The sequence below is a fragment of the Papaver somniferum genome, chromosome 11, assembly GCF_003573695.1.
Source record: "Papaver somniferum cultivar HN1 chromosome 11, ASM357369v1, whole genome shotgun sequence".
NCBI classification, from domain to species: Eukaryota; Viridiplantae; Streptophyta; class Magnoliopsida; order Ranunculales; family Papaveraceae; genus Papaver; species Papaver somniferum.
In genome coordinates, this window is record NC_039368.1 from 32,375,303 (window position 1) to 32,447,391 (window position 72,089).

The 72,089-nt window shown below is 36.7% G+C and overlaps 2 protein-coding genes and 1 long non-coding RNA gene across 5 annotated transcripts; 1 reads left to right on the top strand and 2 right to left on the bottom strand.

The window, feature by feature from the left end:
- The first annotated feature begins 10,675 nt into the window (after positions 1–10,675).
- Positions 10,676–26,326, top strand: LOC113321087 (rRNA biogenesis protein RRP5-like). Of its 2 annotated transcripts, none has more exons than XM_026568970.1 (40): positions 10,676–10,914; positions 10,999–11,201; positions 11,342–11,482; positions 11,578–11,754; positions 12,198–12,294; positions 12,730–12,848; positions 12,968–13,090; positions 13,177–13,248; positions 13,350–13,442; positions 14,284–14,397; positions 14,499–14,621; positions 14,946–15,131; positions 15,240–15,314; positions 15,449–15,585; positions 15,985–16,119; positions 17,148–17,293; positions 17,375–17,440; positions 18,173–18,279; positions 18,380–18,460; positions 18,548–18,622; positions 18,708–18,809; positions 19,156–19,324; positions 19,473–19,621; positions 19,925–20,008; positions 20,123–20,223; positions 20,714–20,867; positions 20,958–21,032; positions 21,149–21,290; positions 21,504–22,122; positions 22,653–22,710; positions 23,301–23,446; positions 23,524–23,707; positions 24,010–24,108; positions 24,236–24,627; positions 24,714–24,890; positions 25,027–25,123; positions 25,214–25,369; positions 25,455–25,685; positions 25,766–25,849; positions 25,937–26,326. In XM_026568970.1, the coding sequence occupies exons 1-40, from the start codon at positions 10,770–10,772 to the stop codon at positions 26,042–26,044; spliced, it is 5,742 nt and encodes a 1,913-aa protein (XP_026424755.1). In that variant the 5' UTR covers positions 10,676–10,769; the 3' UTR covers positions 26,045–26,326. The 2 variants fall into 2 exon arrangements, with proteins under 2 accessions (XP_026424755.1, XP_026424756.1); XM_026568971.1 differs by having other exon boundaries at positions 19,476–19,621.
- A 1,692-nt stretch (positions 26,327–28,018) lies between these two features.
- Positions 28,019–30,276, bottom strand: LOC113320345. The gene is made up of 6 exons (XR_003346054.1): positions 30,017–30,276; positions 29,839–29,941; positions 29,598–29,718; positions 29,412–29,484; positions 28,589–28,627; positions 28,019–28,464 (listed from the first exon to the last, which is right to left on the bottom strand). It is a non-coding gene; the product is annotated as an uncharacterized LOC113320345 (long non-coding RNA).
- A 16,371-nt stretch (positions 30,277–46,647) lies between these two features.
- LOC113323086 lies at positions 46,648–48,793 on the bottom strand. 2 transcript variants are annotated; one of them, XM_026571337.1, is made up of 6 exons: positions 48,474–48,793; positions 48,289–48,391; positions 48,075–48,198; positions 47,894–47,957; positions 47,402–47,435; positions 46,648–47,263 (listed from the first exon to the last, which is right to left on the bottom strand). In XM_026571337.1, exons 1-6 carry the CDS (start codon positions 48,558–48,560, stop codon positions 47,220–47,222), a joined length of 456 nt encoding a protein of 151 aa, XP_026427122.1. In that variant the 5' UTR covers positions 48,561–48,793; the 3' UTR covers positions 46,648–47,219. The 2 variants fall into 2 exon arrangements, with proteins under 2 accessions (XP_026427122.1, XP_026427121.1); XM_026571336.1 differs by having other exon boundaries at positions 47,381–47,435; positions 48,474–48,790.
- Positions 48,794–72,089: the final 23,296 nt, after the last annotated feature.

A 72,089-nucleotide genomic window follows, 5' to 3' on the forward strand; every position in this document is an offset into this window, starting at 1 on the left:
TGCCGTGCCATACCATGCCGGCCTTCCCTATGCGGCTACCAAAATGAAGGCGTGCGATGATCAACGGCCACCCTTCCATCTTAGATGCAAATCTTAGCCGTCCAAGGTCGACAAACAATGCATGGTAACCTTTGACCCAAAACCCTAGTTTTGGCCACGCCAAACCGCGCCAAGGCATGCCATGCCACATGTGCCAATGGCATGACAACCACCTTGCCGCGCCATACCATGTCGGCCTTCCCCATGCGGCTACCGAAACGAAGTCCTGCAACAATCAACGACCACCCTTCCATCTTAGATGCAAATCTTAGCCGTCCAAGGTCGCTAAATAACGCATGGTAACCTTTGGCCTGAAACCCTAGTTTTGGCCACGCCAAACCGCGTCAAGGCATGTCATGCCACATGTGTCAATGGCATGCCAACCACCTTGCCGCGCCATACCATGTCGTCCTTCCCTCTGCGGATACCAAAACGAAGGCCTGCAATAATCAACGACCACTTTTTCATCAAAGATGCAGATCTTAGCCGTCCAAGGTTACCAGCTAACGCATGGCAACCTTTGGCCTTAGTTTGGTCGCGCCTAAACAAAGTCAAAACCCTAACTTTTGGCCGCTCCTAAACTAAGCCATATTAAAGCCATACTGATCATGATTTCATGCCACTAGCTACCAAAACGAAGGCCTGCAACAATCAACGACCACTTTTTCATCTAAGATGCAGATCTTAGCCGTCCAAGGTTACCAGCTAACGCATGGCAACCTTTGGCCCTAGTTTGGTCGCGCCTAAACAAAGCCAAAACCCTAACTTTTGGCCGCGCCTAAACCCTAACTTTTGGCCGCGCCTAAACTAGGCCATATTTAAGCCATACTGATCATGCTTTCATGCCACTGGCTACCAAACGAAGGGTTACAATAATCAACGGCTACCTTTCCTCTTAAGATGCAAAATCTTGACCGTCGAAGGTCACCACCAGTCGGCAAGTCTCCCAAGCTCGACTTGCCAGACAACAACAACATGCTACATGTTTTCCACGAAAACGCTCGAGACATCAACACATGTCACAAATTGGGGGATGCTCATTGGGTATTGGTTTGGCGGTTTACAGCGTGCGGCGTACACTACGCCCGTTATAAGACAGTGTCATAAGGATGAGGCGGTTAGTCAATACAGGGATTAATGGTGAAACACTTTCTTTTATGGAACATTAATTCCAGGCGTTACCGGTTACCACCTCCTCCCATTTACTCACCTGTTTTCCATTTCTTAATGAGACCAGAGTATGTTTCACTTCGACTGGTACAAATAGGCATTACCTATTTCCAACGAACAACAAGTTCAGGTCAGGAGGATACAACACTCATAAAATATTTGCTAGCTTTTCATCTGTTAGCTTCCCACTTTCTAATACAAGTCGTGAAACAACTACTCTTCCAGAATCAACTATTCTGGTCTCAACACTCTCTTCGCTTCCCTCCCCAAAACCAACCCTTCTCCTTCACTTTGTGACCGAAGCAAGTCTGGAACGGACATTTCTTAGTTTAGGTCGGATTTGTACAGATTGATCTCTCGAATATAAAGTACTCCCTTGCAGTACATTGTTAGGGTTTAAACTCGTTTCTCACCCACACACCCGAAATTACCACAATCAGCATAAATCGTTTTCACCCTCAAACAATTGGCGACCACAGTGGGAGATCAATCTCTCGGTTTCAATATCAACTTCCAAATTTCCGATATTACCTTTCACTTCCAACTCCAACATGGTGGTACTCAGATCCGGATCAGCCACCGAGAACACCAACGCGGAATCTGTCCCTGGTGTTAACGCTACTTACAAAAGTATCACTACGCCGCCTACTGACCCCAGCAGCACCGAAAGCACTCCTTCAGGTGTAACATCACCAATCACCAGGGCCAGAGCCGTTGCTGCCTCTAATGTTCCTGTGCAACTTGTTAATCCTGGCAGTACTGAGAGCGCTCCTTCAGGCGTTACGCCGCCAATCACCAGGGACAGAGATGCCGCTACCGCTCCTAATGCTTCGTCAAGCATGTCGCCTCCAACCGCCACTAAGACTCCGATTACCCCACCAACGGGACGAGAAACCGGAGGAACCAGAGGAAGCCGACCCTATATCACCATCGCTGATTTGATGGAACGACAGGAAGTTCTTGCTAGATCCCACACAGACATGGTCTCGACACAGAAAGAAGTACTTGTTTTTCTCAAAGCCCTGACAGACGGCTGCCGCAGGAGTCACGCCCTCCAGAGCCAATGAGAGACACCTTCAACACCCCTAGCGCCAGCACCTCGACGGAACGCATCTCCGCGGACGAGGAGATTCGTGCCAGAACCCCATTGGAAAGAAATCAGCCGTCCAATTTTGTCATACGAGAGGATCTGGAGCAAATTCTCCGGAATCGAATCAAGATTGATGAAATAGACATGCATCAGCATCAACCTCCTTACCCACCTAAAATACAAAGAATTCCTCTTCCAAGAGGATACTCCTCTCCTCAATTCACCCTGTACGATGGCACCGGAAATGCACGTGAGCATGTCTCTCGACTCTTGGAGTCCCTAGGCGAACATGAATACAATCACGTTCTTCGTCTGAGGGAGTTTTCGAAATCGCTTACCGGAAGAGCATACACATGGTACAACAACATCGCGCCAAACAACATCCCCAACTGGGGTGGCATGGTTACCGCATTTTACAAAAAGTACTTCTTTGTGTCTGAACAAGTTACCTTCTCGGACCTAGGAAGGATGTACCAACGAGACAACGAACATCCAAATGATTTTGTCAAGAGATTCAGGGTTCAAGCACTAGACTGTCATGACCCAAACGTGACCGAACAACAGCTGGTGAATTCATGCATCAACGGTATGGATCCCATTTACCGCGCCTTGCTAGAGAACCTGCGTTTCCAGACATTCTATGAGCTCTATGAAGCTACCAGGTGATCAGCAACGACAACACCAGCATTATTAGAAAGATCTAGACCAACCAGAGCCGAAGACGTGCGCTAAACTCACGGGAATAGACGTCTCATCAACAAGCAGTACAACGCTGGTCCCTCTTATGTGAGCATAGTAAACGAGAGAGGAAAAAGGAAGGCCCCAGCTGTAGACCAGCAGCCCAAACGCGAAGCACCAGCACGACGAGCAACTCCGCCACGGAAGGCCACCGCTAAAGCTCCCATGCGTCATCACGAAGCTGAAGGAAATGCCCTGGATTTCCCGTTTCCCATTGAGGAGGTGATCGATCTCTTATAAGCATGGATTCAAGATGATGTTATCAGAATACCATCTCCCAGACGCCCACCTACTGAGGCCGGATGGCAAACCCCAAATACTGCCACTACCACAGATTTGTTCATCACCCAACCAGCGATTGCAACAGACTAAAACATATTTTCAAAGAAAAGATAGAGGCAGGGGAACTTCAGCTAGGAAACGAGGGAGTACATCGAGACCCACTTCCGGTGAGGAATTGTGGAGTCTCTGGGGACTCCGTGCATGATACTGTACGATCCATTATGCAACACATATGCAAAATTCTCTACCTTTCGAAGGTACAACGCCAATATATCTTCACGACTCTCAATCGTGTCGTGTCTGGAAAACGGCTTTTTCCCACTACGGAAGCCACGCCAAGAGCCCAAGCTCTCTCAAGAAGCGGAATGAATGCACCGTTTGTATTCTTCATTAGGGTTTCGTTTTTATTTAAAAGCATACATTTCTTTCCGAATGAGTTTTTCGAATCTCAGGAAAAAAAACATACACCAAATAAATCCCAAATCATGGAGAAGCCATTAACCATCCAATCACAACCAGAAACATCAACCCATTCTAATGGAAGACTTGGGTCTTTCAAAATGAGAAGTTTTATTCAAAGATAGAAACCGCAAGCGGGATGCTAATTGAAGAAACCCTAACTTCGCCACGAATACAAGGAAGGTAAAAAAAAAAAGTCTGCAAAACATCAAGACAACTAAGCGACGAATAAAAACAATAAAAAGGGAGAAGCTAGTCATTGAAAGTTAATGCGCGAATCGCCAATGCCTCGGTTAGAGCTCTTTCAAACACTTTCCCCAACAGTCTTTCGGGCAGCGAAGATTCCATCCATAAGCCACATCAATAATAGCAGCCTCAACATCCCACCTGGAAGTCGTCTCAGCAGCAAAAACATCTGTCTCTTTACCGACATCCGCCTTGATAACCGACCCAGCATATGCCACCACGACTTCCCCAATGTCACAGACAACAGTTTCGCCGTCTACTCCGAAAGTTGTTTCAGTTTCATCGACCGCAGCATCATCATCTTCCTCGGAAGCCTTCTCAACGACCTTTCAAGGAGAATTTCCCGATTCATTTACATCAGAACCAAGGGTTATGACACCGTCCTGTACAGGGGAGCTACGTTGATTTTCCCCTAAAATTTTCACAAACTCGGTATTTCACTGTTTCAACTGAGAAGCAAACTGTCCCGCCCTAACAGTGGGCTGTGAAGAGGTTTTGTTGCACCAAAGCCTCCCAACACAATGGGATACTTCGTCGCCTTCCCGTTCTTCCTCCAAAGATATGTCCCGAATAATTTCTCCAGCTTCACGGAACAGAGATTCAATTCTATTCAACGCCTCGCCATGAGAAGAAGACTGGTTTTCACCGATTCCAAAGTTTATCCCCAAAGAGTTGGAGGCACGTCTGTCACTGGAAGATCCCATTATGCGCTACAAAACCAGAGAAATGATGCGAATGAAGGATTCAAGATCATCTCTTATATCCAGCAGAGCGATGAGGTCCCAAAAAGGAAAGCCTCCTACTAACCGCGGATTGAGGCGTCACATCGGATTCTAATGAAACCGTTTTCTACCAGCGAACATGAGGAAATGCCTGGACGTGAGGTGAATTAGGGTTTGGTGAAAAAACGTGGAAGTACATGTTTAAGACACACTTGCCTACGTTGTTACTTCTCCGCCGCCAGCACCGAGACTTGAAAAAACAAAACCGACAAGGTGACATGAAGAGAAGGAATAACGCTCCCTTTCTATGGGCATAACACTTGTGGGGTTTTGAATAAGGAAAGGACTTCCTATGTGAGTCAAATTAGGAAAGGAGGCAGCCATGCCCGCAAAGACAAGCCACCACCGTGCCAAGCCGTCCACGCCATGCTTGCCTCACTAAACCGCGTCATGCCTTGCACCACCGTCCGCGCCATGCTTGCCTTGCCAGAACCGCACCATGCCTTGGCCCCACCATGCCAAGCCTTCCGCGCATGCCTTGCACCACCGTCCACATCATGCTTGGCATGCCAAGCCATCAACCAAGCCCATTCCCACACTTGCGCCGTACCGATCCCAAGCCAACGTAATGCCTGCGGCCCCCTTCCAAACCGCACCAACACCAACAACTCGCCAGCGTCTCGATGTTTCCCAACCCATCCAAGGTGATGCATGGCCAGACTAAGCCGACGATCTTCATCTCACCACTTCACAGTCTACACCATAAATAGAACCTATGCAAGGCCGCCAAACACGAGGATCATGAACTCTCCTTACCTCTCGAAAAAGGTTAGTCGGACCTTCCTGACCATCTTTTCATGACCTGTCGTTTCGATTTTTGTCCTCGCCTGTCACCATCTTACGCTTACCTCGCAACAATGCTCATGTTCCGAGCTAAGTAGGGGACTCAATGTTGATGTTGTTTTCTTAGCTTAGGGTCAAAATCGTAAAATTGTACATCTGACATGACGTCACTATGACCATTAACACATTTATTGAATCAATCAGCATGCCTACGTAAGAATTACCTGGGTACCCTTTTTTTTACATAGGTCATGTTCCACGACAGAACCCTTAACACTGACTGACATCATCTATGCCAAACCCTAATTCTCATGCTACCGCGCGAAGGCATGCCAACCATGCCAGCCGCACCACTGTGCCAATGGAAGACCATGCCAGCCACATCTCTGCGCCAAGGCATGCCAACCATGCCAGTCGCACCACTGTGCCAATGGCATACCATGCCAGCCACATCTCCGGGCCAAGGCATGCCAACCATGCCAGCCGCACCACTGTGCCAATGGCATGCCATACCAGCCGCACCACTGCGCCAATGGCATGCCATACTAGCCGCACCTCCGCGCCAAGGTATGCCAACCATGCCAGTCGCACCACTGCGTCAATGACATGCCATGCCAAGCGCACCTCCGCGGGCATGCCAACCATGCCAGCCGCACCACATGTGCCAATGGTGTGCCAACCACCTTGTCGCGCCATACCATGCCGACCTTCCCCATGCGGCTACCAAAACGAAGGCGTGCGATGATCAACGACCACCCTTCCATCTTAGATGCAAATCTTAGCCGTCCAAGGTCGCCAAACAACGCATGGTAACCTTTGGCCCAAAACCCTAGTTTTGGCCACGCCAAACCGCGCCAAGGCATGCCATGCCACATGTGCCAATGGCATGCCAACCACCTTGTCGCGCCATACCATTCCGTCCTTCCCTATACGACTACCAAAACAAAGGCATGCGATGATCAACGGTCACCCTTCCATCTTAGATGCAAATCTTAGCCGTCCAAGGTCGCCAAACAACGCATGGTAACCTTTGGCCCAAAACCCTAGTTTTGGCCACGCCAAACCGCGCCAAGGCATGCCATGCCACATGTGCCAATGGCATGCCAACCACCTTTCCGCGCCATACCATGTCGGCCTTCCCCATGCAGCTACCGAAATGAAGGCCTGCAACAATCAACGACCACTTTTTCATCTAAGATCCAGATCTTAGCCGTCCAAGGTTACCAGCTAACGTGTGACAACTTTTGGCCCTAGTTTGGTCGCGCCTAAACAAAGCCAAAACCCTAACTTTTGGTCGCTCCTAAACTAGGACATATTAAAGCCATACTGATCATGCTTTCATGCGACTGGCTACCAAAACGAAGGCCTGCGACAATCAACGACCACTTTTTCATCTAAGATGCAGATCTTAGCCATCCAAGGTTAGCAGCTAATGCATGGCAACCTTTGGCCCTAGTTTGGTCGCGCCTAAACAAATCCAAAACCCTAACTTTTGGCCGCGCCTAAACTAGGCCATATTAAAGCCATACTGATCATGCTTTCATGTCACTGGCTACCAAACGAAGGGTTACAATAATCAACGGCTACCTTTCCTCTTAAGATGCAAAATCTCGACCGTCGAAGGTCACCACCGAGTCGACAAGTATCCCAAGCTCAACTTGCCAGACAACAACAACATGTTACATGTTTTCCACGAAAACGCTCGAGATATCAACACATGTCACAAACTAGGGGATGCTCATTGGGTATTGGTTTGGCGGTTTACAACGTGCGGCGTACACTACGCCCGTTATAAGACAGTGTCATAAGGATGAGGCGGTTAGTAAATACAGGGAGTAATGGTGAAACACTTTCTTTTATGGAACATCAATTCCAGACGTTACCAGTTACCACCTCCTCCCATTTACTCACCCGTTTTCCATTTCTTAATGAGACCAGAGTACGTTTCACTTCGACTGGTATAAATAGGCATTACCTATTTCCACCGAACAACAAGTTCAGGTCAGGAGGATACAACACTCGGAAAATATTTGCTAGCTTTCCATATGTTAGCTTCCCACTTTCTGATACAAGTCGTGAAACAACTGCTCTTCCAGAATCAACTATTCTGGTCTCAACACTCTCTTCGCTTCCCTCCCCAAAACCAACCCTTCTCCTTCGCTTTGTGACCGAAGGAAGTCCAGAACGACCATTTCTTGGTTTAGGTCGGATTTGTACAGATTGGTCTCTCGAATCTAAAGTATTCCCTTGTAGTACATTGTTTAGAGTTTAAACTCGTTTCTCACCCACACACCCGAAATTACCAAAATCAGCAGAATCGTTTTCAGCCTCAAACACCTGTACAGACAAAACTTCACACAATTGCAAGTAGACCAACTTAATGATCCTTGATAATATATATATAGAGTTAATATCTCAATCTCTACTCAATCAGTGTGTATATAAACACAAGGTCCGTGAACCTGATTGTTAAGCAGAGTACTAGGACGATCTCAAAAATCAATATCCATAATCAATCTAGTCGTATCCAAATAATTCAATAGGAATTCTGCCAAGTGATTAAACTTGTTATTTATCTTTCAAGATATGAATTATACAAGAAACAAGTCTCCTAATCGATTACAATTAAGTGGACGTGTCTACTTAGATTGAATATGTACGAACCTGTGTAAATACAATTATAAATATAGAAAATATAATGCGGAAAAGGAAAAAACAAGACACCGAAAATTTTGTTAACGAGGAAACCGCAATAGCAGAAAAACCACGGGACCTCGTCCAGATTGAACACCACATTGTATTAAGACGCTACATATACTAGCATACTGTCAAACTTCAGATTGGAATGTAGTTGAGACCAAATCCACCCTCCAAGCGATTCGGTTACAGTCGCTCTCCTTACGTCTCTTGAACCTCGCAAGGTTTTACGCACTTGATTCCCTTAACTGAGGTTCTTCACATCCTAAGAGTTGCTTCAGCGAAAGTGAAGAATTCTGATACCAATCTGCCTCTAACAAATAAACCTATTTGATTTCCGCTAAGATCAATAATCAAGGAGTGGAAATATGTTTGCAATAGCAAGCTAGCAAACCTCATAAATCTGAAACTTACGACTCTCGAAGAGCAACCTAGATTCTTAACCACCTCTCAAGAACAATCGCCTAATGATCAACTAAGATCAGTCTTTGGATATATATCTTGAGGAATCACAAAGTCTGAGACAAAGAGAACTTTGTGATTACCATTTATCTTGCCTGAAAGAGATTACGAAAACCTCGATAACAGAAAAGCAAGATCAGGTTTGACGAACTATCAAGGCAAAGTTAGTCGGACCTGACTTCATAAATCCCCAAGTGAAGTTTTTTTAGTCGTAGACCTAAAACGTCAATAGAGGCGAATTTAGAATTAACTAGGGCACAAAGTGTCAGGGATTGATTTTCCTAGTTGACAGAAATGCTCTATTTATAGTTTTCAAAGACCAGAGTTAACTTAAAATTCAAGCAAAGATAACTTGATAATCGAGAAAACACAATTGGTCTTCAAACTGCAATAGAAGATTGTACACGTAGGTTCGGTTACTGAACCGTGTGTAATAACTGTTCGGTTTGGAAAGTTATCCAAATAACTAAAAGTTACTTGATGTTCAACACCTAAGAAATGGTTCTAGATAATCTAGCCGAGCTAATATCGTCAACATCTAACAACCATCTGGTTATTTTGTTTTTGTTAATGGTTAATTTAACCTTAATCGAATAAGAGAAAGATAAAGAGGGAAGAAGAAAAAAAGGGGAAAATAAATAAATTGGGAGAGAAACTATTTTTGCACACACATTTGGGAAGTGGGTAGCGAGGTCATTTTCTTGTTTTAAATTATTTTACCTAGCATTTTTAGGGGCGACACATAGGACAAAAACGGGTCACCCAAACGTAAAATGAAGCTATCCATTATCTCCCGCTTTTTTTAAGCGTCGAATTACCCTTCATAATCGGTAGTTAAGTTTACAATCGGGAGAAGCTAACCAGAATCGGTAGTTAAGTTTACAATCGGGAAAACATCATGAAATTTTTTAATGGCTAAATCACCCATAATCGGTAGATAATGGATTACCACATCTACCGACTATAAAATAATTAGCAGAAATATATCTATAATCGATAGAAAATGACATTTAATTGGCTTCCGATTACAATGTAGCCCCAAAATTGGATTGTATAAAAATTCTTAAATTTTCGAATTATCTACACAAACATAATCAGTAGTAAATATAATTTATTTAACTTCCGATTACAATCTGTAGTAAATGAACTAACATAATCGGTAGTAAATGAAGTTCGTTTAACTTCCCTATTATAAAGTAGTCCCAAAATTGGATTTGTCAAAATTCTTAAATTTTCAAATTCTCTACACAAACATAATCGGTAGTTTCATGATGTTCTTTATGTACCGATTGTGGTAGTAGTCCCAAATTCAAAATTTTCAAAAACCAATGGAATTTGGAATTTCTCTATTTTCGCAATCGGTAGGTAGATAATGTTTATTATCTACCGATTGTGATACTAGCCCCAAATTTTAAAATTTTTCAGCTTTTACAATCGGTAGTTTCGTGATGTTCACAATCTACTGATCGTGTTAGCAAAACAAATTCAATTTTTGCAAAATAAATAAAACTTCGGATTTCTCTACTTTCACAATCGATAGTTATATGGTGTTTATTATATACCGATTCTGATAGTAGTCCCAAATTTATTTTTTCCAAAACAAAGAAAATAAGAGAAGAACGCAGTCATAATCGGTTGGTAAAACCAATCCTAAATTACCAATTATAGATATCATAATCGGTTACTAAAACCAATCGTAAACTACCGATTATAGAAAAGCATTTAGGTGTTCTCCAAACCATTAGGACATCCCACAACCTTGTCTATGAGTTGAGAATAAAAAAATCGCCCCTAATTTTTTTTGGCACTAAAAATGCAAGGTTATTTTGGTCCTCTAGATAAATAAAAAATCCGATTGGACCCTATTATAAATAACTATATAAGCTGCGGACCAAACAACAAATTTCCCAAACCTAAAACCCTTTAAGGCTTAAACCCACCTCTCCGCCTCCATTGAAAACAATATATACCCTCTCTCGATATTTTTAGGGTTCTTTAGAAGCTCTGTAAACTTTTCTGTAATGGCAGGACCTCCGAATAAATCCCTGAAAAGAAAGTTAGGGGATTCACTAAAAACACCCAAAACTAAACAGAAATCTAAAGATTCTACCAAAACTCCCGATTTGATTCCTCAAGTTGAAGACGATGTTCCTGATTTCCCTCGTGGTAAGATATTTATCGTTTTCTTAGTTACACCAAATATCAGTACAGTATGATTTGTAATCACACTTGTTTTTACTTTGTTTGCAGGAGGAGGAAGTACTCTGAGTAGGCGTGAAGAGTCTGAAATCCGTGCGGAGGTGGATGCTGAGTTTGCGACGGAATATAGAGAATCAAAAAAGAAGAGTAAAAGGCAGAAAAAGGATACAGTTGAGGATGCTGATTTTGGTTCACTTTTTGGTGATGGTATTGCTGGGAAATTACCTAGGTTTGCTAATAGAATCACTTTAAAGGTATAAAATCACTAAGTTTCTAATAGAATTTTTTAGCAATTTCTGGAAATGAACGTTTTAACTTAGGTTGGTTACTCAAACACATTGGTGTGTAGTTTGCATGCATTGGTGATGAACTTATGAGTTCTTTGACTTTTCAGAATGTTGCACCTGGAATGAAGCTTTGGGGTGTTATTGCTGAAGTAAATGAGAAAGATATAGCAGTTAGTCTCCCAGGTGGATTACGTGGATTGGTTCGAGCAGATGAGGCATCTGACCTTATTGCAGAGAATCAAATTAAGGTATCAACTGCCTGCATTTGATAAACTTGGCTTGTCTTTCTGTAGAAAGACAATAAAGTTAAGAGAGGGGGTGATAAATTTTGCTCATATTGCAGGATTCAGAAGGTAACTTTCTTTCCAGCATATTTCATGCTGGTGAACTCGTATCCTGCGTCGTCGTACAAGTTGATGAAGGTAAAGGTACGGGCAAAGGGAGGAAAAAGATTTGGCTTTCTTTGCGGCTTGCTGTACTGCATAAGGACTTGACATGGGATGCGATACAAGAAGGGATGGTATGTTCTTACGCATTATATTCAGCGGTCTAAGTATGCTAAGCTGTTTTAAACTTTTGTCTTCATTGTATGTCTCGTAGATAGCCACATGATTGTTAGTATTGTTTGAAAAGTTATAGGGATTATGATATTTGATTTTTCTCTTTAGCTGGACTGTCAGTAGAGCATGTCTCATCACTTGAGTAAAATTATTATCCCGTACCTAGATGGTCAACACATAAAATGATATAGCCATTAAGAATACGGGTGAAAACTTACTTTGTGTTGTTTTCAAAGAAATGTTGTGTGTCTAATCTGCATGAGGGAATTGCATTCTCAGATCCAAGCAATTCCAGACATACTTTTGTACTGCACAAAACTATTCTACATGTTGCATTCCAAATACTCAACTGTTAGTGTTTGGTAGAATTTGATTTTTCTGTTTGCCTGTACATTATCTACAGGTGTTAATGGCATACGTGAAAAGCATTGAAGACCATGGTTACATTCTTCATTTTGGGCCTTCTTCGTTTACTGGTTTTCTTTCGAGGAAAAATAAAGGTGAGAAAATGTGAAGTTACAATTTGTATCTCTTTGACTATTTGTGCATTTTCTTTGCGTAGACATGTTAATATACTTTTGTTAGGTTATTATTTGTATTGCTGGAGAAAATGCAAGGCTTCGAATTTAGGCTTTAAGCAATCGGATGCTCATCATCATCTGAAGTTGGGTTTTGCTTTTATCCCCAAAAAAAAAACAACGGAAAGTGGATTTTAAAATGAAAATTCTTGCTTCTGTTACATTTGAATCCATTACAGCAAAATATATCCTGGCTCCATTTTTTTTCTTTTCCATTACGTGGATAATCTAGTTTTTAATTCTATTAAGTGTGAGTTTGTTTACTTTGTTGTCGGTTGTTGATGTGCTTCAGAGCTGTCAGACATTGTTTTGGCTAGCAAGTTGTATAATTAATTTGGCTATTCTGTTTCTTCTCAGATGGAGTCGAGATAAAGGGAAATGCTGGGCAATTATTACAAGGAGTTGTTAAGAGCCTTGATAAGGCTCGTAGGGTTGTTCACTTGAGTGCTGACCCTGATACTGTGTCTAAATCCGTGGTATGCCTTTTACTCTTTCATATGCTGCTATCGCACTATCATTGTCCATACTTTCTTTTTGTTTTCTGTCCACTCTGTATTTCGACTGTCCAGTATTTTAATTTGTCAGCATTTTACAGACCAAGGATCTTAAGGGAATTTCCATTGATCTGCTCGTTCCAGGCATGATGATAAATGCTCGTGTGAAGTCCACCCTTGAAAATGGGATTATGTTATCATTCCTTACTTATTTCACAGGAACTGTAAGACCATAGCTCTGTTAACTTGTTGGTCAGTTTCTGTTGGTCATCTTGTATCATCTCACATACGTGTTTAATATTTTCAACAGGCTGATGTTTTTCATTTGCAAAATTCTTTTCCAACCAGAACGTGGCAAGAGGACTATGAACAAAATAAGAAGGTATGCATGTTTCTCCATATGCAACTTGCCAATTGGACCTTGGTATGACTAATGCACGAGTTTCTGCATTTTCGTCTGATTGGTGTTTATTTTTGGGGTAGGTAAATGCTCGGATATTATTTATCGATCCGTCGACTAGGGCTGTTGGTCTCACCATGAACCATCACCTTGTTCATAACAAAGCTCCTCCTTCAGTAAGTCTACCTGACTATAATAAGAAATTAAGTCTACTCTATAATTTTTTCTGCTTTATTTGCTAGTGGATTGAAAACTTTTTATAGGACGTTTTAAAATAATATTTGCATGAGATAAAAACAACAAGAATCTTAAATATGTTATGTGTTTTTATCAATTGAAAACATTAAGAGAGTTTACGACTCAAAAGCCTAGTTTAGGGCGTATTTTAGCCCTAAAGGCATCAGAATTCGGGAAGCCAAAAGAGAAGGACTGTTAAGGAAGATTATAGAATCAACCTCGTACTTCAGGCATGAATGTGACATGTTAAGAGATTTGGATGGTGTGTGATGCATAAGGAGTAAGCATCAAAACGTTTGGCTTTCAACCCCATGAGCAGACCCACGAGAAATAAAACGCTAAATAAGAACTTGAAAGGGTTAAGCCAAATGGGCACTGCTCTTAAAAAAGAAACTTGTTCAGATTGTGTGGTATTACAGCATCTTTATACTGAATAACTTGTTCAGATTGTGGTATTACAGCATCTTTATACTCCAATCATCTTAATCTGTAATAAGTTGTTACAACCAATACTGCACATAAGGGCATAGTGGCGTACCTCTTGCACACTTTTCTCGTTAGGTGTATGAATTCAGGTCTGTGAACCTTTGTAAAACTCGTATGCCCAAGAGTTGAGTCAATGGCAATTTTCGTGTGGGTGTCACCAACTTTGCCTGTTTAGTGACCCTAGAAGAAGTTGATCCGTGATTCATTTTGCTTTGCATTTATGATGTAATGGTTGAGATTGTGATTTTTGTCAATGTCTTTTGTTGCCTGACTAATGATGTGGTTTGTCTCTAGCATGTTAAAACTGGTGATATTTATGATGGCGCCCGTGTAGTTAGAGTTGATAGAGGGTTGGGCCTGCTGCTAGAGATTCCTTCAACTCCGATACCAACTCCGGCATATGTTAGTGTAAGTTCGTATCATTGCATCTATTTTCTGTTGATTTTCCCATATGTTTTTCACCAGTTAGACCATACCTGCTGTTTTGAAACTTCTTTTTCTAAATTTAGATATCTGACGTGGCTGATGAGGAAGTTCGGAAGCTGGAGAAGAAGTACAAGGAGGGGAATTCTGTCCGTGCTCGTATTCTAGGATTCAGGCACTTGGAAGGACTTGCATTGGGTATCTTGAAGGTTGTGTCTTGCCCTTAATATATATTTTCTCTGCATGCATGGTGCCCACTAAGATTAGAAGCCTTAAAATTACATAAAGAGAATTTATCCGCCAAGGTATTAATATTGTTGGTGCCTGGATTCAAATGGTTTGCCTCATGTAATATTTGCAAATTTATACAGACTACAAGTGTGACCCCTTGCTAACAATATATTGTATGTAACGAACTGAACTGTTTTGCATTTCCATTCTGCTTCTGTTATACAAGCCTAGTTCTTTTTAGTATTCAGTATTCAAAGTGTGGTTTCTTAATTTGCTTCCACCATTCTGCTTACTTTATCCAGACTAGTGCATTTGAGGGATCAGTTTTCACTCACTCAGATGCCAAGCCAGGTATGGTTGTCAAGGGGAAGGTAACCTCCGTCGGGGACTTTGGTGCTTATGTGCAGCTGTCGACTGGTGTGAAGGCACTTTGTCCTCTTACACACATGTCAGAACTTGAAGTCCCAAAGCCTAGGAAGAAATTCAAGGTATTTTCTCTTGGTATAAATTACTCTCATTGTCTGTTACCTTCTAACTGCATTGTATGTGTGAAAAGAATCAATTTTTTTTATCATTGTGGCAATTGTTCTGTGTAGGTTGGAGCGGATTTAGCATTTCGAGTGCTAGGTTTCAAGTCCAGGCTTATATCAGTCACACACAAAAAGACTCTTGTATGTTCTGTTTCTTGTGTTATTGTTAATGCATTAGGATCTCTGTTGGTCTGTCCTCAGTATTTCATCCCCTTTACTGGAAGTCGCCCATGAATTTTCTTATCTTCCTATCTTGTTTGCTGTGTTTTCTTCAGGTCAAGTCGAAGCTTGCTATTCTTAGTTCATATGACGATGCTACTGAGGGACTGATAACACATGGATGGATCAAAAAAGTTGAAACACATGGGTGCCTTGTGAACTTCTACAATGGAGTGCAGGGATTTGCTCGTCGGTTAGTTGTTCTATATAACCAATCCTTGCTGTTATACACACCTTAAACTTGTTTACATGTCTATACATTTCATTCTTGTGCATTTGTGCATATGTGATGATCTTAGTCAGCACTACGCTATGTAATTGCATCTACTTACTTCATGATTTCTTCGTATGTATACGAAATTAGTCCGTGGATAAAGAGCAACCAGTTTGCCCTTTTCAAGAACGTAACTAGGCAACTTTTCTACGTTATCTTTTTTTTTTTTGGTAATTATTGACCATTGTCATTCAGGACTTGTGTTGTTAGATATAGATAGAGAGGTCTGATGATTAACTACTCTATAAGCCTCCTAAGCCTCCTAATATATTATTTGATCTTTTTATTCATTAGCTGATTATTTCCTGTCTTAATCAGATCTGAACTTGGATTAGACCCAGGCTGCGAAGCAAGTTCAATGTATCATGCTGGACAAGTCGTGAAATGTAGGGTAATGAGTGCAGTTCCTTCTTCCCGGAGGATCAACATTAGTTTTCTTATGTCTCCAACAAGGTTCGCTTTCATTCTCCCTGTGTTTGAATTCTATATCTATATGTGTATGAAGGTGCCAATTATACATTTTTTAAAGCGTGTATGAGGGTTGACTATCTCTTAAATGTGGTAAGAATCTAAAGTAGTTCCTTAGAACCAAGAAAAGAAATGGGGGTGTCATGAATCTTTCAAACAAAGGGGTCTGGCATCCCCCCCTATCCTGTCGAGAGCGTTTAATCCACCTTTTATTAAAGAAATTCAAAGTTCCCATACAAGTGTAAGCTTTAGAAGAGAAGGAGTTTATAAACTTCTTTTCTTTAAATCGACGGTTGTGAAGTCTGGTCTCCACTAGCTTTGAAGGTTAGCCTATTGATTTTTGTGCATAAAGAATCTTTAACTGAGCAAGGCGTATTTGAGACTGTGACCTTTCTTGTAAAGGCTTTACAGATGGTCTTTAAGATAAATGCCATTCAAGCACAAGTGTTAAGTGTGAAGAGAAGGTTAAACGTAGTGGAGGCTACTGTAGGCTGTAGCATAAAGAGAAGACAATACATTTTCTTATTTCTTATTTAGGGCAGTAGGTTTAGCATGTTCAACTTTAAGTAGGACTAGTTGGTAACTTGTTAAAGTCACAATGTGAGGCAATGTCTCGCATTTCCATCGGAAAATGCCTCTCCCTGCCGTTTCCTTAAACCTTCGGTGGCACACCTCAATCTAAGTTCTCAAGTTCTGAAGGCCTACTAGCTTATATGCTATTGGTGTTCGGCAAGGAATATAATATAATTTTGTTATAGAATGCTTACTGATAATGGCTTGCCTCGCATATCCGCAGAAGCTTATACTTTGGAACACGATTAGAATTTTTGTATTAGGTTATGTTGTTCAGCTAGAGAATCTGGTATTTCTTTTTATCTTCTTTATATTATAAAAACCATTATAAATGGTGCTCCCTGTTACTGCTATTTTCTTCCCAAAAAATTTACCATTCCATCTTGCGAAGTTAGTAACATCTCCAGCTTAATATTCTTTTCTTGACTTCTTCCCGACAGAACATCAGAAGATGCTGTATTAAAGTTGGGTAGCGTGGTTTCTGGTGTTGTTGAGCGCTTGACTCCTAATGCAGTTATCGTGAAAGTGAATGCTAAAGGTTATTTGAAGGGTACCATACTCGCTGAACATTTGGCGGACCACCAAGGTACCTGTTTTCATTAGTGTTTGGATATTGTATCTTTTTTTTTCAAAAGTTATTTCGCTAATCCTTCTGTTCGCTCTGTAGCGCACACTACTTTGATGAAGTCTATGTTGAAGCCTGGGCATGAATTTGATCAACTTGTGGTTCTAGGTAAGCTCACAATTGGCAATCATTTCCAAATTTTGGTTCAGTACATTGTACATTCAGTGGACATACTCGAGAAACATGTCTTTCGTATGTAGTTGTCATGTGAGTCATGTGTGTGTAGTAACATCTTTGGTGAGCTATGGTATGAAGGAGGTTGGTGAGCTATGGTATGGAGGAGGTATTGATACAGTTTATTGAAGGAAATTAAAGATGAAAGCTTAGTGTAGAATTTTTTTGACATTGTGACAACATTTTACTATTGAGATGCTCTTTATCAGGTCCGAGGTCTCAAATAGCTGGATCCAAAACTCCTCTATTTTGTCAGTTCTATTCCATTTCTGAAAGAACTTGGTTCCTGTTTTAAGGTGTAACATCTGTCAGAAACTGTAAAATAACAGTAAAGAATATAACAAATTTATAGTTTTAAGTTTTAACTTGGAAGCTGTTCACAATTTTTTGTTTTTTTGGTTGTCTTCTGTTTTTATTTTAAATTTTTGCTAAATCAAAGTTTTTAGGAGTATGCTTCAGGTTCCCTAATGTTTACAAAGAGGCATTAAAGAAAGAATTAGTAAGTTCGAGTTGTGTATAACTAATTGTCTTTCAGCACGTGTTTTAATCTAATGATAGGCGCGTGCAATGTTACTGGACTGTTTGTACTCTTGAGTGGATCATATCCACGTACTATGTGAAACATTAATTTTGCTTAGGTTTGATATTTTCATCATCTACTTGCAGATGTTGATGGCAACAGTTTGATACTCTCTGCGAAACTTTCTCTTATCAACTCAGCTAATGAGCTTCCTTCGGATATTGCACAGATTCATCCTCATTCCATAGTCCATGTAAGAAGCTTGCATGGTGGTTAATTTCTCTCTTCATAGGGTGTAACATTAGTCATCCTACTATTTTCGTAGAAATAACTTCCCCTTTCTTGATAATCAGGGATATGTCTGCAACTCAATTGAAGGTGGCTGCTTTGTTCGTTTTCTTGGGAGGTTGACAGGATTCTCTCCTAAAAATAAAGTAAATATTTAGGTTTTTCTGTTGGCTTACATACTATTAGTAATCTGCTATCATGATGTTTGGCCTGATTTCTTGATTTCCTTGCAGGCTCTAGATGACCAAAGAACTGATATATCTGAAGCCTTCGACATTGGACAATCTGTCCGTGGTCATGTCGAAACTGTAAGTGGACATAATTTGGTTTAGTAGCTGTATATATCTGGAACCATACTTAGCTGTTGTTTGATCTGGTAGCGGTTACTTTCAGGTTAACAGTGACACAAACAGAATAACACTCTCCTTGAAGCAGTCGTCTTGTTTTTCAACTGACACGTCCTTTATTCAGGGATATTTTGTTCTGGAGGATAAGGTAACACATACATAGGTGTCTTCAGTTTATTCATCCTCTCTCGATAATTGCCTGTATGAGATGAAAATTCTTGATTTTAATTGTGCAAAGGGAAAGTTACTTGTTGTCTCTCATGTGGTACTACCTTGTGATTTACTTTGAGGATGTATGATTCTTACTCTATGCCAGGGTGCTGGTTGTATTATCACTAACAATGAATTTATCAATTACGTATTTCCATCTGATTTTGTTTCTTTTTGCCTATCAGCACCACCCAGTTCTGTACTATGTTCGCTTAAGTTATTGTTGGTGTACACGTAATACTAATTGGTAGCAGTACTGATAATTGTCTAACTTTATGATGCAGATTGCTAAAATGCAAATGTCGGACCCCAAAAATATTGATTTCAAATGGGTGGAATCTTTTAATATAGGGAGTGTTGTTGAAGGAGTGATTCACGAGATCAAAGAATTTGGGGTTGTTCTTCGTTTTAAGCAGCAGACCGATGTTTTTGGTTTTATTACTCACTATCAGAGTAGGTTTTTTTTTGCCGACCCCTTTTTCATGCATTTGAATTTTAATGTCTTGACGTATACTGTCAATTCTCTCTGTTCCCTTGATAGCTGGTAAGCTTTTTCATGTCTTACTTTGTGCTCTAATAAGCTCCGTGTCATTCTTTTCAGTAGGTGGAACGAGTATTGAAAAAGGGTCTATTGTTCGTGCTGTTGTTCTTGACATTAATAAGTCTGAGCGCCTTGTAGATTTGTCTCTAAAACCTGAGTTGGTTTGTCGGGTCAAAGAAGATGGCGGTGATAACAAGGCCTCAAAGAAGGTAGTTCTTAACTTAATCATTTAGAATCAGTTTTAATGGAAACTCGTTTAAGACTCCCACCCATGCACAATGTCAAGGCCGATCCAGTTCTCGTGTAAACGTATCATTACAAACTCTTGTTATTACTTTTTTAATGTCTCGAGTTAATAGCTTCACTTTACCCATATTAAGACGAAGATTAAAATGTTGAGTATTTTTAAATGGGAGATATGCAAACTTGATTTTCAAGTCTAAAGAGGAAGTTCTTATCTATGCATTGTGTTTACTGAAGTCCTGATGTTCATGTCTTTTGACTTACTTCAGAAACGTAAGAGAGATAAATCTGTGGATATGGAGTTGCATCAAACTGTTAATGCAGTTGTAGAGCTTGTCAAAGAGAACTACTTGGTAAGTGCTTTCTTGTAGAAGTTTCTGGCATTCTTATTCTTAGCAGAGCTTATGGGCTTATGATGCACTTCAACTGATTTTATGCTATCTGAATTTCATTATCATCGAATGTAGGTTCTCTCCATACCAGATTTTGATCATGCCATAGGTTATGCATCAATAGCTGACTACAATACGCAGAAGCTTCCGAACAAGCATTTCGTGAATGGCCAAAGGTTTGCATATTTCCAAAATTTCTGCCTGCAATTTATCTTTATTGATTCTTCTGTGATAGTGATGTTTTCTTCTCTGAATGTGAACAATGCATTCTTTTATAATGTTTGGTTATATGTTAGAGATGTTGATTGCGGGAGGTGTTCGTGGTTTTTACGTTAGACACTTTTCGGCTGACCTCTTTATTATGCCTCTTCAAAACCCCCTATATGTAGCATTTTAGGCTTCTATTTACAGTTAAACGTACTTTTTTCACCGGATATGAAGGCCTAATCTTCAATTTCATTTAACTTTGTATTTGCGCTTAAAGATATTGCATAACTATTAACTTTTAGGGAGGTTATTATTATCTGGCGCCACGGCCTCCATAGCTATATCCTATGCCTCGCCGCATGCGTTGTCCCCAAAAATCACGGATTTTATGTCTTGTTTCTTTTTTACATTTTGCTTGTTCAAAATGGGTAATAGCTTGAGAGGTTCTATTAAATGCAGTGTGGTTGCCACTGTTGAGGATCTTCCTAGCTCATCTGCGACTGGGAGACTTCTATTGCTTCTGAAATCTCTGAAGGAGGTTGTTGAGACTTCCAGTTCGAAAAGGGCCAAGAAAAAGTCCAGTTACAATGTTGGCTCACTTGTTGAGGCAGAGGTATACCTTTTGTTTCCGTACTCTTTAAGACATTGTTCCTTTTACATATTCTTTGGAAAACAACTTCTCTTATAGTTCTTTTTTCTCCAGGTTACCGACATAAGGCCTCTAGAACTGCGTTTGAAGTTTGGAGTAAATTTCCATGGGAGAGTGCATGTAACAGAGGTGAACATTTTTATTTTGGAGTTCAATAATTAACTGTGTTTGTCACTGCTATTTCGCACGTATTAGATTCTAGCTTATGGTGTTGTACTGGATCTTGATCTTACATACTCGTGTAGGCCAGTGATGAACATATTGTGGAGGGTGCATTTAGTAAAATTAAAGTTGGGCAAGTACTGACGGCAAGAATCGTTGAAAAGTCAGATAAGAAGAGTAAAAAGACCCAATGGGAACTCTCCATCCGGCCGTCATTGATTTCAGGTAATAATAATTACGGAATAAATATGTTCAACGTTAGTATTTTATGTTGAATGAACTTTCTGTACGAATTTCCTATGGTTTGTTTTGATAATCTTAGTTAGCTGTTTTACAAATATGTAGTGTTCCTTTTTCTTGCTATCTTGTCACTTTTCTTTTCCCGGAGGTACTTTTTTCTCTATGTTTCGTATATATATTTTTGTGATTCTTTTCCAGGACCCAAAGAAATTGACGACAAGCTGATGACTAAGGAGTTTGATTTTTCAATTGGAAAATGCATTACTGGGTATGTTGTAAAGGTGGACGGTGAATGGGTCTGGTTAACAGTGTCTCGTCATATGACGGCTAAGCTATTTATTCTAGACAGTGCGACCGAGCCTTCTGAAATTTGTGATATCAAAAAGCGGTTTCCTGTTGGAAAAGGTGTGACTGGTCATATTTTAAGTGTTCACAAGGAGAAGAATTTAATACGCTTGATTTTGCACCCCTTATCAATTGTCTCCAAAGGAACTCTTGATACTGATGCTCTTGAGAATGTTAGCGAACATGTACATGAAGGTGATGTTCGTGCTGGTAGAATTTCAAAAATACTTCCAGGTGCTGGTGGGCTGCTTGTGCAAATCGGACCTCATCTCTTTGGAAAGGTTCATTTTACTGAACTTACAGATAGTTGGATGCCAAACCCACTTCTTGGATTCCAGGAAGGGCAGATTGTCAAGTATAAGGTCCTAGAAATAGGTCGCTCTCTTAAGGGCACCGCACACTTTGATTTATCATTACGTATGTCTTTACAAGAGATTGAGACTCGGGGCACTTCGGAACTTCATACTGATGTGTAAGTATTTAACTTTCAGTCATTTATATCAGTGCAGTTCAGGTGGTTCAGTATTTTAGGTTTTGCACAAATCACATGTATGCTTACTAGTATAGATAAGTAAAAAGGGTATTACTGAAAATTCATGTCCATGAGAATTTTCTTTCTTGGTTTGCATACTTTCTAGAAGTATCTCTGATTGGACTGCTTGCAAGAATATGTTGCTCAAATTACCTATGAGCTTCTGGAAAGCAAGAAATCTTGTTTCCATGTTTCATTTGATCATGAATAATGGGATAGGGCGTAGGTGAAAATGGCAGAAGGAACAACAATACGACAATCACTACTTCATTGTTAGTATGCTTCATTTTAGCTGTCAGTTATTTTTCGTGTACTTGCATTTGTTGTTAGGTTTTTGAGTCCCATCCATCATCAATTCATGTTGAAGTTCTGTTTTCTGTAATTTGCTTATTAAGTTTTTGTTGATAATATAGTTTCAGTATAATGTATTCCACTTTGGAAATAAGAGTCTCCGTGTTTATGATTATTAGGGATTCTAACAAGCGGTTTGAAAGGATAGAGGAGCTTCATCCAAATATGGTTGTTCAGGTATGAAATAGAACTCTTCGATGGAACACTGTATAATATATAGGCGTAGTATGTATTGATTTTCATTCTTGATGTGTCTGGAGCTTTTATTAGGTAATTGACATAATAAAAGCACAGAAAGCAGGTAACTCTATGTAGGTGGTTTAAGCCTAGATAAACTCTACTTAAAACTTATTTTAAGTGGGTAATAATTGCAACAAAAATCTGGAAGTATTTAAATGTATTTTCTTGAGTTATCATATTGAAACTATAGTGTGCCATGTGCAGTTCAAAGGTTGAAAACCCAAGAATTCCAAGAAGCCGTGTATAAAATTTTACTTATTTTGTTAAATCACTTGCTTAGCTGGAACTTTAGTGACTAGTCGGACAATTTTATGATATTTAATAAGTATATTTTAAGTAATGATTGGTAGCATGTTCGAATTCCATTTGAAATGTACCACTGTCGTATATTCTGATTGTATAATGTAGCCCCTGCTGTTCAGATTCATGATTTATCCGTTTCCGTTAATTTGATTCTGATCCTTTAGATCTTACCGGATCTTTCCTTGAAAGGATTTTGGACGCTGATATAATTTTTTCTCTTGTAGGGCTATGTTAAGGATTTAATGCCAAAGGGTTGTTTTATTATGCTCTCCCGGAAGATAGATGCGAAAATTCTTCTCTCTAACTTGTCTGATGGTTTCATTGAAAACCCAGAGATGGAATTTCCCGTGGGGAAACTTGTAAATGGGAAGTAAGTACCGTAAACACTAAAATAGGAGTAATGATCTATTTGGTAATTTCCAATTCTAAAGAGATTATTATGTGCAGGGTGTTGTCTGTGGAACCTCTGTCCAAGAGAGTTGAAGTAAGCTTAAAGACAGGGTCTGCAAATAGGTCTTTGAAATCCGACGTGGGTGATTTTAAGAGTCTACGTGTTGGTGATGTTATCTCAGGCAGGATTAAGCGAGTTGAGACATATGGTTTATTTATTAGAATTGATCAGACGAACATGGTGAGTATGATTAAAATAGCTTGCCATAGGTGCAGTGTTTTACTATCTCTTTGCTTTAGCTACTACTGAAGATACCTTAGAATGTCTTTTATGTTTTTGCAATATGATACACCTTGTTTGCTTGTTTATTTATTATACAAGGTGGTATCTTGACCTTTGCAATATAGGTTACTTGTGTCTGCGCTGAATATATTTTGATATTCTATTTTATAAATGCTGGCTATTTTAGATTTGTGGAGTTGACTCAGGTATGCAGGATTTTATAGCCCTTGCTTTAACGTATCTTCATATACGTTCTGTAGGTTGGTTTGTGCCATAAATCAGAGCTAGCTGATGAACAGACTGAGAGCATTGACAGCAAATATAGAGCTGGAGAGAAAGTTAAAGCAAAGATTCTGAAGGTAAACACATTTTGAGTCTTTGAAGAATCCATAGTGCTCGGTAAAATGATTTTTAATATTATACTATTATTTTCAGCAAATGTGGTAAGTTTGAGTTCCATTTTCTTCTGTTGGGTTGCTTCATCAGGTGGACCCTGAACAGCATCGAATATCACTTGGAATGAAGAATCTGATTGCGGTTGGTGATGTGCATGATGATGCCAGTGTTGACCTTATGTCAAACCAAGATTCTGGTGAAGCCATCGAAAGTGATAGCGACTCTGATGGTTCTCAGACACTGCAAGAGAACGACATTCCTGACAACTTCTCTGTAGACGAAGATTGCACAAATCAAGTATACCCATTTGTTTTGGAATTAGAATCAGGGGATCCTGTTCTTCCATTAGAGGTTACTCTTGATGACGTAGATGACTCTAAATTAGATAACATCGAAAATGGAATGATGGAGCATGTTAATGATGAAGACGTCAATGCTGAGAAAAACAAGAGGCCCATGAGGAAAAAAGCGAAGGAAGAGAGGTCAGTTTGTTATATTATCTTTACTAGGAATAAAAATAGTTACTGGGAAACTTTTAGCCAGTCTGACATTCAAACTCCATGCACAGGGAACTAGAAGTTAGTGCGGCAGAACAAAGACTACTTGAGAAAGACATACCTAGGACTGCTGATGAATTTGAAAAATTTGTGAGAATCTCACCAAATAGTAGCTTTGTCTGGATAAAGTACATGGCTTTTATGCTGTCTCTGGCTGATATTGAGAAGGCTCGCTCAATTGCTGAAAGGTGTGTTTATCCGAACATGAATCCTATGCTGTTCACTTCTAATCTTTACATGCTACGTGTATACTATATGTTTTCGCCTTATATTCACTGTCCTCACTAGTGCTGATGGCCTGCCTCTAACTTTATGTTGTGAAAGGGCTTTGAGAACGATAAACACCCGAGAAGAGGCTGAAAAGTTAAATGTTTGGGTGGCTTACTTCAATTTGGAAAATGAATACGGTAATCCTCGTGAGGTAAGAGCGATGAACTGCTTTAGTGTACTCATTTAATTCATTACATCTATAGTTTCTCAATATGTTTTATTTTGATGGATATTCTTTCAGGAGGCTGTCACAAAGACGTTCCAAAGAGCTCTTCAGTACTGTGATCCTAAAAAGGTTCATGTGGCGTTGTTAGGGATGTATGAAAGGACCGAACAGCATAAATTAGCAAACGACCTTCTTGATCAAATGTCAAAGAAGTTCAAACACTCTTGCAAGGTATATTTTGGAGATATTAGTGTGTTATATCTCTCCCAGAATGTAAAATGATCTTTGTAGGTTTAAACTTGTTACGGATTTGTAGGTCTGGTTAAGGCGAGTACAGAACTTACTTAATCAGGGAAAAGATGGAATTCAAGGAATAGTCAAGCGTGCACTTCTTTGCCTCCCTCGTCATAAGCATATTAAGTTCATCTCTCAATGTGCAATTCTTGAGTTTAAGTGCGGTGTGCCGGATAGAGGTCGATCCATGTTTGAGGAAATGCTGCGAGAATACCCCAAAAGACTCGACTTGTGGAGTGTCTACCTAGATCAGGTAAGTCCTTGTTCCATTATGTATATGTTTATATTTTTTATGTAAATAATGTTCTTATATATCAATTTTATCACAAACAGGAGACTCGACTTGGAGATGTAGACCTGATCCGTGCATTGTTTGAGAGAGCGACAAGCTTAAGTCTTCCAGCCAAAAAGATGAAGGTGCCCATTACATCATCCTACTCCGATTAACAATTTTCTGCTTTCTTTTGATATAGATATTCATGACACTGTTGCTTACTCATGCAGTTCTTATTTAAGAAGTATCTCGAATATGAGAAATCATGTGGTGATGAAGAAAGGGTTGAATACGTGAAGGAGAAGGCTATGGAATTTGTGAATAGTTCAGGCCCTTGAAGGGATGCTGTGGACCACAATTTTGCAGTACAAATGCTGATAATAGAATAGTAGTTATATAGATTACTGTAGTTGTTCTTCAAAACAGTTGTGATCCACAATTTTGCAGTACAAGTGCTGATAATAGAACAGTAGCTATGTAGATTACTGTATTTTATTGAGTTTGATAATGGTCAAGCGACGAAGTTGTATTCATGAGGGCATGTCATTGACCAATTTGTACCAAGATAAGTCTATAAGCAATTCTGTCTTCCTTTGCAAATCTTATTCAAATTCCAGATAGAATTTTGGAAGCAAAACACTACACCATTTGCAAAGCTAATTCAAGATAAGATTTGCATGTCCAAATTCAAGATAATGTTGAAAGCTTGCAAGAACCAGACGTAATTACCATCTTTGTAGCTTTAAAATATTCATTGACATTTCGACCATGCCTAATAAATTTCATGAATGACTAATAAATAGCCATAATCAAGACTTGGAACTTGGCTCTGTGTACAAAGTCATGAAAATGAAAGTCGCGAAATTGTGCTGAAGTTGGGTATGAAGTTATAAAAAACTTCGATAGACATTTGCTTTTTGGAAACTATAGAGAGGCAAAAGGGCGACAAATGATGAATTTTTGCATTTCCGGGAATGCATTTATATGTGAATTTGTAGGATAGGAGTTTTTTTACTTGTGATGGGCTTCTTAATTTGCGTAAGATGTACTGCTGTGTAAAACCTGTATCCAACCTTTATCAAATTACAGTTATGTGTATGTTTTTTAAATTCCTGAACCAAAGAACTATCTGTCAAGCATGATAAACAAAAAAAGAAGTTATATCAGTAGCTAAATGAGGAAATAACAACAAAGGTGTCTGTGTCCACCATTCCTCGTTAAGGCTATACTTTCTAACAGCTTTTGCTAGAGAATCAGCAGATTTTTTACAACTTCTATGTACATACACGCACGACCAGGCAGGATTAGTATCGCATTTTTTTATTTATTTTGTAAGCAGAGGTAAACTCTGATGATGAGGAGGATGAAGCTGATGAAGAAACTTGCATATGCCTAAGTTCTGTCTCAAGATAACATTATGCCATCCGTGGGTACGTGCCAGTTGCATAGCTTCAAGCAAAGCCCAGGCCTCTGCTTGATTTGCTTGTTGACTTCTTTTTAGTGTATTTGGAGTCTTGGGCATTAGAGATCAAAGAAAACCAACTAAAAACAATAGACTTGTTGTCAGAGAAAAAAGAAAAAAAGGCGGAAGAAAAGTACAAATAATCAGAAAGACAAAAGAAAATGACAGGAGAATGCAAATGTTCATCTGATCTCAGATTTTATTAGCTTCTTTTTCTCCTAAATCTTTCAAGGAGAGGAAGCTCTTACCAAAGGGGAATCCTACGCCCGTCAACTGCATAACGGTGTCACATATCTTTTCCAAGGCTTCAATTTTTGGGTTATAGCTGACAAGAATTTGCTGAAAAAATTTATCTGATAAATAGTTCATGAGTTTGGCCAGCATTGCAATGTGAAATACTTAATCTCTGATAATATCTAGTTTGCCAATTTTTGCACTACTCAGTTTACATTCCAAGACGGTGTCGTACGGTGAGCGAGAAAAAAATATCTAGTTTGATCTCCGTTGGTTAAAAATATCTAGTTTGATTTCCGCCCTAGCTTATAGTAAATATCCCAGTACCCTTACATTTGAAAAAGAAATTACCAACAGAATGTTTGCGCTGTTTTTTATAAGATCAGGTGTGCAACATGCTGCACATTTAAAAAGAAATTACCAACATGCTCGCTTGTCATAGTAAAAGATTTGATCTTTAGTTGAACATAGCACAAAGGTAACTCTCAGGAAAAAATTTAGCCAACTCATCCAGTATTTTCATGTGATCACAGGTGTGTTGGAATAAATTGTTAAAAAACTATATCTATTAAAATACTGATACATGACAATCAAGTAATTTACAGAAAAATGCACAAAGTAACTCCAAAGCTTATTGGTTTCAAATGAATTATCATGTATTTCTAAATCCACCTCGACAAAGTTTATTGCCACCTGCACAAGATGAAGACCGGCAACAGATTCACTTAACACCTACAGGTCCTCTAGATGGCAGACTACTTATCACCCTCTTCCAACAGCGTTATAACAGAAGTACGGGATGAATCCATACAATGTAAGACCTAGCTTTCACCTTGACATCCTACTTATCACATATTGTTGTATACCGCTGTCACTATTATAACGTGTATATGTATCATTGTCACAAATCTCATTTAATTGACTATTAGTATTGCTGAAGGAGGCAGCGGGAATCCAGTTTTAGAGGCCTCTCATTGTTGTGGCTTCTCCTGCACCAGACTTGTTATGATTGAGCTGCTGCAATTCTGTTTCCTAACAAGTCTTTCTTCAGTACTTTATGACCTACCAAACATAAAGACTAGTTTTAGATTATTTACATGCAAGTGTTTGTTGTCGATATGAAATCATAGCTGGCCTGTGTGATTTAAAATTCGGGTTATGGAAGGAGACTCGTCATACTTCCTACCTCACCATCAAGCTTTTTGCCTTCGTAAGTAAACCCAAGCTGAAGAAAAAAATGGTATTCAACAATCAATGACTGACAGGATGACTGATTCAACATTCAAGAAATGAAAAAAGATTGTTCAGTAAAATTTGATTAAGAGTGGTTATTGTACACTGTCCTGGTGTGGGCTTGAGCCTGGGGAGCAAGCAGATTTCGGCAACTGAAATGACTTGGTACAGGCTTGGACACTCCTCATTACTGGAAATTCAGAGGAATGCCAGTCACCAACTAGCTAGCACCTAATCTAGGCTCCGCGTATTTTTCATCTAGATGCCGATTTACAGCATATCGGAGTCTTTTTGTTCGGGAAAGCTTACAACTCTTCTCAAACACTCCAACAAAAGAAGGTTCAAATTACACCTCAGTGAAGTAATCTATTGCCTACATTAGGAAAATACAGAAATTGACCATCTTGTACCATCTAAAGCATGTTAAACATTGATCAAAGTTATGATACAAAAATGCTTACTTGTACCAAGAAGTTCGCACATTGCTCGCTGGTGGTCCATATTTCAGAGGAATGTGCCAGTCACTAATTAGCTAGCACCTAATCTAGGCTCCGGGTATTTTTCATCTAGATGCCAATTTACAGCATAACCGAGTCTTTTTGTTAGGGAAAGCTTACTACTCTACTCAAACTCCGACAGTTGAAGGTTCACATAAAATTAGTATCACAACATAGTGAAGTATCCATCGCCTACATTACGAATTACTGAAATTGACCATCTTGTATCATCTAAAGCATGTTAAACATTAATCAAAGTTATGATACAAAGATGCTTACTTGTGCCAAGTAGTTTACAGTGTGCTCGCTGGCGGTGGAGGGCAACCATATTTCCAAATGATCTACCTTATCACTGTTTAAAATTAAGAATGCTTTCCATTAGACCCTAAAGTAGAACCAAAAAACAGGACTAACAAACATAATCTTGCAATGAAAAAGTGTCAATTAGTACCAGATAGAACATACATTTTGTCAGCCTTCTCCTCTATTATCTTGATAAACGCCTCAACCAAGTCTACAGACTGACAATTCGTCTCAGTTATCTCTCAATGCTTTTGATTATTATTTCTTTGAATAACTGCAGTGCCTACAAAAAGAAAGTTCGTTTAACCCTAATTCCATAACTAAACATGAATCACAATCAAGAACCGAGTAAGATTGAAGAAATGAATAAAAGAAACTGAAAACAAGAAAAAGAATTACTTACTGCAACCCTTAATTCGATTGCCAGGGGATACAGCAACAAGAATGTAATCAGAGAACTTCGCCATGCATTCCAGAGACGCTTCCAAAGGAAAAAATCCTATTCCCTGTAACAACATACATAAATTTTATCAGTTAATTGGAAATTCAATAAATAGATCCAAGTAGAGAAAAATTCTTACTTCTTTGCCAAGTATAGTTAACTGTTCCATCGACATATGGGTTATTTCAAACAAATCATTGCAGCAGATCTTTCTAATGGTTGTCATTCTCTATAATCTTGATCTCTATTTCTTTCAAAACTCAAAAATTGGGGAAGAAATGAATTTCGTTGTCGTTTTCTTTCAGATTCAGAACCCAAGAAGTGTGCAAGAAACCAAGAATCGAATTACAGTGTCTTCTCGGCGTTTGTGTATGAGCACCACCGAGGAGTGTATGTTGTTTGGAGATATTCATGGTGGCAGAAAAGGAAAGGAGAAAAAGGGTCGGTTTTTTGTAGGAAGTGGGATTAAAACCCACGCAGGTTCATGGCTTAGTTTAAGTAGGAATTATACTAATCTAGTGGACCTGTTTAATGGCTGATCCTTCGGTTGAACCCAGTTTACCAGGAGGTCCAAAATTAACTACGTACGTTACAGACCAGATATGTGCGGGGTTGATAGAACTTATTTTTTTTAAATGACGAAACTATCCTATATATATATATGTCAAGAATACAACACAAAGTTTGGACAACTTGGCCTAGATAAAGAGAGCATTCAACGGAAAGTTAAAATCCACGGTTGTGGATTGCTCTAATTAAAATTAATCATTATGAGAGCTTTATTAATTAGTGTCTCATTAATCTCTCATAATGAATAATTTATCAAATTTTCATCATTAAATATCCTCTTAATTAATCTAATAAGTATGTATTTTATATTACTAAATAATTTTAATAAAATTTACTGTATCAATAGAAATTAGTGGTTAGTAGTGGAAGAAGTAGTAGATGGTAGAAGCGGTGGTGGTGGAGGCGATAATATCAGTGGTGATGGAAAAAATAATGTCGATGGGTGGTTTTATGATGGTGATGTTGGTTAATAGTCATGGATATTATTAGTTCTGTATATTTACAACACAAGAAACATTGTATCGTGAAAGATGTAGTGGGTCATCACGATTGATAAAAACAAATATCATATTTTTAGAATGATACCATACCATTTAAAAAAAATATGATCATAACCGCCGGATCACCTAAACGCTACCCCTGCTACCTTTAGCACCCGGTTGTATAAATCATGGTTTTAAACTTTACAATAAAATAAATTGCAATACAACATAGTATATGACAATAAAAAATATAATGAAATAAATTAATTAACGACCTAAGTTTGTTCAACCATAATTTTACTCGTGATGTTTGTGATTTAAAATTAGAAGTACGACAAATAGCCAACGGGAGGTAGACGACGGTTGTGGGGGAGAAATAAATGGTATTATATATGGTTTTGTAGTGGTGGCGATGGTTGGTGAACATCAATAGTCTATGTTAGTTTAGTATCGCTACCAAATAGATAGCATTATAAATTAGAAGTTGTGGTTGATCGTTTTGTTAATAAAATAAAAGAAACTCGGTTAAAATACATGAAAGATCAAAAAAATAAAAATAAACCACAAAATGTCACGTTATATAATTACTACAAATAAACGGGCACAAGCTAAAATCAATACAAAAAAATTACTACTTATTATCGAGATGTGTCGTCAGGGTAAGGGTTGTACCCTAGCTATGTATACTTTTCTGCCTATTTCTTTACATTGTATTATAAAATGAAACTTAGCTAAGTTAGGAAAGATAAAGACCGGTCCTGATTTTTCCTCCCAACTGGTAAATTCACGGTTTCATTCGATCCCATGAATACACGCTTTAATTGAGAAAAATTCATTACATATTCTCTTATTCCCATCTCAAAGTCTAAATAAAAATGGAAAAATTTGATCAGCTGAATATTACAAATTACCTTCCCATAAAACTGAACAATTGATTCTCTCGCTCATATATATTCGGTAGGATGAGTGGGTTTGAAAACTCTAATTCCTTACTTTAGAGCAAACGAAAATCAGAAATGAAGTTTGGAAGAAAGATAGATTGCGGAAAGGAAAAAACTCAAATCCAAGAGTATAATTCCGCTCAATCTTCTTTCAATTTTCTCTCAATATTCGTTCACCAAAACGTACATATGTGGCCAGTCAAACTACTATGAGCTAACAACATTTGAGAAAATCCTTTTTTTTTACATTGTTTCATGTATGAATGTTTGGGGTTTCTATCATTTTCTTGAATATCATTTGTTGCATAATTAGCTGAAGTATATATTTTCAAATATAACCTTATTGATTACAATAAGCTCATGGTTGAAATTTAGAGGTGCATGTATTTTGTGATTAAAATTTGGCTATCACAGGTCGTCGGGGTTTCAATCTATTCACAACTTTTTTGTCTAGAAAGGTGATTTTTCAAGAACCAATTTTTCGTTTCTATTTGTTTAGATAACAGTGGAAATAGAATTTTGATTCCTCTTGATAGATAATCTTAGAGAGAAACTTATAAGATTATTCAGATTACACGTTATAATTTGACAATAGATTGGTATTTACAGAACGATCTTAGAAGGCCAAATTTTTTAAATCAAAATAAATATTAAAGGCCAAATTTTTTTAGGGAGAAGATAAATCAATAGCTATGGTTTTAAGATCTGTCGGGTCGGGGCGAGTAAGAAGATGAAACCTATAAAAAAAATTGACTATATACAACGCTACACGCGATTCAGTTGTAATTGATTTACTTTATCATATCTCTCTCTATTCTCATTTTTTGTCATGATTTATGTTTTTTCCATTTCTCCTCGACTTCATATGATTATGCATGCTTGAGAAATAGTTCATGGTAATAGGTAAAGAGAGAAGATAGGTAAATAAAAAACGAAATCAATCAAGAATTACAGATTATTAAACTTTAGGAAGACACAAATCTATGTAAATTTAAAATAATTTATATCACCAAAGGAATAAAAATAATCCTTGAAGCTAATAGATTTTGTAAGATTAATATGATTGATTTTGAAATAATTTTGTGTTTCAGATTTGTTACAAATTTGGTGTTGATGATTTATTTTTTTCGAAATAGGGAAATTACTTTAGTTTGAAGAAGTTATTGAAATGGTGTTCTACTACCCATAGGCCTATAGGATTTGGAAGAGTTGGTTAACGTTTAACTATATTTGTCCTAAAGGATTATATGACTTACAGACATAGTATTAAAATATTTGAGGCTAAGATATGTTTATTAACCAACACCTCAAAAACATTTAGATTTGGATCGACTTGATCGATTTTTCGCAAACAGATATAATATGTATGAACCGATGGATATATTTGAAATACATATCCTTTCCCGTGCCGTAACAGCACGGGTTAATCCCTTGTCTCCCTCATAAAGCATAATAGTCTAGACAACTTAGACAAAATAAAGAGCGGCCATGATTCGTTATTGGGAAAGCTAAATCTACGACCGTAAAATGATCAGTTTAATTAACTTTCAATAATAAATGTTCTATTAGTATTTCAAATAAATATACTTTTATTAGTACAGTACATATAAATTTATCATATATTAAATCAGTAGACATTAATGGTGGTTGTGATGGTGTGCGGAGGTGGTGGGTGTTGGTGAGAATGGTGGAGTGATGACGTTCATGGTGTGGTGTTGGAAGAAGTAGTGGTAGTGGGATCAGAAAGGTGTAAGGTACATAAATTACTTAATTTTTAAATTTGTTTTTCCTTTATTTTCTTAATTTTTTTAATTTAAATTAATACTTTCATTAATACAGTATATCATAAATTTGTCTTATATTAAATCAGTACACATTAATAGTGATTGTGGGCGGGGGTGGTGGATCAGCGTTGGGGATAATGGTGGTGGGTGTTGGTGAGAATGGTGGAGTGATCTCATTAATGATGGTGGTGGAACAATTCGTATAGTTGAGACCAAGCAACTAAACCTATAGTTCACCTAGTTCCGTCTGTATTCCCACGTCTCCAACTTATGAATAAGTCACGTACTTGGAACAATTCGTTTGGTTCGTATTCCAAACAGTAAAGGAACAACAAATCTGTTTGGTATCAACTCTCTTCAACCAAGTGATATGAGTTGGACAAAGGCTCTTCTGTTTATCATAACATACACTCCTTCGTCAGGTCCTTAGATCTATTTTACCAAAGTAATCGTTAAGATTTTGCAATCAACACTCTTAATCCAAATAATTGTGTTGATGCCGATCTAATCAACTAATCAATCCAATTCTATCACAAGGATAAAACCAATTATAGTTGGATCCTCTTTTTACCGAAACAAGTATTGTGCACACCAAAGATTATGAACCTCAAATCAGAAATCTTCAGTATCTTTTTTGTCTTCAAATCTTCTTAGATCTTCAATAAACACCTGCACACAATCACTTGAATCTCTTGTGATCAATCACGCACAGAACGGAGTGTGTTAACAGTGGATTATCACGAGATCATCTTTAGAACTAACAACAGTCTAAAGATCCCTGTCAAAACTCTGAACTAGTTTGAGTGAATCTTATATTAGAAGAGAAGATCCTCAAGCATAAACAAACTAGGTGCAATCAAATTTCAACCACTGTTAGTCAATCAAATCAATCGAAAACAAAAGATATACCGCAATTATCTAGTTTCCCACCAACGGTACTAATAGAGCTTCTGAATCCCAAAGAAGACTTTAAAACGAGCGGTCGTAATAGATTTCTCCTAATTAGGTTACTCTCCTCTCCGAATAGGCGGCTTCACCAGTAGCAGCACAACAGGAGGTAATTTGCTGTTACGAAGGATTGCAAACTTCAATATTTATAGACAAGGAAGTTTGGACACCAAGGAATTTCCAAAACCGAAAATATTCTTAAGATATTAATTAAGGCACAAATTCGGTTTTCATAATTTCTAGAAATGCTCTGTCCAAAAATAATGATCGAAATCTCTTGGGAAATCTCTAATTAGTAAATGCGCATTACTAATTCTTATTTTCCTAAAAATGAAATTAATAACCTTAATTAAAATATTCTTAACTTATTTATGTTCCGATCATGGGATTCTCTTCCCTTAGCTATTAAGGAATAACTTTGAACAATTAAAGATTAACATTCACAGCACGTGTTCAAAGTATGTCGGCATCCTTACTTTGTGAATCCTCTTTCATACTAACAACCTTGAAACCGATTTGTCACACTTCCAAACAAGTTTAAAATTGGTTCATCTTACTTTCAAGAACTATGTGATTGATTAAGAACATTCAATCACAAAACATGGGTGTAACGGTTCTACCAAAACAAGTTTCGGTTCTACCTCCATGTGAGTATTGTGCATAGTCACACTAGATTTCCAAAATTCGGTTGACTAGGTACTAGGATCGGTTCCCCATATATATATGGTATCTAACTTATATGTGTTTCACATGTCCATAGGATCGGTTCCCCTTTGCATAAAAACGTGTTGCACATGTCCATAGGATCGGTTCCCCTTTCTGCAATAAACTTGTTGCACCTTATACAAGGATCGATTCCCCTTTGTGATGTAATGCACCTCTTACTAGGATCGGTTACCCTTTACCCAGATTTGGTCAGACATAAAATCACAAACTCGATCATACCATCTCAGGTGATTACTTAAGATCGTTTTCACTGATAAAAGTCATACCAATACATAAGTCAGGCCTGTGTGAATAGTTTTACCAAGAACACAAACAAGTCATAAACGGTTATACTAATCACACATATTGGCTGTTCACAAGATACGCATTGAATAACAATACCAATAACGCCCGGCAATTTCCTTTTCGATTCACAAACCAAGTTCATGAATTTACTTCCTTAGATAACACATGTAAAACATTGTTCCCTATGATGAAATCCTCACCTCATACCCATACATAATCACAATTGCATTTAAACGATTACGTCGATGCCTTATCTACAAAGTTTAATGGTTAAGCAATAAACCTCGTATTGTATTTCTTAATACTATGTCTATCTAGAGTTCAATCATGCTTCGCAGTTTTGTTTTCAATATGAACAACTTGAAAGATACGTTAGGGAATGAAACAATTCAAGTCAAATATCACTAACCTCAAGTGGAAGGATGATGTTATCGTTGTAGCTCCTTGATTCTTCACATCTTCAAGTCTTCACAATACTTGTAAAGTCTCATATCCTAAAACTTTCAAGCTAACCTATACGAAGTTGACTCTAGTACATAATCAAGCGACTCTTAATATGAGTTTTGATTCATTAAAATATGACAACCAAACTTGACATACCAACGCTTGGTGGGTTCAACCGAGCTATGCTCTAACAATCTCCCCCTTTTTCAATTTTAGTGACAAAACTCTTACATCATATGGATAAACAAATTACAAGAATTCATTAGACATACGCTTTAATCCCGAATTCAACAGCACGGTAATATGCATACACTCAATCCTTAAAAATGTCGTTGTTGACATTATAATAACAAAGCTAATACTCCCCCTAAAGGTGCGATAGGTAGATTTTCAATCCGCACGTCTTTGTTATACCAATTAATGATATGTTACTCCCCCTTAGTCTGTGCTTTCACTCTTTCGTTTAGATAAACGTTTAAGCACCAATGTTCTCTTCCTTAGTGATACCAATCAAAATAAAATCAATGCCACTATCACTTGTTTACTCCATATATTTCTCCCCATTTTTGTCGCAAAATGACAAAGAAATGAAAAAATAAAGGACAAACCGAAAATAATCTTACAAATCTCAAAATAGACTTGCAACCTGCAGAGTTAAGCACGAGGGTTCCACACACCATTTTTGATAACCAATATCAAAAACCGAAACTACAAGTAGTTTTATTTTGATATGTTACCAAGGAAACAATTGTCCGAAACAATTTTCCCATTTTAGTTTAGCAAACCAAAAATCAACTAAGTACCTAGGTTCCTTTGCTAAACCGATTGTACAAAAACAATCGCTTATTCGATAAGACCAAAATAAAGATAACTCTATTTTTCTCATCAGGTTCTAAGTATCCATAAACTTAGACCTTTCAATTTTAAACAAGACAAGTACTAGGTTAGTTAACTAGCATTTCTTGTTAAGGTATTCGATTAGACTTGAATAACCGAAACCTCACTTCTATAAGTCTAACTAAGATCAGAATAAACTTAGTTTCTCTTATCCGGAATCTAATTGGACTAAACAACTCATCCTGTAAACCTTTTCTTTCGTTAAGCCATAAATAATTCATACAAACCAAATAAATCAACTTTCTTAATTATTCACCTCAACCGGAAGCAATTGAAACAACATATACATTAAAGCACTGCAATTGCACCGAAATTTTGTAAGCCTAAACAATAAAGCAAGATAACAATAGTTTTTCTTAACCGGAACCAATTGAATCACACAAACATCCATACACACATAATGGAATAAACATCAATTGTAACAAAATTTTGTTAAGCAAAAGCAATAAATATATATAAATTAAACTCAGGCTTTTCTTAGACAGGAAAACAATTAACTAACAAGATTATTACCTTAAATTTTGCATCCACTTCTCCAATATGTTTGCATCTTCGTCCAGGGAGAATTGATATCGAAATATCATCATGTTATCATCCTTATGAAAAAACAAAATAATAACAACAACCAACCTTTACCAGAGAAAGGTTGAAAATCGGTTTTAACAATTGCAAGCAAAAGTTGAAAACCGTCGAAACACATATTTTTTTATGCTAAACCAAAACCGATTCAACATATTGTGATTTTTTCACATATTGTTTCTACCGGAACCCCTCATGATTCTTTGATGAAGCCTACCAGCATGGGCAAGAATTTAATCCTGCTAAATCAAAAAGTCACCAAACCACAAGGGTTCACAACATTATGAGATCGAATATCACGGTCAGAAAACTGAAATCAAATATCCCATAAATTGATTCAAAGCAAAGATATAAACATTCATTCATATGGATTTGCCTCTAGGAATCGGTCATATAATAATCGAGAGATCATGTGCTCAGTTTTTCATGTGCTTCCTCACCTTTAAAAAGATTGAGCACTAAGGTAAGCATGCACATTCTAACACAACTAGGATGTGTTGAGGTGATCCTTGTCTTGTTCGTCACGATTGACTAAGACCTAATCATCATTCTTTACCTCTTGCTTGGTTTGTTTTCTCTTGTTCCATCTCTTGTTTTTCTTCTTTGACTTGTGATGAAGAGTGTCATTATCACAACGTCCATTAGTACAAGAGAATTCAGACATGATATCTCTCTTTAGTCTTTCAAGAAAACTCTTATAATTATTGTCATCAATAATTAGCAGCTGAGAGTCATTCTTGTGACTAACTTTTGGTCCCTTCTTGGCTATGGAGGACTTCGGGACCCATCTAGAGTTGGGTTTCGCAGGAGAAGCTTTCTCCTTCATATCATTAGGATCATTATCCGAATATTTTGCGAAACACTCTTTCTCCAATTTGGAACATCAGATCTTGTTTTTGCATTTGAAAAGTCATCTCTCTTTCTATAATTGGGTCTTTTATGAAACGACCTTGTCGAGTGATATGCAAAACTTGAACTATCATTATAGTAGTTCTTTTTCCTAAACTTAGGACAATACCGATCTGAGTTCCTTTGGGGAGCAATCTTAGCCAATTCGTTTGATACATAAGAAAGTGTGTCTTTTAACTTACGAATATTGCATCCCCATTCCACATGCCCTTTATTACCATAATAACTACAATGCTTAGTAACATACGAAGTGTGAATTTTAATGTTGCCTTTTTGTGGATCCTCTTGCATTGGAGCTCGATGATTTCTCTTCCTCCCCTTCTTCTTCTTATCCTTGTTCAACTTTGTTGCTTTCTTGACATTAGCAGAAGTGCTCTCTTTGATTTTCGTACTTGAAGAGAATGATTAAACATGATATTTTAATTGATTTTGAAGTAATTATGTAAGTGCATAAATTACTTATTTTTGGTTTCGCTCACATGTAAGTGGTTGTGACAGGTGGAAATTCTCTTACTTGAGCAAGTTTTTAATTTCCAATGAAATAAAAATTGCGGGAGACTAATCGATGCGTGGAGCAATGGATTTGCTGATTTCTTTGTTGGCGTGCAAAGAATGGATTTATGACCAATTGAGATTTCAAATCAACATAGGTATATTGGATAAACTATTTGTAGTTATTATAGTGATCAAATAATTGCATTCTAGATTGAAAATAAATTGGTTGTTCAATCTTAGAATAAATTTTGGGGAAACAAGATATTAGGAATTATTATGTATGACAATAAATGTATGACTCGTATAAGTTTGGAACTTATAAGATAAAATTTGAGAGGAACCAAAACCTAAATAATTAGAAACCTAGTCAAAACAAATGTGAATATCAACTCTCGCCAAGAAATGAACATAATATTGATTATGAAGTTATTTGCTATTCTTGCACGAGAAGGATATCAAATGTTATTAACAACGCTTTTCAAGCCAAGTTAACATGAATTGTACATACGGTGAGAGGTTGATATATATTGGTGTTTTACACCATGTTTGTTTTGATAGGTTATGGTTTAAAAGTTGAGCCAAATCGTTTGAAAGAAAGTGGTGTTGAGATATACTCACATCACTAGGATTTTTGGTATTGATACGATCTCAAAGTTTACTTTGGATAGAACAATATTTTTAAATATTTTCATACTTCCGAAATGAGAAACAATTCTAGTTTCCGCCTATCTTGTTATTAACAATTGAGATTAGAAATTTGTTGAATTTGAGCATCACAATACTACAAATGATAGGTTATGGATAAAATGTTTGAATATTTGAAATATGAATTTTTGTCATGCTTTTAAGAAATCAATGAGTTAGTGATGAATATGAGCATGTTATATTTTCTTATAAACTTGGTGAATTTTTTGAGTAACATGTATGTAATCTTACCTAACTCATAAAAGCATGTACATTTTCAAATCTTACGCAACTTGCAATGATATTTGATGAAATAAAGTATTTGAGAATTTTATAAAGATGCTTCGAGTAACTTATCTTGATATCAAATATGATTTTCGAGGATTAGCCAATGTTGCTTTCAAGAAAATTGTTTGGGTTTTTTGTGCAAAACGTTTTGGGTTTAGATCATTGGTTTATTAGTTTTTCATAATTTTCGGGATCTTTGGATATTGTTTTGAAATTCTTGTTTGAGTCAAAAAAATAGTTGGGGTTCCATACCCTATATTTTAACAGCTTTGATTTAAAATAGAAGAACTAGAAAAATAAAGATGAACGATCCTAGTTAGCATATTTATAGTGAGACTAAAATGTAGTCATGGATACTTTGTTGCTTATAATTTGGAAGATAACTTCTCATAAAAGGTAACTTTGTTCATTCAAAAAAGAAATTAATCTTTTGGAAAATAAATTCGTGAACCTATTATCTTTAGACAAGCAAACAGAAAATTGTTGACACTTGCATTCATGTCGCTAAATTAACTTACATGCTTATTCTGTTGATGTTGTTTCTATGATGTATGATTTGTTATCGTCATAAGTAGAAATATATACTTTTGTGTAGGTTAAAGATGAGAATTTATGTAAACCAAGGATGGAAAACTGTGTAGTTTCTACAATAAAAGAAAGCATATAAGTTAGATAAGTTATAATTTATATTCTGAAAACAACTTTAAAATAATTTATGATTCATTCGAATGATTTCAGAATTGACGAAAGTGAAATGCACAATACTCTTTGTTTTGTATGCATAGGTGATTTGTTGAATTTTTTTTTCTAACTTATAGGATGAAAATGAAATTGAGAACATGCTTAGTTTACTATTTACATGAAAGACTTGAGAGCGAAGATGGTGTATGTTTTTTGAAATTAATTTTTACTTTCTTTGGATCTATTTCATTTCAATAAAAATAGAATTTTAAAAGAGACAGAAATATATATATATAGTATGAATGTAAATTAGTTACACTCATTTGGTTTAGTGCTAACGCTTTTGAGATTGTTTCTGATTGCGCTAGACATGAGTAAGGCAGCTCAACATGTTTCTTTTTTGCGTGATTGACTATGTATAAGTATTTTCTGTAGTGGGGGTTTAATATATTACTTCACAGTGGGGGTTTTATATTTAGATTTACCAAGCCTAGTATGGAAAATTGGTAAAATTTTGAGAAAGTTATGAGGTGTTTCAAACACACCTCACACCATACACTATCTAAATGGTTACCGCAATCCTTTAAGGATATTGCGAAGCTGATTGGACATCCTTTCAGTTGAATCCTTTAAGGGATGAAGCGATTCGATCCTTTAATAGATAGAGGAACAAACATATTAATCCAATGTGATAGTACCGCATCTATTGCATGAATTGAGAACCTAACGACAACTGTAAGAGTTGATTTTATGAGAATATGGATTATATAGTGTCTGAAAAGAGTTTTCATTAGTCCTTTGACGAAAGGATTGATAAGAAGATGTGAATACATCTTAGGGATGAGGTTGATGCCCATTGAGATTGAGTCATCTGTGATGGATACCCAACCTAGAAATAAGTTCAAAGGGACTAGACGAAGTTATAGATGATAGCATCATTGAGATTGTGTTATTTATGATGCGGTTGCCAACCTATAACTCAAGATCTCAAAAATAGGTTCAAAAGGGTACCCATGGAGTGAGATCCCAAAATATAGGTTCAAATGGGACACCAAGTCATAGATAATATGGAGATGCGAGAATCATACTTTTGAAGAATTCATCCCACGACATGATATCCTGAATCAAGTAGAGGTTGAGTTTAATTTTAATTTTTAATTTTTAAACACTTAATGATATATATATTCTATTTAGAGTGGGGTACTTTCAGGAGTACTCTTGATAAACTCACCTATATGAATGTGAAAGTGTGCCCACTTTCTATGAGAATATGGGCAGTTCTCTAGATCATTCATTAAAACTGGGATACAAGTACAGGGCCGTACTGTGTTGGCTTTAGACTTTACACTAGTATAGTCGTGTATGTTAAGCAATCTTTTTTATCACCTAGAGTTCAAGACTTATGTTCACTCTATGGTCAGATTTTAAGAGAGCCTATTAACACTGCGTAAAGGTTCAAGTCACGAGTCACCTTTGCTTATGCACAACTCCGTACGTTCTTGCTCAATGTTTTGAAAAATATAAGTGGAGGATTGATGGGAATATATGTTTTAAAAAATTATTTATCTTCAATAAATTAGTGTCTCATTAAAATGGTTTTAATATGAAAATTATAATTCATCTTAAAAATAAATTTGTTTTGAGTTAATGTCGAAAGCCGTTTTTTCTTGAATGAGTTAATGATATTAATTAACATCTTAATAATGTTTTTCATTTAAGATTATATTTATTTCTTTGGTTATTTAAAATCAGATTTTGATGAAAAAGAATAATAAGAGTTTTAGAAGCCTTTTTATTATAGAGAGTTTTCTTTTATGTTCTTGAGTTTTTAAAAAAAATGAATTTGTGTGAGAAAGAAAAACAAGTGTGTGATCATCCTTGATTTTTGTGAAAGTATTTCTGAGCAAGAATGAAGTGTAGAATTTTCACATCCTCTCATCGTGCACGAGTGATTGTGTAAGAGATTGAACTCGGTTGTTTTATCCTGAGGACGACGCGACATTAAAGAACTGCTTGCACAATCTTGGGTAGAGCCGCGAAATGTCTTAAATAAAGCGACCTAGTCCGCGATTCAGCCATAACAATGCTTTGTTTGCTTTTTGTGATTATTTTGCAGGCATAATTCAACAATTTTTCCAACAGTCCATAGTTGCTCAGTAGCTTTACTGTCTTTAAAAGTGGGAAGAAGGCCTGCAAATGATTAGGAGGAGACTGGTAGCTGTTTGCAAATTAAAAGTTTTGAGTACCTCTGGTGTACTCAATTGTCAATTACATTTCTGAGGGAGGATGCTTGATGAAGGGCTGACATGCTATTGCTGTGATGCCAGGATAACTGGACACCTCCGCTGATATATAGGATGATGCCACTGCTGCTCCTAAGACAGGTAAAGCTTAAGTGAATTTGTAATATATTCTTAGATTCTGTTCCTTTTTAATACTTTTTGTTCCTGTGCCTTGGATTCATATTCTTACATTGAGGAAGGTAGTTTTGGAAGATAAACCGAAGAAGTTGTTTGTTGTTACTGGTGTAATAGATCCCTGTAATCATAGTTCATAAGGAATTTCTTTATCAGTATGCATTTCAGATTTTTCATTTTGAGTGTTGTTTTGAAAGCATTTTTGACATCAGCGGCCATTTTGGCTAGCATAGCTGTGTTGGACTTGTTAAACTGTTTGAATCCAAACTGGATTTTTGACATGTTCGAGTTCAACTATCTAAGCTGGTTATCATACCATCTTGTTAGACGGTGGAATATTGTAAGTTTTCCTGTTCATGTGAATTTTCAGGACAAAGATTATTTGATTGTGATGGGCTTAAGTTGTACTGTTGTTTAAAAACTGCAATCTGTAATATCATACTGCGGTTATGTATTTGGACATATAGAACTATAAAGAACGATATACTAAATATAGAACAATTGTCAAAGAAAAAAGAAAAGTACAAATAATCAGAAAGACAAAAGAAAATAACAGGAGAATGCAAATACTCATCTGACCTCAGATTTTATTAGCTTCTTTTTCTCTTAGATATTTCAATGAAAGAAAACTCTTAATAAAGGGAAATCCCACGGTTGGCAATTGCATAACGATGTCACATATCTTTTCCAAGGCTTCAGTTTTCGGGTTGTAGCGGACAAGAGTTTGTTGAAATAATTTTAAAAGGTCATGAGTTAGGCCAGCATTGTAATGTGAAATACTTAATCTGTGATACTCATCTCGTGTTAAAATGCACTTATCCTGTAATAGTAGAAGTTGACCGTTCTTTGTAATAGCTAATGGGTTTAAATATGTTAATATCCAAGCATACTGAATTTCTTAGTCCAACTCCAAGCCGCATGTTGATTCCATGTGATGCCTACAATATGGCCACAACTAGAATTTCTTATTTTATCTTCTTCTTTAATACCCATATGTCCGTTTTGAGAAATTCTTCGTTGAGTATATGATGAATACATAACCACCCTCCAAATACCCTGAGACTAAATCGGGAGATCTGCTTATAACTAAGGTCTAAACCAGAGGGTAATGCGATTTCTCGAAATTTCTCATCCGCCAAATCAAAGGAAAATATCATGTTCTTGTTCTTTCCAAGCCAATGAAGAGCTTCATCTGTTAGGATACTTGGTTTTTAATCCAAATGATGGTCGATGTTTCCTGCGGGTCTCCATCCACTGCCACGACACCCAAAAGTATATACGTAGATTTGTCCAATGAAGGAACCACCATTATTCATTTTTTGATGTGAGGGGTAGAAAATTCTAACAACCTTGTAAACATTAGTGGAATAATTGTAGCCAAACCCGAACATCATGAAACGATGTCTGAATGGCTCGTTGAATTTTGGAAAATTCACGTATTCTCTTGTCATGGGGTTAGATACAACGAGGGAAACGTATCTATCTATGGATTCAACATCATCTCTTGGGAATATCCATGGTTGGCATACAATTAAACCATCGCACGAACCAAGACCTCCCATAATATTTGGAATGGGTTTGCTTTTAGTAATTGACATGTTAGATTTCTGCCCATCGATCTCATCGTACTCACCATAAATATACGGGAAATAATCGTTTGGTCCTATTTTATGTGGTCCCAAGTTAATTCGGTCCACCAACAAAAGGGGAGTTCAATTTGGTCCTTATATATTCAAAAATATTAAAGTATCTAAAATACCATTTCTCTCTTATTTTTCTCTCTTCTTCACATGTCTTTTTCTCTCTCTCTTCTTAACATTAATAAATAAAAAAACTTAAAAATGAAATATCTCTCAAAATATAAGTCGAAAATTAATAAATTTTATGTATTCGGAAAGGTCTTGTCGAGATCTACACAACGAGTACCCATTATACTATGTTTCGAAATTTAATTTTTTCGGTATAATAGTAGTTCATATCCAAGAATGAACACTATTTTAGAACATGGTAGTTCATTCCACTTCTAACAGTTCATTTCGTAGAATGAAGTCGTATATGCTAGCAATTATTGTTTTGTAGAATGAACTCATATAAATACTTCATTATTAAGAATGAAGTCAGAATAGTAGTTCATTATTATAGTTCACATTGTAGAATGAACTCGTGATAGATGTTCTTATTATCGAGTGAACTCATAATGGTTGTTCATATCGTAGGATTAATAATTCATATTGTAAAATGAACTCGTAATGATAATCAAGCATGGTAGTTCATATTGTACAATGAACTCGTAATAGGTGTTCATTATGGTAGTTCATATTATAAAATGAACTCGTAAATGATAGTCCATATTGTAGAATGAACCTGTGATAGGTGTTCATATCGTAGAACGAACTCTGAATAGTAGTTCATTATACCAGTTCATTTTGTAGAATGAACTCGTATGTTACTTAATCATACGAGTTCATAAAAGTTCATTTTGTGGAATGAACTAGCTATTATGGTAGTTCATTAAATTAGTTCATTTTGTATAATGAACTCGTACATAGTTATTTTTTAGCCTAAGGATAGGGTAAAATTAAAACTCTGAAACATAGCAACAATGATACTCATTGGAAAGCTCTCGTCGAGGGCTTCCCGAATATACAAAATTAATCATTTTTGGACATATGTTTCAAAAGGTATTTCAGTTTTAAGTTTTTCTTTATTTTTTTTATTAAGAGAGAGAAAAATATTAAAAAAAATGCATTTATGCCACTATTAAAAGATATAACATCATTGATGACGTCATCCCGCGTGGGTATTGTCCGTTTTCATCGTCAAGTTAATATTGACTACGCCGCAAGTGCATACGAGGGAAACAAGGATCAAGAAGTAGCCTATGCCAATTTTCACATACTCGTTTATATTCCAAGATGTTGTCAAAGGATAAACGAGAAAAAAATATCTAAATTGATCTCTCTTGGTAAAAGACTACTGCAGTTCATCTCCTTGTTAGGTTTCTTTGTACGATGATTACGGAACTCCATTGGCGGTTTTTCACCTTTGCTCATATCGATATACCTGGGTGAAGTAGTGTTGGATAAACGTAAGTAAAGGTAACTCAGACACTGCGCGTATGAGTTGTATGGTATTATAATTGGTTTGGAATGGGCTACCAGGTGGGAAGTTGCGCATATTTTAATTTGTTCTGATTCTAAAAGTGCTATTCATGCTTTGGAAAACAATGATGTTCCGTGGTTTGCTAGACAAAGGCGGGCTGGCGTGAGAAGATTATATGACTCAATTTGTTTTCAACATACTTATCATGAAACAAATTTTACAGCTGGATGTTATGGCCAAAAGAAGTTGCTTTTTAGGTGAAGGGGAAGGTTGGAATATTGAAGGAAGACATAACTTTTTACTTTCAATTGAATTTCCAAGTGTTTATTATTTCAGATTGAAATAGTTCATAAGTTTTTGGAGTTTCTATGACCTTTTTTCTTGTAAACTTGTTTGTAAATATTGCTATTTCTTAATATAATTCTAACTTATCAAAAAAAAAAAAGGACACCGCGTGTCTGAACACGTATCCTTATTTGGCCCAATTGATTTGATTTCGGCCCAACCTTTCTTAGGTAGCTTATATTCAATTGAAAAGTGGATGAAAACAAAATGGTTGAACACAATTATTTACAAGATCAGGTCTGCGACATGCTGCACATATTGCAGGTGGTGATGAATTTAGTTAAACATAGCACAAAGGTAACTCCTAGGAAAATTTAACCAACTCATTGAGTATTTTCATGTGACCACAGATGTGGCGGAGAAAATCCTTAAACAACTATATGCATGGACATACCGATACATGAATTATCATGCATTTCCAAATCCACCTCGACAAAGTCTATTGCCACCTGCACAAGATGAAGTCGGCAACAGATTCACTTAACACCTACAGGTCCTCTAGATGGCAGACTACTTATCACCATCTTCCAACAGCTTTATAACAGAAGTACAGGATGAATCTATACAATGTAAGACTTGGCTTTCACCTTGACATCCTACTTATCACGCATTTTTATATACGATTGTCACTATTATAACGTGTATGTATATCATTGTCACAATCTCATCTAATTGACTACCAGGAGGAGGCACCGCGAATCCAGTTTTTGACACCTCTGATTGCTGTGGCTTCTGCTGCACCAGACTTGCTATGATCGAGCTGCTCTAATTATGTTTTCCTGACAAGTCTTTCTTGAGTACTTTATAACCTATGAAACATAGAGAGTAGTATTAGATTATTTACATGCACATGTTTGTTGTCGATATGAAATCATAGCTGGCCAACATTGTGTTATTTAAGATTTGGGTTATAAAAGGAGACTCACTTGTCATACTTCCTATCTCACCTTCAAGCCTTTTGCCTTCGCAAGTAAACCCAAGCTGAACAAAAAAAATGGTAGGTTTCATATTTAAGCATATGAGTAACCAACAGTCGATGACTGACAGGATGACTGATTCAATCATTCAAGAAATGAAAATAGATTGTTCAGTAAAATTTGATTACGAGTAGTAATTGTACACTGCCCTAGTGTGGGCTTCAGCCAGGGGACCAAGCAGATTTTGGCAACTGAAGTGACTTGGTACAGATTTGAATGCTCCTCATTACCAGATATTCAGAGGAATGCCAGTCACTAGATAGCTAGCGCCTAATCTAGGCTCCGGTTATTTTTCATCTAGAGTCTTTTTGTTCGGGAAAGCTTACAACTCTACTCAAACACTCCAACAATAAATCAGTATCACACATAGTGAAGTATCTATTGCCTACATTAGGAAATACAGAAATTGACCATCTAAAGCATGTTAAACATTGATCAAAGTTATGATATGCAGATGCTTACTTGTTCCAAGAGCTTCACACAATGCTCGCCGTTGGCCCATATTTCCAAAGGATTTACCTTATCACTGTTTAAAATTAAGAATGCTTAATTTCTATTAGGCCTAAAGTAGAATCAAAAACTGGACTAACAAACATAAATCTTGAAATGAAAAAAGTGTCAAAAAGTAGCAGATAAAACTTACATTTTGTCAGCGTTCTCCTCTATTGTCTTGATAAACGTCTCCATCAAGTCTCCATAAGGACAAATCGTCCCAGTTATCTCGCAACGCTTTTGATTATTAATACCTTGACGAATACATGCAGTGCCTACAGAAGGAAAGTTTGTTCAACCCTAATTCCAGAACTAAACATGAATCATCACTGTCAAGAACTGAGTAAATTTGAAGAGTTACTTACTGTAACCCTTAAATCGATGGCCAGGGGATACAGCAACATGAAAGTAATTAGAGTGTACCGCCATGTAACACAGAGTCGTATTCAAAGGAGAAAACCCTATTCCCTAGACACAACAATATACATAATTTTTATCAGTTAGAAATTCATTGGCTTAAAATAAAATCCAAGTACAGAAAAATCCTTACTTCTATGCCGAGTGTAGTTAACTGATCCATCGACATACGGGTTATTTCAAGAAAAGCGTTGCAGCAGATACTTCGAATGGATGTCATTCTCTATGATCTTGATCTCTATTTCTTTCAAAACTCAAAAATTGGGCAAGAAATGAATTTCGGTGTCGATTTGTTTCGGAACTCAGAAGAGTGCACGAGTCAATTTCACTTCTCAGCGTTTGTGTATGAGCACCGCCGATGAGGTTAAGAATTCTATATATGTTAGAGATTTCTGGTGGCAGAAAGGGGAAGGAGAGGAGAAAAAGGTCGGTTTCTTTAAGATTTTTAAAAACCCACGCAGGTTTATGGCTTATTTATTTTGAAGGGCAAGCCACTGCGTTGAGCGGCTTGGGCCCTTGCGTTTTCTTGTTATTTTGAGACTTACTATCTTTGGATGCTGGATGAAAAGTGGAAACTAACTGGAACACCGCGGCCAAGGTGGTGAGGACCGACACCGCTGATTGCATAAGTTGTTATATGTCCTTTTTTGGTTGGAATGTTATTTTGGAGACATATACATCGTTTTAATTATGTCTAAAACGATAAATATTTCCGAATTTTTCGTAAAAACTCTAAATTTGATATTATTGTTTGTACTCATCGTGTACAGCTCTTTAAAATCTTTTTAACGAGATAAATATTTTTAAATTCCAAGATACAGATTTTTGGATATGTTATAATATTCTAATTTGCTTGACAATTATACCCCTGAAAAAAATAGGATACATAAAAAGTTATAATAATTAGACTAAAAGGGAGGGGTATTTTCGGTTTTTAAAAAAATGTCTAATACTTATTTACCCTTTCTCTTCGGTTTATTTACGAAAATGTCTAAAGGAAAAAAAGAAATTAAAAGCAAGGAGGGGCATTTTTGATTTTTTGATGGTAACCATTTCCAATCATTTTTTATCAAATTGCACATTCCCGTTAGGCGTTAGGCTTCATAAAGTGGTCATAAAAAGGATTCCCTCCCTTCGGGCCCTCTGGTCGTCGCCCCAATAAACTATCACCAGGCCCTTTTTATCTGTTTTTTTCAGCGTGAAATCCACCTCCTGAAAAAGTCAAGCCCGCTCCCGTTTTCAGTGATAAAATTATCACATCAAATGGCAAAGTCTGGCCATTCTTGAAGAAGTAAAAAAGATAGAAGACAACCTAGTTTCTTTTTTGGGTTTCCACTATATAGACAGAAAGGCCAACAGAATAGCTGATCTTTTGGCTAAGAAGGGAAGGAAAAACAACATCACAACCTCCTGGGCAGACCAAGCACCTAGTTTTTTAATTCCAAAAATAGCTTATGACACTGTCAAAGCTTATGAAATACTCCATCCGTTTTAGGAAAAGTGATATTTTCACTTTTTCAATTTGGCCTATTTTTAGGCAAAAATGAAAAAGTGAAAGTATCACTTTTCCTAAAACGGAGATAATATGTAATTTAAACAGATTTCCTGTAACAGTTTCTGAGGGGAATCTAATAGATTCAGTCATCGGAAATACTTCTCATTCAGAGTTAGTAACAGATGAGACTGAATCAATATGATTATCAACCTATGCTCTCTTTCAATATATTTCTATTTTCAAAAAAAAAAAGTGATAAAATTATCACATAACCAAATCTTGGGCCCAGACACACCTCCCACCGGTGCTCCCTGGGATGCATCCATAACCAAACCCAGCACAAAAAACAGTAACCATCTTTATAGGATGGCTCAAGCCTCAATCAGATTGGATCAAAATCAACACGGACGGCGCAACAAGAGGAAACTGATCGCAGTCGTATGCGTCAAGAATAATTCACTTTCTCACTTAACTAAATTTAAATGAAGTATGTGGTAAGAAAGAGTTCGTTCCCACAGAGAGACTTTTGTTGTTATAAAATTTCAGTTTCTTAGTAACCAGGGGGGGTTTGAATTTTATCTAAGCAATAAAATAAAGCAAAGCAAATAAAATAGCTGGAATAATCAATAAGGAAAAGATATTGGTCGGGATAGTACCATTCACAAACATGTATTTTCATCAATGACTAGAATTGATATTTTAATCTCTCATTTACTAAAAGTCATAGGATACCTTGATCGCAAGTATATCCCGCTAATTCCCTGATTGCAGCAGCAGTGACCACCCATCAGATTATCTTAGTCACCTGCAACTGCATCTCATCCATTTCATCCACTCTGCCTAGCCATTGCATTTCATTCAAGTCCATACCCAGCACACCTGAGCTACAGTTTCGCTCAATTGAGACCATTTCGAACCCTTGGCAGATGAACATCAAAACCCTTCGAACACAGCTCACAAAAATGGACAGCAATAATTGCAGTTCTTTGCCTTATCTTCTACATAAAACCATGACCAAAATCTCCCGAACTACAGCTGAATTCATCTCAACAACTTCAGTGTCTCTTCCAAACCGAGCCAGTTCAGCCTGCGAAAATCATCCCACCAGAAACCCTGTGTAAGCAACCTCCAATACCTGCAATTGTGTCAACCTAAACATACATATAATCCATGGTTGCGTCAACACCTGCTATTGCTCATCAAGCACAGAACCATCTCCACTTGCAACTGCAACCACCAACACCTTCAATACCCATTCTTTGACAGCAACAACATATTGACCTTCTCGGCTTCAAATCTGTAATGGACCATCACTCCATCTTCTAGTTCATCTGTGACACCACTCCGAGCACCACCAATAGCAACTTCTTTCTCAAGCCAAAACAACATCTCCTTCTTGTTGTTCTTGCTCTTCCATTCTCATCAGCTGCAGCACTTTTTATTTTAACCAACTGCAGCTACACCAACTGGTGAACCAGTACTGCCATGCATTGTTGTTCATACACTCAGGCCACATTTCACTTTCCTTAGTTATCCTGAAGCTTCATAACCACCTAGTCCATCAGCATCACTTGCACTATAGTTCATCTCAAACCATTCGCAACAACACCAGTTTAACAAACCATTCTCAGCCAGCACTATCACTGCACTTCTGGCCTTCACCATAAGCACCATGACCCATTATCGGTACTGCCAACTGCCACTCACCAGAACCCATTATCTCATTTAAACCAACAGAACCAATCCATTACAGTATGCATCTCCAACTCAGCTCACACAAACTAACCTGCAATCTCAGTTGTTTCTTCCATCTCTGATTCAACCAAAACCAACAACAACTTCTTAATCTTCTATGAACTTGAATGCCACCAGAACTGCAGTCTTCTTTAAACTCCAACTCTAGCTCACTTGCACACTGCAATATCACCAGCAAATCTCTTTCTCGATCACCAGCTCAATCTCAACCAACAGCAGCAGCTTCTTAATCTCAACTTCATGTGATACCCAACCTGAATCTCCATTTACTCCACTGCTTCAATTACAACCACCAATACCAGCTCAAGTTCATCACAAACAACACCTGACTTCAATTCAGCTGCAATTCTGCTTCTTCAATACAACTTCAGGAATCCTCAAATCTATCCCAGTAACAGCAGAATCATCAGATCCACCAACACCATACCATGACTGTATCTATTCTCTTCTTCTAATCTTCATAGATTTCTGAAATTTAACATTAACCCAAGCTTAATCGACTCTCACTTCGGCCATAATCATCATCAGATTCTTCAATCACTCCTCTTAACAAAACCCTAATTCCTAATTCTTGATTCTCACAGCGAGCACAATCTTCATTTTTCATCAATTCGTCTCTGCAAACAACAACTACAATATATACCAACATCTTCTGTGTTGTTCACTCAAACACTAGCAGAAACAAATCCTCTCTCAATCTCCATCAATTTCTCTGAGACGCTGCCCTCTTACTCCTCACATTTCTAACTTTCAGACAGACACAAAAATGACAGAGAAGATATTTCTCTAGGTTTTAGGGTTGTGTAGGAAATGAAGGTGGATATAGCCACCCAGGTGAGGTAGATGAGGGGTACCCCGGATGACTCTAGGCACCTTAATATAGATACAGGCCACCAAAGTGATAGCCCTTTATCTTCCGCTGCACTCCAGATAATGCTTGCTTGCGCAGTGACAACTCTGCTCTCCTTGCTCCTCATGAAGGCTCTTTTCTTATTTTGAATTCTTTCACCAATAGCTGCCGTATCTTACTTCTCATATCCACTTCTTCTCTACAATTTCTCTTCATCACTAAATCAGTCGTGCTTTTCAGATATATATTTGCATCATTAAAGCCGACATGCTTTTCAGACAAAAGTTAAGAAATAGAAGCAAATAATGAGAAACAGTTCGTCTCCAACAACATTTGCACCTTTTTTGCCTTTTAAGCGACGTTTCTTCTTCTTTTGTTCCAAATGACTCCAAAGTACCTAAATACTCACAAAAAAACATAAGATACATAATTTACAACAAAACTTAACAAAGAAAAGCATAAACAATAGATAAATATTAAGGTGTTTTAGACACCTGGCATAAACCCTGGAATAGCGGGAGCAGGTATTATTTGTAGAAATGAGGAAACCAACACTATCCTAGCAATAGCACAACCTCTAGGCATCACCACATCTCTTACAGCGGAGACCTGGTCCATACACATAGCCTCTAAAACGACGACGAAACGAGGATGGTCAAAATTCCAATTTGAAACGGATTCGAAAAATTTAATGAGATTTATAACCTCAAATACAGAACCTCCTTGGTATATATCTGACCTGGTTGCAGAGATCAAACAAAGGCTCGCCCAATCCAGCAATATACCGTTAGCCACGTCTACAACGAAGCAAATCAAGCGGCAGATGGTTTAGCAAACCGAGCAGCGAATGATTGCTCCATAGGGATACTCATGACAGTACAATGGGAACATACAATTCCGCAATCTATCAGTTCTACTGTAACAATAGACTCTATGGGTGTTACGTACCCCCGTGTAATTTCAGTCTAATCTAATAAATTTCATGCTTCAAAGAAAAAAAAAACAAATCTTTAAAATTTATGCTTTTGTTTTTTCTAATCCCCAAACTAGCCTTACCAATGTTATTCCTTTTCTTTGTTAAAGGAATCATAGAGAAAGCGAGTGGAAACCGAGAGAATCACATACATAAAGAGTTACTTTCATACATCTTTCTCTAAACTAGAAACCCGATGACGACAACAACATTAACGTCATCTCTATTTTGATATATTTCTAACTAATTCAATCATGATCAAAACCCTATAAGATGTCATAACCTAAAAATTCTCAATCATGTATGAATTTGATTTCGATTTTCCGTTTCGTGTGTGATTTTAAGTTTGTAGCTTCAGATTTTGATGATTTGGTTACGCACATATTTGTTTTCTTCAACTTAATTAAACTCATTTTTAATATGGAAATTAGGATTGAAAATTTGCTGATATTCGTTTTGGGATTTTGTTATAGTAGAGAAACTATGTTGAGGAACATTATATTTTTGGGACTTCGATTGTTCTAGACAAAACTTCAATTTAAATCGCTGACGCTAATACCAGAATTTCTCTTGCGCAGAGAAGCTTTATGTGAGTGTACTTCCAATCACTTTCAGTTTGTTTTAATTCGTATCTTTTAAATTTCACGTAATTAATTCTCATTTTTTTTAAATCTTGAATTAGTTAAATAACTATAACACCGTTACAATCGATTTTGTAAATCATTTTCTTCAAAAATAATTTGTGGGTGATCTTAGAATCTGTATGCAAACATCACTCACCTTACTACTATAATGTTGTCTGCTCAGCACGTGGATTTTTGGTGTTTTTTATTTCTCTATGCAGATTGGAGCAGCTCAATCTATATCAAGAGAAGTGTATTTCATCACACTTGATTTGGTCAGTGTTTCTGGTTATTATTCTTACAAGTTGATTTGGGTTAATTTGTCTAGTGACTTTAAATCTGATTTGGCATTTTTTTTTATGTAGGTAAAAAACACTGGGAAAGAATCTCTTTAATGGGTTACATTTTCGAACCTATTACATCATCAATTTTTCTTGTTCTTTTGTATTTCATAGTGTCTCATGGTAGGTATGCATAGATAGACTTCCATTTTATTTTGCACATACCAAACTAGTTGAGAATCGGCTAAAGGGACTACCCAATTACTGGTTTTGCATTACTCTCCCAACCGCTAAATCTTTTACACTATAGAGTAAAAAAAAAAGCCTAAATTTTTCAATGATTAATGGACTACCTAATTAATAAGAACGTTTTACATTTGTTATTTGTATTTTTAACAATCGAGTCATCTGGTGTTTATGATGAATTTTTCTACTAGAAAATAACCCATATGAATTAAAATTGATTAGTTGGCTCCAAACACCATTAAATTGTTCAATAATGTTTAATAGATTCTTATATCTCAGTAAATTGCAACTTTTTTGAATAGTAGACAGTCATCTGAGATAAAAAGATGAGATAATTCACTATTATACCTAGATAATTTGATCCCATGAATCAGTTTTTTTTATTCCTAAATTATAAGTAGGGCTGTCGATGGATGCTAACGTAACGGATATAGGCTCTGCCGCTGCCGTTGCCATTAAAAGTTAATGGATATCCGTTATCCGTTAATATCCGGCGGAAATAGGAAATTCAAAAACGTTACCGTTACGTTGGACTTACCGGATAACGAATATTTTTCCGTTACCATCCGGTATGTCACAGGACAAACACAAAACAGGCTAAAAACACAGAACAACTTTTAAATCCAAGAAAACAGGTTCTAAATCCATGCCACACCAAAAAAAAGACATACAGATGTCCATGCCACACAAGAAAACAAGTTCAGAATCTTCAGATGTTCTAGCAAAAGAAAAAACCATGTTTTTTGCAAAAAAAAAGATATCTCCATCTCCATTTGCTGCAAAAACTGCAAATGCATTCCTCCTCCATCTCCAGATTCTCCACTTCCAAGTGCCAACTGTGTTAGAGCATTGCTCGGTCGAACTCGCATGCGTTGCTATCTCAAGCATGTTTGTCAATATTAGTGATAAAAATTATAAGTCTTGATTTCTAGTATACTATAGCTAAGTTTCGGACTAGGATATAAAGTGTAGTTGAGCTCAAGGACTTCATAGCGATTCATCATACAAGAAGAAGAACTACTCAAGGAACCGGTGGAACTTCTCGACAAAAAGGTATGTGAAGACTTGAACTTAGCTGTCACTCAAAAGTCTATCTACTCTATCTCCTACTTCTTGAGACAAAAAGTCGTATGCTATATATAGACTTAGATTATACACATTTGGTATTTCGATCTGAGTATACCCCGCCTATATATATCTCGAAATATGTGTTGGTAAGCGTTTCACTTCGACCATGTTTATCTTTACCTAGTGACGAAAGTCATGATATGTTTCAATCACTTTGAAAATTGCTTTGACGAGAAATGGTGTAACAACTGTGTAACATCCTCTAAGAATGTTTCAATGGTTGGAATGAGAGTTTTGATTACATAACCAATGATGGACATAAATATTGTTGTGGAAACACATATGTGCATAAGTTCTATTCCTTGAACCAAAGTTTGCGAACTTTGTTGATCAAGAGAAACCAGAAGAATGGCTTGTTGCCATGTCCGCGGACTCAGTCCGCGAACTGACGAACTTCTCATCCCGAGAAATATTGCTGGAGTTGACAAACTTGTTAAGTGAGTACCAGTCCGCGAACCGGCGGAAAGTCTTTGCCGAGATTTTTTGTTGGAGTTTGTAAACTCTGCCCGGTTGCTTAAGTCCGCGAACCTAGTGTGCGAACTTAAGAAGTTTATATATCTGAAGATGATTTCTGAACTTAAACTTATAAAGACTAAGGGATGCAAATTGAAAACCGTGGCTATAAAGTTCATGAACCGATTAAAGTGAATCAAATCATCTTTGCTTCAATTGTGTCTTGTGTAATACATAATATTTCCTTGCAATTGCACAACTCTCTAACTAGTTCATTTGAGTCACTTGAACTAGTTATGGTGAAGAAGAATATGGTTGGTATGAAATGCTCATATGGCTAACCTTTTGGTTAACTATTGTTGAACCAACAATGTACACGTTTGGGTACGGTTAACAAACCTAGAAGCGTACATTTCATTTGTGTATAACAAGCTAAGTTTTCGATCTAAGGGTTGAGAAATATTAGCTTGAATCTAAATCAGGTTTTCATCTAACGGTGGATATTGTTTACTTTGTGACCAAGGCGAAACCCTGATTTGAAAGACTATATAAGGGGACATCTAGCAACTCTGCAAAACTAATCCCCACACCTCAAGTGTGATTCTAGTTTGCGTGCTAGAGCCGTTTCTCCTTTAACCTTTGGTTTTATTCTTCTAAAACTAGGTTAACGATTTAAAGACTTCATTGGTATTGTGAAGCCAGACCTTTTACTACTTTTATCGTAGTTGTATGATCTGATCTTGCATCTTCTATCGTACGAGTACAATCAGATTGATTGTCTTGAGATTAATATCTCCGATAGGTAAGATATAAAAAGTAGTCACAAACATCTTCGTCTCATTGTTTGTGATTCCGCAACATCTTGTTTCGCTACCATACGATTAAGATTGTTGTGAGGTGATTGATTTATCTAGGCTGTTCTTCGGGAATATAAGACCGGATTATCAATTGGTTCCTGTTCACCTTGATTATTATCAAAAGACGGAACAAAAACTTTAGGGTTTTTCTGTGGGAGACAGATTGATCCTTTGATGGACTTTTCTGTGTGAGACAGATTTGTTTATTGTCAAAGCCTGAGATTTTGGGTCGTAGCAACTCTTAGTTGTGGGTGAGATCAGCTAAGGGAATCAAGTGCGCGGTATTCTGCTGGGATCAGAGGTGTTGGGAGTACAACTGTACCTTGGATCAGTGGGAGACTGATTGGGGTTCAACTACAATCCAGTCCGAAGTTAGCTTGGAATAGGCTAGTGTCTGTAGCGGCTATACAGTGTGTGTTCAATCTGGACTAGGTCTCGGGGTTTTTCTGCATTTGCGTTAGATCATCAATTAGAGTAATCTAACCTTTGGTTGTGGATTGTCATTGATTGATCCTTGGATATTGGTCTTTGGTACCATCCAAGTTATTTCTTGTGTTTGATTAAAGACTCGCTGATTTCTGTTAGATCGAGTAAATCAGAACAAGAGAGAGATATTAACTCCTTGAGATACTTTTACCTAGATTGAGTCTGATTGTCTAGTTGATTCTCTAGAAAGTATTTCGGAGTTAGTCCATACAGATTGCTAAGCGAAATATTGTGCGGTGTTGTTAGACCCCCACTTTTCAATTGGTATCAGAGCAGGTAAACACGTTCAAGACCTCAAAAGTCTGTGTTTGTAGCGATCAGATTCTATGGACAGAGGTGCTATTTATATTAACGTACCACCAGTCTTCAATGGCTCTAATTACTTATGGTGGAAAATTCTATGCGAGCTTTTCTTCAAGCGCGTGATTTTCAATCGTGGGTATATGTTGTTAATGGCTATGATGCTCCCGTTGTGGCAGTTAGAGATGTAAACGTTCCCAAGAATATTGGTGAATATAATCCTGCCGAGATACTTGCTGCAAAGAAAAACTCCGACGGTTTGAATACCATCATACATGCCATTACCCCAAATCTTCAGCACCATGTGTCAAATTGCACTAGGTCTAAAGATGCTTGGGATATCTTAGAAACCGTATTTGAAGGTAACTCTAGTGAAAAGGAATCTAGGCTTCCAAACCTTAATTCTGATTGGGAGAACCTTCGTATGGCAGATGAAGATACATTTGATGAGTTTAATCACAAAGTGTCTGAAATTGTTACTGCATCTTTTGCATTGGGTAAGACTATTCCTGAAAAGGACATTGTGATGAAAATTTTCAGATCGCTGACATCTAGATACGAGTCTAAGAAGCATGCCATCGTTGAGGGAAATAACCTTGATAATCTTTCCAGAAATATATTGGTTGGAAAGCTAAAGATCTTTGATCATGAGCATACATCCAAAATCGGAAAGGATGTTTCCTTTAAAGCACAGAAGAACACTAAGTTACTTGATAAAAGTAAAAGTGTTTATGTCTCTGAGGATATGACACAGTGCTTTAAGTGTAAAGGTTTTGGTCATTTTGCAAACGAGTGCCCAAATCGTAGAAAATATACTGGGAACAAAGGTCTTGCTGTAACACTTGATGAGATGTCTGAGATCTATGATTCTGATGAAGATAGGAAATCAAGTGTTGGTCTTCTATGTGAAAACATTAATTTTCATAATCGTAGCAATATATATATCAACCTTGATGGTTTCGGTGAAGAAGAGAATCCAATCAAGCTGGAAGAATAAATTGACCCATCCTTTGGAAACTCTGGTTATAATGTTTCAGGATCTACTACGTGTCTGGTTGCTTTCACACCACAGATGCCTGAATACTATCCAAGTTTGACGTGCTCGTTTTGTTCTCAGAAGGGTCATGAACTATCAAGATGTTACAAGTACAAACATCAAGTAAGGCACACCAACAAACTTCAACGAAGATCAAATCGATTGGCAAGGAAGCTTAAACTTGCTGAGAAGGATGCTGAGGTATGTAGGATTTTATCTTCGTCTAAGAAGTTGGTTTCCAAAGAAAAAATAAGACCATTAGAGGAGAAGGTATGGTCAAATCGCTTTGATAGACAGAAGTCTGAGGATTTCTCTCAAGAGGAAAATGGTGGACAAATTGTTGTTCACCACAGCACAAATTAATTATGTTGTTTGGTAAATCTTATCTCATGTGCCTGATCAAAAAGAGATAAGATTGTGTACCGCTCAGGCTTTAGGAATTTTCTTTTTTTAGGTTTGTTTTTCCTATGTATCAAATAAAGTAAAGGGTTATTATCGACAATTCTACTCTTTATAGGGTTTAGAATTGGGCGTCCACGAACCTGTTTAAAGGTTGCAAACCCTACATTCCTTTTTCCTCTCTGATATCTTTTATATCTTAAGACTTCTTAATGAGATTCTGAATTCCACTCACAAAAAACCAGTTGTTTATAATTGTTCTCTAAGCATCATGTCTTTGGATGGAAAAGATGTCAATATGATTGTTAAGCCATCAGTCAAGGAAAAAGAGAAATCTCCACAAGAAAGCCAAGGGCTGTCCCTTCTAACTCTCAGAAGTTTTCCGATGTTCTTGATGAGTTGAAGGAAGTAAGAAAGGAAATTAGTGAAATAAAGGCTTGCGTTTAAAGATCTTTGAAAATTCAGAAGGCCCTGGCTCGACATCATCAACCAAGACGGTTTGTTGGTATTGACTCCTTCCTCCACGAACCTTATATTCCAATGGATGTTGACGACAAGGAGTTCGGGAATGATAAGGAATTTCTCAAAGATATTGCTGCCTAGTATGTCTTCTTTTTGGTTTAGTTGGAAGAATAACTAGTGCTTGAATAACAATGATTGTGACTACACATAGCTATTATATTTTTCATATTCTTGTTTTTTTTTTAGGTTTATTGATATTAAATTCTAAAAATATTTGGAGGATGATGGTTTGCAGTATTTAATCTTTATGATTTGTTATATTGCAATTTTTTTATGGGATATTGGTTTTTACGTCCGTGAACTATGTTGTCCCATATTTTGTCAAAAGTAAAGTCGTTCATGATCGGTATTCATGTATTGATTTAAGGATGAATAGACTTTTGACATATACAAAAGTTAAGCCTATATTGTCAATTCTTTGATGGAAGATAGGTTAAAATCTTTTGTGTTCAAGGATTATGTCTATTAAAAATCGTTATGCAAATAGTGATGGAAGATAGAATGAATCCTTGTGTATTCCACAGTATTGATCTTCACTGATCCATATTTTATGTAATACTGTGAGGCTCCGTAATGTGTCTTATGTTGAGAACGATACAACCAAGTTGATTATTTTGATTAGCTTTGTTGGTTGTTCCGTAAGGTACTTTATGTTGAGCATTCTTGAACTAAATTAATCATCTTATATGATTATTTAGTCATTGCTCCATAAGTTTTTTTATGTCGAGCAAAACAAATGACAATTAAATTGATTACTTTTGTAATTAGTTTGATTGTGTATTCCAATTAGATTAATTATGGGTTCTCTTGTAATTAATCTAGTTGAGTATTTTCATACTCCGTAAGATTCCTCTTATGTTGAGTATATGAACGACTATACTATTCATTTTTTGATGGGTATGTTAGTCGTATGCTCCGTAAGTTCTCTTATGTCGAGCATAATTAATTAAGTTGATCACTTTTGTGTTTAATTTGATTGCGTATTCCGATTAAATTAATCATGGGTTTACTTGTGATTAATTTGATTGAGATTTTGGATATAGAACATCATTCTCATGGTTTTTATTGTCCAATAAAAATCCTTCTTTTCTTTTGAAATTAAGGTCGCTCTTGTTGTTCCCTTGGGAATGACATCAAATGGGGGAGAGTTCTTTTGAACTTGTGCTTAATGGTCATATCTTGAGGGGTGTGCGGCTGTGAAATTTTAAAAGGGTTATCTTGTATCTTTTAAACTCCTTGATGAATGCTATTAGCTTCGTCTATATGATTGCATCTAAATTAGATGGTATGTATTTTTTCTTTTAGTCATGAAATGTCTCTTACGGAAATTTCATTATGATCCCGTTCTTGTACCTTTACCAATTTTATTGACAAAAAGGGGGAGAATTAATACGTAGTTCACACTACAAATACATATGGTTTTCGGATCATTGTGTAAGGGGGAGTGGTTTCCATGTGAGATGGAATATTGACTAAGGGGGAGTGATACATATCATCATAGTATTATTTTTGAAGTTGTGATACAATTGGACTTTGACACTGTGTAATAATACCATGACACTGTGTAACAATGATCGAGACCGATGCTTTCTCATTGTTATAGCTATGGATCTTCAACAACGGTGATGCTAAACTTACAACCTTTGGGATCATTGGAGTACTTGGAAGTGACGAAGATTTCGAGGAATGTTGAAAATTAGACATGTGGAATAGGAGCTACTAAAGTTTATTTATCTTTTTTGTATTCCATATGTATTGGCAGTTTTATCACTGAAATTGACAAAGGGGGAGATTGTTAGAGAATTGCTCGGTCGAACTCGCATGCGTTGCTATCTCAAACATGTTTGTCAATATTAGTGATCAAAACTATAAGTCTTGATTTCCAGTCTACTATAGCTAAGTCTCGGACTAGGATAGAAAGTGTAGTTGAGCTCAAGGACTTCATGGCGATTCATCATACGAGAAGAAGAACTACTCAAGGGACCGGTGGAACTTCTCGACAAAAAGGTATGTGAATACTTGAACTTATCTGTTACTCAATTGTCTATCTAGTCTATCTCCTACTTCTTGAGACAAAAAGTCGTATGCTATATATAGACTTAGATTATACACATTTGGTATTTCGAGCCGAGTATACCTCGCCTATCTATATCTCGAAATATGTGTTGGGAAGCGTTTCACTTCGACCGTGTTTATCTTTACCTAGTAACGAAAGTCATGATATGCTTCAATCACTTTAAAAATTGCTTTGACGAGAAATGGTGTAACAACTATATAACGTCTTTAAGAATGTTTCAATGGTTGGAATGAGAGTTTAGATTACATAACCAATGATGGACATTAGTATTGTTGTGGAAACACATATGTGCATAAGTCCTATTCCTTGAACCAAAGTTTGCGAACTTTGTTGATCAATAGAAACCGGAAGAATGGCTTGTTGCCAAATCCGCGAACTCAGTCCGCGAACTTCCGAACTTCTCATACCGAGAAATTCTGCTGGAGTTGACAAACTTGTTAAGTGAGTACCAGTCCGCGAACCCAGACCGCGAACCAGCGGAAAGTCTTTGCCGAGTTTTTCTGCTGGAGTTTGTAAACTCTGCCCGGTTGCTTAAGTCCGCGAACCTAGTGTGCGAACTTAAGAAGGTTATATATCTGAAGATGATTTCTGAACTTAAACTTATAAATACTAAGGAATGCAAATTGAAAACCGTGGCTATAAAGTTCATGAACCAATTCAAGTGAATCAAATCATCTTTGCTTCAATTGTGTCTTGTGTAATACATAAGATTTCCTTGCAATTGAACAACTCTCTAACTAGTTCATTTGAGTCACTTGAACTAGTTATGGTGAAGAAGAATATGGTTGGTATGAAATGCTCATATGGCTAAACTTTTGGTTAACTATTGTTGAACCAACAATGTACACGTTTGGGTATGGTTAACAAACCTAGAAGCGTACATTTCATTTGTGTAACAAGATAAGTTTTCGATTTAAGGGTTGAGAAATATTAACTTGAATCTAAATCAGGTTTTCATCTAACGGTGGATATTGTTTTCTTTGTGACCAAGGCGAAACCCTGATTTGAAAGACTATATAAGGGGACATCTAGGAACTCTGTAAAACTAATCCCCATACCTCAAGTGTGATACTAGTTTGCGTGCTAGAGTCGTTTCTCCTTTAACCTTTGGTTTTCTTCTTCTAAAACCAGGTTAACGATTTAAAGACTTCATTGGGATTGTGAAGCCAGACCGATACTACTTTTATCCTAGTTGTGTGATCTGATCTTGCATCTTCTATCGTACGAGTACAATCAGATTGATTGGCTTGAGATTAATATCTCCGATAGGCAAGATATAAAAAGTAGTCACAAACATCTTAGTCTCATTGTTTGTGATTCCACAACATCTTGTTTCGCTACCATACGATTAAGATTGTTTTGAGGTGATTGATTTATCTAGGCTGTTCTTCGGGAATATAAGACCGGATTATCAATTGGTTCCTGTTCACCTTGATTATTATCAAAAGACGGAACAAAAACTTTAGGGTTTTTCTGTGGGAGACAGATTGATCCTTTGATAGACTTGTCTGTGTGAGACAGATTTGTTTATTGGCAAAGTCTGCGATTTTGGGTCGTAGCAACTCTTAGTTGTGGGTGAGATCAGCTAAGGGAATCAAGTACGCAGTATCCTGCTAGGATCATAGGCGTAGGGAGTACAACTGTACCTTGGATCAGTAGGAGCCTGATTTGGGTTTTACTACAGTCCAGTCCGAAGTTAGCTTGGAATAGGCTAGTGTCTGTAGCGGCTTAATACAGTGTGTGTTCAATCTGGACTAGGTCCCGGGGTTTTTCTGCATTTGCGGTTTCCTCGTTAACAAAATTTCTGGTGTCTGTGTTATTTCAGTTTCCGAATTATATTGTTTTATCTTTATAATTTAAATAATACAGGTTGTGTGTTAGATCATCAATTAGAGTAATCCAACCTTCGGTTGTGGATTGTCATTGATTGATCCTTGGATATTGGTCTTTGGTACCATCCAAGTTATTCCTTGTATTTGATTAAAGACTCGTTGATTTCTATTAAATCGAGTAAATCAAAACAAGAGAGAGATATTAACTCCTTGAGATACTTTTACCTAGATTGAGTCTGACTGTCTAGTTGATTCTCTAGAAAGTATTTTGTAGTTAGTCCATACAGATTGCTAAGCGAAATATTGGGTGGTGTTGTTAGACCCCCGCTTTTTCAAACTGCATCTGCAAATGCATTCCACCTTACTCCTTAGTCATGAACTTCTGCATTTTGAAAGGAAAATCAAAAGTGTTAGACATTTTAAGCTGGCAATGTCATTGTCAGTGCAATAGTCAAAAGTGTTAGACATTATCAAGATTAACATATAAGGAAACTTACCAGTAACACAACTATCACTGTCACTGAGAGTGAGATCTGTCAGCCAATCACCCAAACAAAGCAATTTTTCAACAAGTTCTGGAGATAATGAACTCCTGTGAGATGTGAGAACCCTGCCACCAATACTAAACATAGATTCTGAAGCTACACTTGTCACTGGAACTTCCAAAACATCTCTTGAAATCCTTGAGAGAGTTGGGTACTTTGGAGCATGATTCTTCCACCAACTTAATATATCAAACCTCATTTATTCAGTGGATGTGCCTTTAGGAAGAACTGGTTCTGCTAAGTAAGTCTCCAGTTCTGACTTCTGAACCTCAAAAACATTGTTTTCCATAATAAAATCATCATAATCAAATTCATATGATGATGTTGTAGTTGCAGAGATCTCCATTCCAGCTGAACTCATTCCACTATCATAATAATATGGAACTGTGGTGTTTGTTTCATAAGCACATTAAAGAGCATTGAGTGCAAGCTCAAATTTGTTATAGTGACTTTGATAGTGATTGACACCATATACTCTCTTCATAACAAACTCCACCATCTAGCCTTATACCTAGGATCTAAAAAAACTCCAATGCCCATCAAAGTGTTACTTTCTTTCTAATAGCTATCAAATTTCATCCTCATATTCTTGGCCATGTCTCTGATGTACTCATGCTCACTTGATTCCAAGATCTTAATGCATCTATTAACTTCTTGCACCCCATTATAATACAAATTTACTGTGGGATACTTAATCCCAGCAAATTTGGTTAAAATGACATCAAAAAATTCTAAACATTCACATATATGTATTCCTTGTTGCCACTCCTGAGAAGATGGTAGTATCTTGAAGTCATTATCCAAATCAGCTAGCCTAACAAAAGCTTGTCTCAAAAAAATTGCATCCTTTAGCATCTTAAAGGTGGAGTTCCACCTGGTATCCACATCTAAACCCACAGACCTTGAAGCAGGAAGCTTAACTTGGGCAATTGCACATTCAAATCTCTCTTTTCTAGCCTGACTTGACTTGACATATTTTACACACTCTCTAACTGCATCTATAAATGGAGAAGCTACTCTCATTCTCCACCCAACAATCAAGTGCAATACATGATTACTACACCTCATTTGGAACATATCCCCATTAAGAACTAAACAATCTTTGCTATCAAGCCATTTCTTCAGATTTTCCATCATAACATTGTTGGAGCTAGCATTGTCAGCAGCTACAACAAAAATATTATTGTCTATGTTCCAATCTAGACACACTGATTTCACTACAGATGCTAGAACTTCTCCAGAGTATGGTGACGGCACTAAAGTATATGCTAGTGTTTTCTTAATCAGCTTCCACTCATCATCAATGTAATGCAAAGTCACACAGCAATAACCATATTTTGTATGCTTACATGACCACACATCTGTTGTTAAACTACATTTAGATATAATATTGTCAAATTATTCTTGTAATTGCAGTTTGAACTCAGTTGCTATTCTCAAGATGTCTTCCCTAACTGTACTCCTAGTGTAAAGCTTAGCAGTATGATTAAGAGACTTGACAAACTCTCTAAAATAAGGATGCTCAACTATAGTGATTGGATAACCATGTTTAGCTATCATTTTGGCAACTAGTATCCTAGTAGCAACAACATCATATTTCCAATTAGCTAACCTGGTTTGAGCATTATCTGTTTTGACTGTAGTAATCTTTCTTTGTCCTTTCTTATTCTCAGGATTTTCTTTGCAGATAGAAACATGGTAATACAAGCGGCTGGTTCCTTGGTTACTGGGTGCAGGTATCTTCTTGTGACAATGTTTACATTCAGCCATTAGTATCCCAACCTCCTTTCCTTTTACAACCTTCTTTCCAATCTTCCTGTCAAAATCATTCCATACATCAGACCTGACTGAGCGTAGTTTTTTCTTCTCTTTGGCTATAACTGGATCTTCATCTACTTCTACATCTTCTTCTTCTTCTCTAGGACGAATTGCAGTTGCAGGTGTAACAGAAGCAGGTGTTGCATTAATTCCAGAACCTTGAACTTGGTTTGATGCAACGGCAGCATCAGGTAAATGTGATGCAACTGAAAATGAGAGATTCTGTGAAGAACCAATATGGTTTGATGCTCCTCTTTCGCTTTGGGACATGATTAAATTCACAAATCTGAAATTGTGAACCCTAATTTCAAAAACCCTAAATTGAAAATTGAGTTTTGAAGATTGAAATTAAACTCAAAGGAAATTGAAGAAGAAAACCCTAGTTTCTAATCAGTAATCACACATGATTTCTATAGAGAAGACGATGATTTCTAAGGCAGAGAAGACGATGATTGATTCATCCCTAATTTTCTCTCTTTTTCTCTCTGTTGTGTTGATAAAACTGAAGTAAAGAATGAGATTCATTCGACGAATACACCCTAGGTATAAGAATTTACACATGCAGTACGCACGTTACCGGATAACGGAACTAAACCTAACGGAAATACACGGTTCCACTACCGTTACGTTAAGAAGGGATTATCCGTTAGCTTATCAGTATCGGATATCCGTTTACCGCTATGTCGGATGATAGCAGTAACGGCTAACGGATTATCGGTATCGGATTTAGGATAATCGGTATCCTGGGATGCAACCATATCCAAACCAAGCACAAAGAACAATAACCATCTTTGTAGGATGGCTCAAGCCTCAATTAGATTGGACCAAAATCAACACGACCGGCGCAGCAAGAGGAAACCCCGGAATAATGGGAGCAGGTATTATTTGTAGAAATGAGGAAACCAACACTATCCTAGCAATAGCACAACCTCTAGGCATCACCATATCTCTTACAACGGAGACCAGGGCCATGCACATAGCCTATAAAACGACGACGGAACGAGGATGGTCAAAAGTCCAATTTGAAACGGATTCGTAAAATTTAATGAGATTTATAACCTCAGATACAGAACCCCCTTGGTATATATCTGACCTGGTTGCAGAGCTCAAACAAAGGCTCGCCCAATCCAGCAATATACCGATAGCCACGTCTACAGATTACGAAAATCAAGCGACAGATGGTTTAGCAAGCCGAGCAGCGAATGATTGCTCCATAGGGAGACTCACGACAGCAGTATGGGATCATACAATTCCGCAATCTATCAGTTCTACTGTAACAGCAGACTTTATGGGTGTTACGTACCCCCGTGTAATTTCAGTATAATCTAATAAATTTCATGCTTCAAAGAGAAAAAAAATCAAATCTTTAAAATTTATGCTTTTATTTTTTATAATCCCCAAACTAACCTTACCTATGTTATTCCTTTTATTCGTTAAGGGAATCACGGAGAGAGCGAGTGGAAACCGAGAGAATCACATATAGAGAGAGTTACTTTCATACCTCTTTCTATAAACTAGAAACCCGACGACGACAACAACATTGACGTCATCTCTATTTTGATATATTTCTATCTAATTCAATCATGATCAAAACCCTAGAAGATGTCATAACTTAAAAATTCTCAATCATGTATGAATTTGATTTCGATTTTCTGTTTTGTGTGTGATTTTAAGTTTGTAGCTTCAGATTTTGATGATTTGGTTACCCACATATTTGTTTTCTTCAACTTAATTAAACTCATTTTAGGATTGAAAATTTGCTGATATTCGTTTTGGGATTTTGTTATAGTAGAGAAACTATGTTGAGGAACATTATATTTTTGGGACTTCGATTGTTCTAGACAAAACTTCAATTTAAATCGCTGACGCTAATACCAGAATTTCTCTTGCGCAGAGAAGCTTTATGTGAGTGTACTTCCAATCACTTTCAGTTTGTTTTAATTCGTATCTTTTAAATTTCACGTAATTAATTCTCATTTTTTTTAAATCTTGAATTAGTTAAATAACTATAACACCGTTACAATCGATTTTGTAAATCATTTTCTTCAAAAATAATTTGTGGGTGATCTTAGAATCTGTATGCAAACATCACTCACCTTACTACTATAATGTTGTCTGCTCAACACGTGGATTTTTGGTGTTTTTTATTTCTCTATGCAGATTGGAGCAGCTCAATCTGTATCAAGAGAAGTGTATTTCATCACACTTGACTTGGTCAGTGTTTCTGGTTATTATTCTTACAAGCTGATTTGGGTTAATTTGTCTAGTGACTTTAAATCTGATTTGGCATTTTTTTATGTAGGTAAAAAACACTGGGAAAGAATCTCTTTAATGGGTTACATTTTCGAACCTATTACATCATCAATTTTTCTTGTTCTTTTGTATTTCATAGTATCTCATGGTAGGTATTCCTAGCTAGACTTCCATTTTATTTTGCACATACCAAACTAGTTGAGAATCGGCGAAAGGGACTACCCAATTACTGGTTTTGAATTACTCTCCCAACCGCTAAATCTTTTACACTATATAGTAAAAAAAATTAGCATAAATTTATCAATGATTAATGGACTACCTAATTAATAAGAACGTTTTACATTTGTTATTTGTATTTTTAACAATCGAGTCATCTGGTGTTTATGATGAATTTTTCTACTAGAAAATAACCCATTTGAAGTAAAATTGATTAGTTGGCTCCAAACACCATTAAATTGTTCAATAATATTTAATAGATTCTTATATCTCAGTATATTGCAACTTTTTTGAATAGTAGACAGTCATCTGAGATGAAAAGATGAGATACTTCACTATTATACCTAGATAATTTGATCCCATGAATCAGTTTTTTCTATTCCTAATTTATAAGCAATCCAGTGAACATTTCCGTACAAACTAGGAAAAGGTAAGGAGATAAGGAATTTTCTTGCCTTATTCCACTACTTGGTTTAAGGTACTCACCTAGACTTCCATTAAGCAAGACAAAATTTTAACTTGCAGAGATTCATTGGTATATTAAGCTACAACAGCCAACATTAAAACCAAAACCAACCAAAAGTCTTCATCAAAATAATCCCAACTGACCGTGTCAAATGCTTTTGACATGTCGATTTTAACTCATAGGTAACCTTTTTTGGGTTATGTTTTCTTATGAGTATAAATAAGCTACCACTATTACAGGTATTTGTCTTCAAAGTAAAAAAATATACTGAAACAGAGACAAAGTAGGGTTTAATTTTATTTGCTAACAGTTCTATCAGGATTTTTGAAGGTGTATTACATAATCCCGTTGGTCTGAAATCATTAGGAAGTTTTTCCTTTATTTTTGGTATATGAGAAACAAAAGGTTCATTCAATATCTGGTTAAATATTTTAGACGATAAGGAATCTTCATTCAAAAGCACAATTTTTGGGCCAACTAATTCCCAATTTTGTTTGAAGAAACTCACAAGAAGCCCATTAGGTCTTGGAGACTTATTGGGTTTCATAGATTTGATTACTTCCTAAATCTCAGTAAAAGAGGAATATTCATAATATCAATATTATCCCGTAAATAAATAACTTGAAAAGGTCCTCATCAGGATCGAAAATAAAACAACTAAAAAGATCGGAAAAATAGTCCCTTAATGCCTCAACAATTTATGTGGTTTGTTCACAACCTCACTATTCCGAGCATTCAAAAAACTGATACTATTCAATTTTTTTCTCTTGAGAGTTTTGTATGAAAACACCAAGTATATCTACCCCTCAGTTTTACTATGTTGTCCGTTTACAATTTTTTTTTTAATAATCCTTCTTGAGTATCATAAATATATTTGATTCACTTAGTTTGTTGTTGACATTTTCTTTCTTAGAATTATAATTTTTAGCTGCATTTAAGTCCCGATAATTGTACCGAAGTTTTGAATACTTTCTTTTATTTAGTAGACCTCACTGAAAGATTCCAAGTTAGAAATAAGATTTAATGTTGGATTAAACAAAAACTTATTCAAAGAATTACGGATCAAGTCAACGCGGGATATGTCTTTTAACCAAGTAAGTAAAATTTAAACATATAATAGATTGTTACTGCAGAAGTAAAATCTAGCAACTAAGACAAAGGATTATGATCTAAAACTCACAAGTACCAGATGCACCAAGCTTGCTTCTGAGAATTCCAATTGTCATTCAACATTTACACATGCCATGTGAAACCTTTCATAGATATTCCTATTATCTTTCCTATAATTTTTCAAAGTAAAGATATTACTAGTAAAACCTAAGTCAAACAATCATGATCTTTCAACAATTATATTGAAAGGTTCAGTTTCCAGTTTACTGATTGGAAAACCACCTTCTTTTTGTGATTGATCAAAAACTCAGCACCCATAAAGTTACCAAACAATTTTTTTTTGTATTAGTTTAACTAATATTTCTTCTAAAAAAATTATATGCATCCATCTTCTTGGTCTACCATGATTGTTATAAGACCTAGTTAGATTCTACTCATCTTCACCAAAATTGGTATTTGCTAATAAATCTATCATGATTATGATGGAATGTACAATTATTAAGTGAAATCCATTCACCGAAGCCACCATAACTAAACAACCTGATATTCCCACTGGGTCCACTAGATGAATATTAGAGAAATCAGAAAGAACATTTATAGGTTATTATTGTTTGATGTATGGTTAGTGGCCAAATATTTGTATTATAAGTTCCAAGTTTTGTAAATTGTTTCCTCAACTATCAATATACGATTATGGCATTGTCATTCTATCTTACACTTGCTAAGGTCGGTTCCTATGGATGATAAAAAAAAATCAATGCCAGGAGTCTTGCCAAACTTTTCTCCCCTCTATGGGAATTGACCTGAGTGATAGACTCTTTAATGAGCGACAAAAACTCGTCGGCCAACAACCAAGAATCTCTCGCTGGCGGTAGGGTTTCTACCGCTTGGTAAAGACTTTGTTTCTCAACAACGTCTGCTTTTAGATAAAGGTTATTTTCCCTCACTCGTAGGTACACCACTATATATACAAATTTTACACTATCTACCCATTTCTTTCATAAATTCCTAAATTTTAGTTACTTTTTATTTTATAATCAATGGATTCCTTGAAAATATGCAAATTCATACGAATCGGTTTAAATCACAACAACGAATGTATGCTAGGATATTGCGACAACTGGATAATAAATGGATTCCTCTAATGAAGATATGCAAATTCATACAAATCGATTTAAATAACAACAACAATAGTCTTGCCGGCCCTATTACTAGTGATTCATGGTTTCACTACATGAACATTTCACGTAGTTCACATTATCTCAAGAAAAGATTCGTTTTAAAATCAGGTGAAGATAAAGAACTAACCAACACTATGATTGGGACAATAATAATAGTCTGTCCGACCCTATTACCAGTGATTTATGGTTCACTACATGAACACTCCACGTAGTTCATACTAGCTCAAGAAAGGATTTATTTTCAAATAAAAGCAAGAAAAGAAAATATTTTATTATATTAAGAGTTGTGAAATAGACTAACACTTTCCACTAATAAAAGGATTATGCAAAGTTTCGATAAGAAAAATAGTAAAAAGAAAAAAAAAATTGACAATGTGATAACCTTGTTGAGATTAAGGGAAAAAAATTCAAAAGAAACTCGAGAAAACCCCACAATTAACCCACTTATTAATTCTGCTACCTAAAAGGGAAAAAAATCAACACAAGGTCAGAGCCTTGGGTCGCAAGTTCACTCACATTCCATCTTATATACTGATAACATATAAGAAACATAAGTAATAGGTTATTTTAAATCTTGTAACTACTATGAAAGATGGTCAGGGGTTTTGCATTCAAACCAAGTGAAAAATACCGCTTACCTCCATCAGTCCAAAACTTCTGAAATACACACACATTCAAGAATAATCGTTACATCTAGCGCGCATCGGTTCTCACAAGATATATTCTATTGCGGCTTTGATCCCTTGGCTTAAAATCCTCATCTAATGCCCACAGGTGCACCCGGACTATTTGAATAGACGAGGCCCCACTCTCTTAACAAGTAAATTCACATACAAATCATAATTTA

What these genes read in the sequence shown, in the direction of transcription:
- LOC113323086 (XM_026571336.1), bottom strand. Translation starts at nt 48,560, where the DNA reads ATGACATCCATTCGAAGTATCTGCTGCAACGCTTTTCTTGAAATAACC. An exon ending in GAGGAGAACGCTGACAAAAT is followed by an intron (nt 47,958 to 48,074) that starts GTAAGTTTTATC and finishes AATTTTAAACAG; the next exon opens with TGATAAGGTAAATCCTTTGG. An exon ending in GTGTGAAGCTCTTGGAACAA is followed by an intron (nt 47,436 to 47,893) that starts GTAAGCATCTGC and finishes TTTTTTGTTCAG; the next exon opens with CTTGGGTTTACTTGCGAAGG.
- LOC113321087 (XM_026568970.1), top strand. Translation starts at nt 10,770, where the DNA reads ATGGCAGGACCTCCGAATAAATCCCTGAAAAGAAAGTTAGGGGATTCA. An exon ending in TGTTCCTGATTTCCCTCGTG is followed by an intron (nt 10,915 to 10,998) that starts GTAAGATATTTA and finishes CTTTGTTTGCAG; the next exon opens with GAGGAGGAAGTACTCTGAGT. An exon ending in GGGAAACTTGTAAATGGGAA is followed by an intron (nt 23,447 to 23,523) that starts GTAAGTACCGTA and finishes TATTATGTGCAG; the next exon opens with GGTGTTGTCTGTGGAACCTC.